Source organism: Folsomia candida, unplaced genomic scaffold (genome assembly GCF_002217175.1).
Source record: "Folsomia candida strain VU population unplaced genomic scaffold, ASM221717v1 Fcan01_Sc006, whole genome shotgun sequence".
Classification (NCBI taxonomy): Eukaryota; Metazoa; Arthropoda; class Collembola; order Entomobryomorpha; family Isotomidae; genus Folsomia; species Folsomia candida.
In genome coordinates, this window is record NW_019091198.1 from 3,376,035 (window position 1) to 3,431,012 (window position 54,978).

General features: G+C 39.0%; 2 protein-coding genes and 1 long non-coding RNA gene across 5 annotated transcripts; 1 reads left to right on the top strand and 2 right to left on the bottom strand.

The window, feature by feature from the left end:
- Positions 1-3,093: 3,093 nt before the first annotated feature.
- Positions 3,094-36,739, bottom strand: LOC118436088 (potassium channel subfamily K member 18-like). Its single transcript, XM_035853248.1, has 6 exons — positions 35,375-36,739; positions 22,345-22,524; positions 7,841-8,208; positions 7,158-7,740; positions 5,315-6,761; positions 3,094-3,626 (listed from the first exon to the last, which is right to left on the bottom strand). The coding sequence occupies exons 1-5, from the start codon at positions 35,706-35,708 to the stop codon at positions 6,562-6,564; spliced, it is 1,665 nt and encodes a 554-aa protein (XP_035709141.1). The 5' UTR covers positions 35,709-36,739; the 3' UTR covers positions 3,094-3,626; positions 5,315-6,561.
- A 716-nt stretch (positions 36,740-37,455) lies between these two features.
- LOC118436090 lies at positions 37,456-38,276 on the top strand. Its single transcript, XR_004835193.1, has 3 exons — positions 37,456-37,606; positions 37,689-37,781; positions 37,855-38,276. It is a non-coding gene; the product is annotated as an uncharacterized LOC118436090 (long non-coding RNA).
- A 2,951-nt stretch (positions 38,277-41,227) lies between these two features.
- On the bottom strand, positions 41,228-52,792 carry LOC110851400 (WD repeat and SOCS box-containing protein 1). Of its 3 annotated transcripts, none has more exons than XM_022099165.2 (11): positions 52,113-52,792; positions 43,778-43,876; positions 43,620-43,710; positions 43,128-43,389; positions 42,954-43,049; positions 42,721-42,843; positions 42,361-42,647; positions 42,177-42,290; positions 42,061-42,095; positions 41,949-41,972; positions 41,228-41,883 (listed from the first exon to the last, which is right to left on the bottom strand). In XM_022099165.2, the coding sequence occupies exons 1-11, from the start codon at positions 52,147-52,149 to the stop codon at positions 41,777-41,779; spliced, it is 1,275 nt and encodes a 424-aa protein (XP_021954857.1). In that variant the 5' UTR covers positions 52,150-52,792; the 3' UTR covers positions 41,228-41,776. The 3 variants fall into 3 exon arrangements, with proteins under 3 accessions (XP_021954857.1, XP_035708861.1, XP_021954856.1); XM_035852968.1 differs by lacking the exon at positions 52,113-52,792 and adding an exon at positions 46,400-46,493; XM_022099164.2 differs by lacking the exon at positions 52,113-52,792 and adding an exon at positions 47,260-47,876 and having other exon boundaries at positions 41,247-41,883.
- Between the last annotated feature and the right edge of the window lie 2,186 nt (positions 52,793-54,978).

Below are 54,978 nucleotides of genomic sequence, written 5' to 3' on the forward strand. Positions count from 1 at the left end.
AATAACGGGTAGTTCATTATTAAATTATTGCAATAATTACTCTCTGATTAATTAAGATAATTCTACCCTGTCTGAGTATAATTACAAGGTATCAAGCAAATTCAGAGTTGACACATGTACAAATTACAAATTACGAATGCATAACAAGATCTTAATTAAGTGAAAAATTATCAAAGCCTCCTCCTACACAAATGCTACTCTGATTCGAAACTTGGATTGACAATAATGAAAACACATTGAATGCAAATAATTTTTCTACGTGGTATCATTATGCCTATGTTCAGAATAATTCGCATAGTTTTAGATGTTAATACTGAACTTGATTTGCTGCTTCGGGATTTTTGATTTTTTGCAACTTTCATCCCACGCAATTGTTCAACCTCTTCTCAGTTGCACCTCAACCATCAACTGCATTAGTTCCAACCTACAATTAGCAAATAAGCTCAAGTTCAAAATAAAAATGGAAAATCTGCATGAATTAACACGTTTGAGAATTGGATATGTAAGTATCATTTGTGGTTGTGTGACCAACGTGGAATGTATTCTAGATTGAAATCTTGAATTATTAGGCATACACTGATCAATCAAGATTATTTTACTAAAAAAAACGGTAGGTGTTTGGTTTGCAAATTTTTCCCCTTTTTGATTTTACAATTGAGGTGTGTTTGGAAGAGTGCACGTTTCGGATTGTGGGATATGAGCCTACATACCTCCCCCAAAAGCACATAAATAACATCACCCTCCTCAGGTTCATTGCTTGCTAGCAGTGATAGTGCTTATCTATCTCAAAGGATCCATCCATCTTAAATCACTGCAGAAACCAGTGCTAATCCTACCCACATAGCCCACGCAGAGTCGAAAATAAAGGCTCTTCCGTGTTTCCTCTTCCCACTCCTGCTACGACATACACGAGAGAGAGCTTGTTTAAACACTCCTCCATCCAGCCAACACATAAATCGTTCCGGATAGTACCGTGGAACCACCCACAGCCCCAGATAAGGGATTCATCAAGGTCGTACAGCCTGAATACAACCCCATAAATACTACAGCGCTCAGTCAGAGAGAACTGTGCCAAAACTATTGCAAAATCATCCCACCAACCAGACAGACCCTGCAGCAACGCGGAGATTTATTTTTGCTCCACATTGTTTAGTCTGTCTGTAATAATACTCGTCGTCATAAATGTCAACCTTCGAATATGTATGTAAAAATCCGTGAGGATCTCGAGGAAAAGGAGGAAAAAGAGGAAAGAGTTGATTTTGACAAAGGATCCTAATTTCCATGTTGAATAGAATGAGTCAAGAGGCGAAAAAATCTTGATGACAGTCGTGTCGGAAAATGGCTGTTGTTGAGAATCATATCTGAGAGAGACGTGATATCTGGCTCACTCGTCGTATCGTTTCTCACTCCTTCCAATCACGGATCCAATTCCCAATAATAGAGTTGGTTAAAGTATAACAACCACCTTCCTGGAAAAATATGTATAGTCCCACCTGTTAAAATAAGGCCAGTATCGAATATGTAGATAATTGCTTATCCAGGGAAATGCATATCTAGTCTAATTATCTCTTTTCCACCTGGCCTGACTATTGCGATGTTGGATTTGAGACGGAATGAAATGGTTGAGCAATCTCTGTCAATTTTTGCACATCCGCCTGCCTTGCTTCTCATACATACATACAGTATATAAACTTCTATTTTACACCGTAGATAACCGGCAATAGAGCGCCTCTCGCGGGGTAAAAATTATCGACGTTTCGAATTTCGGCAACCTAATTTTGCAGCATCCTAAAAAAATTCGTTGACAAAAATTCGTTAAAAATAACAAAAGCAGGATAACATTATAAAATTCTTTTTCTACTTCGCAAAATACGATTCCGATATCTAGTACATCGGTATTATATTTCATATTTGTATATTTCGTACATATTGCTACTGCATATGTGCATACATTGGGTCCACCAGACAAACAAGCATCACCACAAGTAGCAGCATAAATTATTAACTTACTTGAAGAAGTAAGAGCTTGTCATGACAAAGCATGAGTAATACAAGACAAGGCTTATCTTTTGCAATTTTATTTCCATTCTGGAATTGCTTTCCCTGCAGGATGCATGCAGATGAAGGGTTGAGCATGTAGAGTGGAATTCATCTCCCGTCAGTCAACCAGCCTTCCTGCGCTCAGTTCATAAAACAAGTAAGGAAAATCAGAATAAATTTGGATGGAAAATTACCACCAGAACTAAAAGCATAATAAAAAGTGGTGAGAGATAGAGGAAGATTTTTTCTCTTCTTTTGACGGATTTGGTTGATTGCTCGGCTTGTTGGGCTTCTCCCTTTCTCTTTTTAAGTGGAGAAAGCGAGCAGTATGTGGAGGAAAGAATGTGCTCTTGACTTCCTTGCACTCTCCGCTACTTGAACTTATTTCGGTAATTACTCCCTCCTCCAATTGCACCGTCTTTCTCATTCCTCCCGGTTCACAGACTCCTCTCGTTTTCCTCCTCTAAAAACTGGCCAATATTTTGTGCAGGGTGTGGTTTGGGGTATGCATTTTACCTTCATCATGATTTAGACTGTGTAATAAGAAATGAAAAGAATGGGTTATGGGCCATGTACTGCCGGCCTGATGTTGGTCGAGAGGAGCAGAACGGCGTTATGTATATAGATCTACTTAAACATTAATCATGTTACCAGCAGGGTTAATCGAGTTGTGAGATTTGGCTGCATTTCCCCTCACTTTGCTGGAATGGATCCTGGACTGGATGCTACTTACTTTTACTTTCTCTCCAGTATTAATAATTCCTACGAGCCAAGTGAAGTGGTTGGTTTTCTTAATTGCGGTGCGTCCCGACGTCCCGGGTCTACAGATTTTTCTTGGCAAATGAAACATAGGGGGATGATTCTGCGGTGGTGACTCGGCTTAATTGCCAGGCATCTAATTGTGCCCACGTTAATTTTATGAGCTTGTAATGACAATTGTGAAAGTAGTGGATGGAGAGGAACTGAGTTGTTCCCGAATATCTAATGACGCAGGACGCGTCATGCGAACTTTTTGATTAGATGACAACGTGAAAGAAAGTGCAAACAGAGCTGTCGTCTCATTGTGCATATTTATTTTCTCATTTATTTATTACAAAATTATATTATTGTTTTATGATTTGAATATTTATGTATATTGTTATGTTGTAACTCATTTCATGTACTTGTCTAACCGCACAATGTATCGTACCGTAATTACTTATTGTTATATTTAGTTTGCAACGTTTTATAACATCAAAATATTTGCATAATTAAAGTTTATTAGTAATGTTATGCATTTAACTTATCAACTAATTTCTACCATCTCAAATCCAACCTTTATTTGCTTTTTTAATATCCAAAGCACCGTTACCAACTTCCAATAAAACTAATTCTTATTTTATTAGAGTTATTATGACGAATCAAAATTAGTACTTTGTCTAATTAACTTCATTGACGTATTGATAATGCGTAGAAAAGCAAATTTTTTGGAACATTTGTATTGCCTTTCTAATAAGTTACCCATATTCGAATAAAAGCAAATTAAGTCATGTACCTCTTATTAGCTAAGAAGTTTTATTTCTCTCGTCGTCACCACAAATGAAGCTCTGTAAATATCGTAAATTTATACAGTGTCGGACAGATGTCTACGTCCACATAGTCGCGTCAATTTCATTTTCAAATTGTCACTGAACTACTGAACCAATTTTCATCATTGATATATCAAATTCTCACAAATTTAACGTAATTTCATAGCACATTATTAGTTTTCCGCTAAAAAATTTATTTTAGGCCAGAGATGTATTTTAATTCAAAATGAAAACAATTGGATGGACAAAAATCAACGTCCAGTCAGAGAAAACATACAAAAAAAACTGTAATTTATAAGGAATGTTATAACAATTAATTTTTAATATTTGGTTGGGCCTCCGTTCGCTTTAAGGACGGCTTCAAGGCGTCGAGTCATAGAGTTTACCAAATTCTTGGTCACATCTTCAGAAATGGTTTCCCAAACTTCACGAATTCTGGATTTTAGGCCCGGAATTCCTGAAAAAGATTTTTTTCTTATTTCTCTTTCAATGTGGTCCCACAGATGCTCAATGGGATTCAAGTCTGGAGATTGGGGAGGCCATTCTAGCTTCGGAATTTTTTTTTCTTGAAGTATTCCATGGTGGACGTGGCAGAGTGTTTCGGATCGTTGTCTTGTTGGAAGGCAAATCGTCGTCCAAGTCCAAGTTTTCGAACAGATTCCTGGATATTACGGTCAAGTATTCCCTGGTACTTGTATTGGTCCATAATTCCGTCAACAAATTCCATTTTTCCTGCCCCACTTGAAGCCATGCATCCCCACACCATTACCGACCCGCCGCCGTGCTTAACTGTGGGGTTGAGATTTTTTGGATTCAAAGCTTCTTTTGGATATCTCCACACTCTACGACGCCCATCTGACCCAAAGACATTGAACTTTGACTCGTCAGTCCATAAAATATGTCCCAGAATGTTTGTGGCTTGGAAATGTGGTCTCTGGCAAACTTCACTCGTTTGGTTGCATTCCTCGGTACAATAAGAGGCTTCCGGACTGCTCTGTGGGATTTCAAATTTCCCTTATTCAGTGTTCTTTGGATGGTCATAGGACTAACCTGTTTGCCGAACATCTCCTTGATCTCGGTAGATAGCTTTGGAGCACTAAGTGAGGGTGTAACGTTGACTTTGTTGAGCACGTGGCGTACTTCTCGGTGAGCCAAAATCGGTTTTCGACCACTTCTGACCTTGTTTTGGACTGAACCATTAGCTCTAAAGTTCTTAATGATTGTCTGGATGGTTGTCCTTGCTAATTTATACTTGGTCCCTATTTGTCTCTGCGACAGCCCCCCTTTTTGTCCACCCTTCCAGTCCTGAATGACAAGATCTCGAATAGCGATAGGAATTTCCTTGCGTGTCGACGCCATCATATTTTTCTGGAAGAAAATTATTTAAAAATTAATGCGGCATATGTTATTGATAGATTTATTAAGTTACCTGATTTTATAAATTGGAGAGATTTTTGTTGTTGACAATTAAAGTGAAGTTGACGTAGACTTTTGTCCGCTCAAATTTCATCCTCTCTCGCTCTGCACTATGATTCTCAGTTTTCCCAGAATTTTCAGAAATAACTCATATGTTTTATGAAATTACGTTAAATTTGTGAGAATTTGATATATCAATGATGAAAATTGGTTCAGTAGTTCAGTGACAATTTGAAAATGAAATTGACGCGACTATGTGGACGTAGACATCTGTCCGACACTGTAAGTACTGTGTAAATAGAGGAGATTGCAGAATTATTATGCACCTACGAGTATCCTGAATACTTGGGTGTGTCGGTTGGAATGTTGCAAGAAATTCGATTCTGAATCAGTCGGAATAATACGGAATAATGATAACAGCGAGTTTTATTGTACATACACAGACTAGAACGGGTACCGAGTCAAGAATATGTATCCCACTTATTATCGAATTTTACACTTATGTATGCACACACGTGCATCCTGCTTCACCACACTTTTGCTGGGCAATGACAAACACTGAATGTTCGTAATACTGAAAATATTAAATGGGGAATAAATACTTTGTCAGAGATTAATATCAGTTTGGAAACAACTCACAATTTGTATAGATTTTATCTTACTCTTAGCGTCACCACCGTATTTGCGTGACCAGATCACGGCGTAATTGCGGCTTTTCCTCCAGCATGCACAATGAATACATTAAGATTATACAAAGTGACCGCAGAAGAATTATATATGAACGTGTATTTGCGATTTGCAAATTACTAAATGTAATTGCCCTCAATAAAATACGGAGTGTAGTTGCGTCTCGGAGAAGCAAAGTCAAAACAAACTTTTGGAGAAAGCAGAAAGTGCCACAAGACCAGGAAACGATCGGGATTGAAATGTTAAACAATAATATCGCAGTTGCACAGCAGTTCACTCCTTCTACACGACGTCAAGATCTAGACCCACCATCAAATCAGATCTCAGGAGACTTTAACACAAGAATGCTAATGACGAGGTTTGCTACTTACTTATGTCCACGGTTCACGAAATTGCTTTTCACGATGAACAGTATTAACCAGTAATTTACTTCAAAAATCTGATGCAACAATTATCTAGGCGAAATCTCTACTCCAAAAGCCGCCTATTTCATATTTATAATGAAAACATGTACTGCATGCGTATGTATTTCACTATAAATAGGTAGCTCTAATCCTATTATAGCACGGAGATGATGATTAAAGAGAGGAGTTTCGAGATGATTATAGTTTAAAAGTGCTTTTAAAATTGAATAAAGAAGGAGCATTTATTAATTGAGAGTATAACCGACAAGGGAAATTGCTTTGCTCTTTGGGCTCTTGAGCGAAATCATCGTCATGTTGGCATAATCGGATGGATTGACGATGGAGACGAGGGTTGGATGACCGGATCCCACCACAACAATTCCTTTGCCTTCTTCTTGTTCTTGGCGTATGGAAATGCCGACCTGACGTTGTGGTTCTTGGTAGCGTCAGTGTTCTGGATTGTCTTTAATTATCCCGATGTGCCTCGCGATGTCTTTCACCTTGGCTGCAACCTCCTCTTGGACCAGATTGAAGCTCATGGCGATGATGGCTAAACCAAGGACCAAGTACAAGCAGCAAACAATTAGCTGAGCCTGCCCTTCCTTGGTTCCCGCAGAGCCGAAAGAAACGCCCGGAACATAGTCACCTAAGAAAGACCACATTCAGCCAAATTATTTAATCAAATCAACACTGCCCCTTGTTCCAGCTTTCCCCACATTTCACCAGCCTATGCACCGATAATACTTTCCCAGTAAACTCCACCAATAAGTCTGCTCCTTAAAATGTCATTCTCAACTGCTTAAACTACACACTGGTCAAAGAGGAATGAGTTCCCCTTTTCGCAGCACTATCTCCTCGCAGCACATTGCCTACTCAAGCACTTTACGTTCAGGGATTATTACACCCTTGACAAAGAAATAGCTCAATTAAGAGATATGTACAGACTGCAAATAAGTATTGAGTGGAGAACACTTTAACGTGCATGTTTTAAAGCAACGTTAGGCTAATGTCTGCAATTAATAAGTTTGAACGACTTCCTTACCAAGTCCGATGGTTGAGAGCGTAATGAAACAAAAGTAAGCGCTGTCCAGGAACCCCCATTTCTCCCACACGCTGAAGACAGCCGCACCTCCCATTATGTAGAGAACGACGAAGGTGAGGACGAGGGAGACGGGGACCCTTTGCTCAGTCCGAGGTAGGTGGTACTTGTTCAGTGAGGGACTCGCTGACCCGTCACTCCCACTTCCACCACCACCGCAATGGTACTCGTCCACCTCCACGAGGTCCGGCCCGCTCTCGATGCCCCCAACCCCACCGCCTTTGTGATGGAGGAGCGGAATTCTTGACGGTGTCCCTTCCATCCCATTGGAGTTGACACTTATCTCCATCACGCTTCCCCCCCGTCCGCCATTCAGCCCCCTCAGGTCACTCTGGTCGCCTCCACGAGTCACACCTCGCATATCAATCACACTCTCAACTTCGTCACTTGACTCCTCATCCATCCCACTAATGTTCAGCATCTCGCCCCCATTGCCGCCGCTGTCGCTGTGAAGTTGGTGCAGGATCCTACGACTGCGCTCATCCTGGTCCATGTTCACGTTATATTCGGCACATTCCATCAAAACCTGTGCAATGATAACACGATACAAATACTGGGTAAGCAGACTTTGACGGGGTATTTATTTCCAAAAAAGAACAAGAAATTTTTGCACAAGTTGTAAATACCTGCTTTGCAGAAGGGTCTAGACTTCTAAGTTTAGCACGTTGCTCGCGCCTATTCAACGCTCTTTGGTGCATGTTCTGCTGGGCTTGAACAACCTGGGTTTCACAGGTCATGGCGGAAACTGAGTACTTGACTTGAATGGACGAGGGCTCTGTTTTGGACGAAGGCGTGCGTTTAGTCTGGACGGACCTGGAGCTGCTGGAGGGGTTTGAAGAGATACAACAAGCGTGAGAGTAAGCGAATTTAAACGTGTTTGCCATCAAGGTGCCAATATTTGAGAGCCAGAGAAGCATCAAGGGCACTCCAATCACGGCGTAAAACATGGTCAGAATTTTTCCCCATGCCGTTCGCGGAGCGGTGTTCCCGTACCCTAGAAACAAAAAGTAATCATCTGCGTTAACGTATGAAGTAGGATTTGTAAATTATTGAATTGATTAGAAAATGTATCCTGTATTGGGGAAGTTTTGTGCATTGCTAACTATGTAGCGACTTATATTAATTCTATATATTCTAGACTTATATTAATTATTATTTGTTGTGACTTGAACTTGCTAACATTTGATTCAGCAAAAAATTCAGATTTTTTTCCACACAGGATGTATATACATATTCCAGAATTTTATAAAGTTTACTAATTTTGTCCAGTAATCAGTTTCAAATTGATTTAATATAAATTGATCCTATTGCGCTGTTTAGGTTCGCCACCGCCCTGCATTTTATCTTTGGCTGTGTCCAAATCCAAATTGAAATCAATCTAGCGTCCAAAGATCATATTTAAAAATCGATTGATTTAATAATCAATTTCATAGCCAAACATAATAATTTAATCATAACCTACAGATCAGTTTTATAAATGACGACAGATTTATAACTATGCTCTTGAATTTCATCAAGTTGATTATATGGCAAGTTCTTCATACGCACATATGGACATACACACATGCATGTATATACTAATGAATTATGTCACTGATTTATTGAGGAGACAATAAAGATACCAGACAAAATTCGTAGCATTTGCGTATTTACGTCTCTAATCTGCTCTCATTGTTTCCCCATTCAGAACACTCCTCATTGTTCATTCACCTATTCCGCAGATATATATTGCCATTTCACGTTATTATTTTCAGCAGAGCGAAAATCCCGTAACGCCAACAAATGTTCCCATTGGGATAAAGCTTTCAGTCACACAACCAACCAAATGAACTCAAAAAGTGATAGAAACACTTCAAACTTGCTTTTAGCAGAGGGAACAAAGCACAAAATGTTGACATTTCCGGAGCGGTTAGATGAGGAGATTCACATTCGAATTATTATTAGCAAGAGCGCAATCACATTACGAAACAAAAGTTAGTGAACGCTATTATGACGAGTTGGTTGGTTGGAATGCAATCTGCGGAGTGAGGCTCATCTGATCCGGTGAGATTGTGAGATTAAGTCCAGCCTGGGAATACAATAGCACATTCATTGTGGAATAAACTGCATGGTGGAAGGAACAATCAAAACGCCATTCACTGCTCGTGCAAAATTTTACGTTTGTAATATCGCGACATGTTTCCACCAGACATAAACTGGTGCAACGCAACTTTACTGCCGCATTTTCATTGTCATGATCCACCACGAAATAAAGGAGGACATTTTAATAAAATATCAAAATACAGTATAAAAAATCTGACAAAATTATTTCAATCGGCAGATAAAATATATTACGAAATTTGATTCCTTTGCGAGTTTGTTATTCTTGCGAGCATCTCACAAAGTCGGAGCTACTCTGTTGGAAGCATAGGACTTTACGAGTTGACAATAAATCTGATCCATTGATATTTCTGGTGGATGTGATGATCCAGTGAATCTAAATTCGACGAAGGGTAAGGAGAATGGTTCGAGAGTCCGTGATGAGAACACGCGACACGGCACTCACTCCTCCATTATAATGTCTTCCTGATCTTGTTATCTAGCAATCTTCACTGGTCTGTTGGAGTGGAACAGGAGAGGAGAGAGAAAGCCATGAAAGAAGATGGGTTCTACCCACAAGAAGAAGACCAAGAAAACGAAAACACCACCAGCCAAGTCGTACTCAAGTTCCTTAATTCAGTTCCCTCCTGCTTCTTTCACCATTCAAAAACCGAGTGAAGGGAGACTTCTCTTTTGAGAAAGGAGAAACTATTTGCCACCGAGGATTCTTCTAGCAGCCAAAATGCGTGTGGTGGTATTGTAACTCACAATACTCGCTCTTGAAAACTTCCTTGATGAAGTGAAAATGATTTCATGTTAAAAAATTACAATTTTATAGGTGTAAGTAGTTTACATTATTTCTTGCTGATCAGTAGTGCATAATTTGGCAAAGATATGACCAGCTATTTGAACTGAAGGATTTATTGATTCCACATGCATGCCTCCCACTCACTCATCCTCAGTTCGACAGACGCCAGGAAGCTGCAAAGTGTCTGATCCTCTTTCCACTTTTTGTTAATCAACATCAATAACATGGAATAATGGCGATGAGGGAAATGAACGGCTAGAGAAAGGCATGACATTACTGAACCCTAATAAACCGTCGCAAACGAAATGTAGCGAAAGGGTGAAACCCATCCATCGTTCCCGACCATTTTCTATAAAAATCTCACTTTCCCTCTAGCGGGGCTGTGACCACACCCCCTGAAAACTTGCCTCTGTCCTCTTCTCTATCCATTCCTACCATTGTCTCAAATTTTCATAAAATCTCATATAATCCTATTGTGAGCGTGAGGAGTCATGGACCCACCCCTTGAGGTCGAAATTGTCCCATTGATTGTAGAGCACTCACAAATAGCATATTCGAAAAGTACAAATAATTTTCAAAATTCCATGACCCTATAGCAACGACTGGGTGTGCCCTAAAATGTCCAACTTGGAACCTAACTCCTCCCCAAAAATTAGAAACTCGTAGTGAAGACCGCATGTCGGAATTCGAATTTGTTTGAAAATGATCGTGGATACGGACAGACAAGACATTCCCATAAAAGGGTTAATAAATATATAAGAGTCCGTCCATTCTCCCTTCTTCATAAATACTTCGTCAATCCGCGGTATCACGTATATGGAGAGTGCACGTAGCATTTAACTCCTTGTAATAAAAATCTGGTGTATTATTAGATCACGATCATGAAGAGGCAGAGTAGATGGAAGCGACTATGTTCATGGATACCAGTACTTTCCCAACTTTCTCCAAACATGTAATTAGTGTAAGCTTTCTCGGAAAATAATTAACTTGTAAAGAACTATTTGTGCAGAATGGGATGAGATTAGAAATGCTGAGAAATTCTGATTAAGTTCAAGGCAAGGAAATTTGATGTAAGATTTTACAATATGTCCAAATTTCCTCATATTTCGATTGTGAAGATAAACTCAACTCTGTGTAATTTGTTGTGTCGAAAATACTTGTTCTTGAATTTATGCACTTATTAATAGTGCGCATCTTACATCGTGCGCATTTAGTTTGGTATTTGGAATTTAGTGTTGTTGGTAGTGGACGCCCCTCGCCTAATGTTATTACTGAAGATTGAAGATGTGCTTTCTTATGAAGGCCAAGTAATCAACTCGCTTTCACTCCCGTCTTCTCCTTAAGCAACCTTTTGTTTCATTTGTTGACATTGAGAGAGAACACAAACAAAAAGCGATGGGGCAGAAGACATAGACGCTGATGAAGGCTGACTCTCTGATAAATTTATCCATATGGGATGAGAAGGGGCGTATTTTAATAACCCAGAAGAAGAAGGAGAAGATGAAGGAAATCATGCCTAAATTATACCAATATAGCTCAAATGAACAACCGTAATAGTGCTTTCACTATGTTAAACACATCCTCGACAAGCATATAATGTGCACAAGTGAGACTATGATTTATCCATCGCTGATCCATCATATTTCATAAAGATGTGAATTCATTCACAGAATTGTTCCATCCATCCATCCCACTCGGCAATATTTCTTTAAGACTGCCAGTCAAAGGAAATCGGGTTTAAAAATTCACGACCTTAACCTAACAGAGAAAGCAAAAATACAGCAATTTAAGCACTACCACCAAGTACGTATTGACACGAGAAGAGAAGTTTCCTATGAACCCGTCAATCTTTATTTGTGGCAGAAGAAAAAATAAAGAACTGCCAGAAACGTCAAAATAGACCAATGAAATGGAAAGTCGGTTTGACAAAGACCCTCGCGAATAGCCAGACAGATAGACACACGTATTTGAAATTTCTTGCTTCCCAGAAGAAGAAGTCACTGGCGATGTTGTAAAATTGCTGGAGAGCAATAAACTTGAAGTTGATTGAAAGTGTTAATGTGAAGAAATCCAAAGTTTATACCATCAAAAGTTGTCAGGCTTACTGTTCCATTAGTTTTTAGTTTTAGCAAACTACTTAACACTTTAGATTGCCCGATTGATCCTTTTCTGCCAACTTATGAATTTATTTGTCGATGCGAAATGTGACTCTTTTACAGGAGTTTGTTTGTCACCTACCCGACTTATTTCTTATATCAAGATATATTTATGTATACTTTGCCCGAAGTTATTGATAAGGTTTATGAATAAGGAATCAATTGTGAAATAGCTCTCTCAGGTCACACATATCCGAGTATTATCAGTATCCGGGTGATTGTCTCACAGAAATACGAGATTAATAACATTTGAAATTTGCTGTATCCACCCAGTTTTATCTGCGTAAGAAACCGTCAACCGTCCTCGCAGTGCTTTGTGGGGGCAGAAAGTTCAAAAGAAGTTGTCTCAAAGGGGAAGTTATGGATTCATTTAGTGCAGATTGTTTACCTGTTTATAGTGGTTGCAGACGAGTAGTTGAAGGAGAAGGACAAGAAAAAGGATGAAATCCACTCTACTTTCCAACCACTGAGTTGAAACGAATCACTAAAACTACTCAAAGGGATCCATTTCACTGAATCCAATTTTGCTCTGCCCGTCCGCTCAAGGAAGAAGGAGGAATACGGTTGTTGAGATTACATTATGGTCGCATTGCTATGACTCAGCAGTTGAAATATTTTACTATCGTTCAAAAATCTGGTTATGAAAACTTGAGAATCTCGTTGTCTTATTTATAGATACGTAATGCGTGCGTATCACTCGCTCTATTGTGGAGAAGGATTTGAACCAAGGACTCGAAAAATCATCGAATAATAAATAACTCATTACTCGTACTGCATTCTCTTAAGAAGTCGACGTCAAATCAGGCATGTGATGCTTCAAAAGTCTCACAATAATCTGAAGGATATGTTCTTGAATAACGCTGTGCGTAGTCATCCAGGAAATTGAAACGAGTAGTCGTCTCTCTTCGAAGACGTTGGTTTGTCTTGTCGTGAGCATGGTTTTATGTAACATTAAATTGATACGTACTAAGGGCAACAAGGAGGATGGATGGCAACATTCGCAAACAGCAGCACTATTTGATGTCGTGTTTTCATATGAATACTGAGGAGACATTGCGTATTCCTGGTACAAAATCCACTTTGCATTCTAGAAAAGGTCTCGCTTTCTTTGGAGGAGTGCCTAATTTATCCATGTTGTGAGACACCTACTCGAAAGAAATTTGTTGAAATTTGTCGAAACTAACTCATAACATTATTAATATTGTGTACAGTTTTACATGTCAGAGTGTATTTTCCTATGGACAAAAACAAGGAGATACAAAATTTAACGAGATTTAGACCTTTAGTCCTTCGTATCAGTGTCCACTAGTCGATAATAAGCATTTTATTATTGACTAGTAGACAATGATACGAAGGAGTAAAGACCGATTTTTGAAGCACTTTTTACTTTATTTTATAAAGAAGCCCCTCGTTTTGAGAGGATGATATATGATTTTCGCTTATTGGTTGGTGACATGAAACGTGACACATTCTGGTAAAATGATACGGGTCAGTTTCCGGTCTGATTGGACCTAGCTCCAAAACGTATCAGTGGTCTCTCATGGTATACCCTCCTTGGTGACATTTTATGACATTTTCCGAATTTGAGCCATTTCTTCACAAGTCAATCCAAGTTGGAGTGAAACTTTGTGTGAAATGAATCATGTCATTAAGCAATTCTTTTTCTTCTCAGGTATTACCCATACGTCCACCAAACTCATCCCCGGAGTGCTATCGGACGACTTCCATCACTCCCACTTAACGACCAACTCACACCATTGTTCCAATATGACTGGAGTCATTACACGGCATCGTGGTCGGTTAGTTTGTCACGGGGAAAGTTGAAGGGTGCTTCAGTTATTATATGATCTTTGTCCATATACCCGAGCTAGTCATTCACACGTAAAAGTACGTTTACACACAAACAAATTACTGTTCAATAAGGTTTCAATGCCTGTTCCACCCTAATTGTTAAGTGTTGTTGAATGTCACCTGTGGTTAAGGTGACTGGGAGAAAGTTTATATTTAATTTATAAAGTGGACAAGCACAATTGTTCCTAATTTTCACAACCTTTTCCCCAAAAATCTCTGTGGAGCTCTCCCCTCCTCGCAATTACCATACCATCACATCGCATTAAATTTTAGCACGAGCATTATCTACCAACCAACTCTTCTACTCTTTTGACTACACTTTCTCCGCAGCAGCATCGGCAGTAGAGCTCTAGCGACCATACGAACCAGCCAACTTTCAATTGGGCTTGGACGGATGGTCCCAAAGGAGTAAAGAAATGCCACTTGGAAATCTACCAGCCTCTGCTCGCACCACTCGGATCACTTCACAATTTCACATTATATATCACATTACATTAAGTTAATGACATCACCTTTTTTCGTCTCATGTCCACAAACTCAATTTACACTCTCGGGTCTCAATTCATTCATTCATCCCTCCCTCCAACTCACTCACTCACTCACTCACTTTGTTTCCACTTTTTGATGCAGGTATAATAGCAGAGAAAGCGATGAAACCGCTCGTCCATGTACGAAGAAAGTGAGCATGGCGCTAGACGACGCGGTGTTGCGGTTGAGGTTGCAATGTGGTCCTGGTGGCAGGAAGACTAGGAAGATTTCCAACTCCACCGTTTCAAATCCAGTTTGAGGGGAGTGGAGACGATCTGCATTACATAACCTTTCTCTCCGTGGTGGATATTTCACCACATTATTCTAATCTCACTTCATGTGGTAGATAGCTCGCAGCAAAAATGAACGGCGCAAATAATTACAAATATGTATTATATACGTTCTTTTCTCTATTGTGTGATATATGGTGAACTTTCACTATTCTCTTCTTCTCTCTCTCGTTTTCATGTATATTTTCAGTTTTATAATTTTTCGATGTTAAATGGTCCATGAAATGGTACATAGTTCGTTAGTTAGTTAGTGAAAAAGGTCAACAAGTTCAAAGTGAACTGGAATGAAAACAGACGGACAATAGGTTGTGCGGGCCGGTGGGTTCCTATTTCTATACATTTCATGGTATTTTCACTCAAAATGCTAAATGGCAAGGACGACGAGTGGAGAGAATACTTCTGCAGAGAGAGAGAAAGAGAAAGCAGGAAAATTTAGCAAAGTGAAGCTCTCCTAGTGATTCCCTATATTAAAATTTTGATTAATGTACAAAATTTCAACGCAAGTTCCCATCGAATGAAAAATCAATCAGGAGAATCAAAGCAAATCCAATTTGTAGCAGCAAAACTCTTGTGTTGATCCAAGAGTATTTACATGTTCCATCCAACTTATTACGGGGAGCACATATTGCGCCAATAAATTGACCAGCAGCCAGTGTTCAGCAGATTACTAGTTTTGCAGATTTCCGAAACTTCCAGGCCTGGTTCTCCACCCACGATGATTTCCCTGCCTTTCCTCCCCCGGGCAGAGAGTCATGTATAATACGCAAGTTTATTTAGTTTCCTCCAGCAGTAACAATAACTTTTGCTTGATGTGGCCCATTGAATCTGCGACGACAACGATGAGACGACCTTGGTGACATACACAGCAGCAAACGCCAAAGGAGGAACAAACTGCCAAATAAAACTCAATAGGGTGAGCACAACAGCTTCCAACATTCATCTGGAAGCTGGAGAAAGTCAGTGCACACTGGCCGACGGACGAGCTGGGGTGGGTGGGTATGTAGATCATGTTTGCATGGTCAACAAAATGTACGTCTATCTCGGCTCAACATGTGAAAATTACTCCTTACAAGAGCAGCTTTTAAATACATAAATGTATGCGCAGCCATTACTTTCTTCCAGTTATTGAGCACAAGAATATGAATGTAAGAAAGTGGAATGGATTAAAAATAAAAGATTCAATTATCACGAAATGAATACAAGTTTCAGTTTCAGTGTGTGCAAATTGGTTTCAAAAACTTTCTCCTCCTGCGAAGATGGCCCAAGGCTGGATAAATTACTGAAAGAGAGGTTTTCAAACGAGCTGCTGAAGGATGGAAGAAACGAGATCTTAGCAAATATTTTGACGTGACGTAAATAAATTCATCCAAGGTTTTTGTTATTACGTAAGGAAATTGTTGTGTGGTGGTGGTGATTGGCTGGCTGAGTCCTCCCCCGTCATCAGCTATCACATCAAATCCAACCCATCGAAAGGAAGTTTGCTTGGTGAAACAAATGTGCAAAAAGTGGAGCAATTTGCGTCTGTTGGTTGTTGTTGATGTTGATGCGGATGGAAAATGTGATATGGCGCAGACCAAGCAAAGGAAGCAGGCAAGCAAACAAGCAGGTTATGGAGATATGTAGAGAGAAAGAAGCCCAAGATTTTTTTTATTTTCCATCCCCAATCCAACAACTCTCTCTCTCGATTTCCTCTTGTGCAGCTTTCACCACCACACACCACCACTATTTCACTAGTTAGGGAAAAGCATCATCCGTGACGATAAGCGTTGTTGTTGGTGGTGTATTGCTTTCCCTCCGTTTTAGCCATTAGCCTCCTCGCTTGCATCTTGTTGGTTGTGGAGTTGGTATTATGTTATAAAGTAATGCAATTCTTGAGGTTTGAGGAAATTTACAGTAGCTTATTTGTGGTATCCTGCGGTATTTGGGAGTATATCTCAAGTAGGAAAAAACAGCAGAGGGCTGTGAGCCTGCCACACTGATTCCCCGGTATCCCCATCATTATAAAGGGATTGGAGAAAACCCATAAGCAAAGTGAGGAGGATCAGGACAGCAGCAACGACCAGGGCGGCCGTGTAAGTGTAATGCGATGCGATGAGAGAAGCAGGAGGTGAAAGTTCGTGTCTGTTTTGCATCACTTCCAAAACATTTCTCACATGCACCACCACCACCAAATTCCGCTCTACCTGCCTCCTCAAAAGCAAGCACAAACACACACACTGTTTGTCCGATTCTGTTTCTTTCCCAAAAATGCATGTAACTCGACCACCCGACACAATTATTTATTTATATTTGCTAAATTCCCCTTATGCAAACAAAATTAAGAAAAAGTGATGAACGAGAAGAGTCGGTCCTACTAACCTAACCTCCATCCAGTTACACAACCAGAAGGCTCTGACCGTACGGAATGCAGAATAAATTAAGGTTTTATTACGTTCACTTTACCTTTGTCACTCATGCTTGGATAATCTTGGTCAAAGTGGGGGCTCGTAATTGGGCAGGTTTATAGAAGCTGGAGGTGTGCATTATGTAAGATTAAGTGATCTTGCATCAACATCAAACAATTATCCGCGTGAACACTTTCTTTCTACTAAATAAGCGGACAAAGGTGGTGCTAACAGCTGTTGACTCATTCCAAGGGCTTCATAACAATGAAGAAATTTTGAGATAGAATAATTTCCGCTTATGAATTTTCCCCTCGTAACATTGCGACCAACGACGCTGCGTCCACAGCCACAGAGTTATGGGTGTGTATGACGCTGAAGAGTGGAGAGCCTAAAGCTGACAATGTTGAAATTGTGTAGCGGTTTGGTGGGTGTAGTTGCGTTGGAACATAATGTAATGTGCTGCCATTGGCATGCCGGAAGACATCTTCATAAGTTCATCTCGCTGGCGAGAACAGCATGAGGCCCACGCCAGCCGCGTCGCTATGTACGTAACGTCATAATGCGAGGGAAGGAGGGCACTTATCTTGTAAAGTTTGCAGCCATGGAGGAAGTGGGTTGTAGGTTAACTTTGCTGGATGTGATATGAAGGTAATAAATTGGAAGTAATTCTTCAGTAGTCAGATAAATATGAATTTTACTCAGTTCCAAACTATGTATGCGATGGATGCAACTTTACTTTACAAATTCCTCTTCTTCGCCGCTTTCTCCGTGTCCAAGTGTGTCTAATAAGGACAAGGCTGACGTGGTCATAACAATGTCGCGCACGTCATGGGAAAACTAAGGCCATGTTTTTATTGTGGGTTTGGGTTTATAAACTCATTCTCAAGATAACTTATTATACTGCAATGTTTAAGTAAATCTACTCCTAATTTTTAAGTGTCGTAGTCTAAATCTTATGTATGTAATATCGCTCGACATAAAAATGTTCATTTTATTTCTCCTCCACCAACCTAGTACCGACTAATTTCTAATAGTCCTACCCTAATGATGCAGGAATGTATGTACATATATTTGCATCTTATTAGATGATACCATAACTTCTATTGAGGGTAACTAATTTTCTGATTATGTAATGCACCCTGTTCAGCTATTAGGCGTTGTTTAACTTTATTGCTAAAAACTATATATGTAAATATGCTGAAATTTGTGGAGCAATCTTAAAAGAAAACAGTAAGATAAGCCTGTCAGCATAATATTTGAGATTGTCTTGTCAGTATATTTTTTTCTGTGGAAAAAATGTGGTATGTTGAGATGTGGAGAATAACCAAGGCATAAATCTCAATCAGAAGGCAAGAATATGAATGTTAAAAATGCATGCATGACTATGAAATGAAATATCGCGATGCACATGGAAACTCAGAAACTGTTTCGTAGAAATCTCATCAGTTTTGAAATCTTGCATACGCATCAAAAAATATATTTGGTAAATGTGTATTGCTGTGTATTACGTGTTGCTCATGTCGAATCACGCTACAGAAACACTAATCATTTTTAACATTGTATAGGAATATGTAAATATGAATCGTCGTTGCCACTTTTAATGCACAACTCCTTTTGCTCGCTTTTTTCAAAGGATAAAAATAAATATCGTAATTTTCATTGGGCTGCTGATACGTATACAAAATTGAATATTTCCAAATAAATGAGCAGATACGAGTCATTGACTAACAAAAAAGGAGGAGAAAATAAAGAGGTCTTTTTAATATCAAATACTTAACGATTCATTTGAGCCACAAAGCCGCGTTGTCCATTTGATGATTTCCACAAGTTACTGGCTGACTACATCTCACCAATGTTTTTCCCACTCAATTCTGGCAGTAGTGGAAACTTTCTCCACATTTTGCCATGAGGAGAAAAGAGTGGGTGGTCATCTTTCTCCTTAATTGAGGTCACTCTACTCATTCATTCTGTCATTAGGAATAAGGGAATGCTGTTGGCGGCGGCGGGATGGATGTTCACTCGCTCCCTCGTCGCCATCCACGAAACGACTTAAAAGGAACTCAACTGTGAAAAAAGATGGTCATCTCATATTTTAAGGGTCGAAGCCCAAAGCCAGAGTCAATATTGTCCACTCCACTCAAGTCGGTAATCACGGTATCATTTTCAGCCCAATTTTTCACCAGACAAAAAAGACTCGAACGTTCAAAGGGGGTTCTTCCTTCCTCGACGAAATTTATTTGCGTCTGCATGTCTGAATCTGAATTGGATCTAAAATTGAATCGAGGCCGCCATTTTTTTTGCTGATTTAGCATTCAACTTGTTCTGTTTCTTGTATATTGTCAGCAAGTAAATAGGGCACGGAATGTATATTGCCCTCTCTGACCTTCAGTTAAAACTAATGATGCTATCTTTTTGTAAGTGTGGACAAAAAGCGAAAAAAAATAATCTATGACAAGGCGATTCACTCACTGCTAAATGGATGTAATTTTAAGGAATAGTTTTGGATCCACTCTGTTTCACAAAAGAGTGTAATAAACCAAATAATACAGAGAGCGAATGAATCCTTTTCAACGATGTTGTGCTCCTCGTCTGCTACATTGTGTCTAAGAAGATCAGAAAAAATCCAATGATACTAACTTCCAAATTAACTAGTTACCATTGTTATTTATGTATTTATTTGCTGTTCAGAGACCAACCCCAGTCCTATTCATTCAACTAACTAGATAGCTCTATGTAATTAGAGCAAATGCGAATTAATGGAGTATACAATGAAGATTAAACAGATAAAAATGTTCTCTGATTTGCACACACAATTTAACTCTATGTAGAGTCGAATTATACAAATTATTACATGGCCAAAAATTGATTTTGTTCACAAAATGTATGGGAACATGTTGTCCTCTTACTAAGAATTGAAAATAACACAAGTATAGAGGAAAACTTGTAACTAGTCGTGTACAAATCAACTGGGTACATTCGTACATCGAACAAAAAACATTGTCACGATGATCACACGATAAAAGTTGTCATGCGAAATTCCTGTTTGGTGAAAGGAGCGGACAACTCAATTCAGCAATGATATGCACACTACCCTCCTCCTCCTCCTCCCTCCCTCCGTTCCACATTTCCAGGGTTTGCGTCACATCTTTGGAATTGCAGAGTACTCGGAGTGCCTGGAAATCAAAAAATCGCCCAACGGACCATAACTTCCGTCCCCGTTTCAGCACACACAACAGCCAACCGCCAAACAAGGCGATGCATGGGGTGTAACTCACGACTAACTAGAACTACAAACCATTCCTTCCATGTGGTACACGAATTTGAAATTTGTTCCGAAAAAAAGGTTTGTAAAGGGTTTGGTCGTAGCTGCTGTGGAAATATTGCCCCGAGTGAGTGGGGTTGGATATGGAGGAGTTAGTTGTCATGATTTAAATGAATAAATCATTTCCTCATCCTGCATCCTATTGTCCGTTCCTCACTCACTCATTTTCCTTCTGGTGGACCCGCTTTCACCAAATATCCTTCCAGGAGGTGTTTTTTATTACATGAATTCACATAAAAATAATGCATTACGGATATCATTACAATTGCTAATGTCTTTCTCCACTTGTCCTCCTCCTCACATTTCATTCAACTCATTCGATGATGATTTTTTGCTAAATCTTTTCTGGCACATGAGCAGCCAAAAAAAAGACTTCGAAGAGTCCTCGTCTTCCGCTGAATAAGATCACCAACGATGTATTCGAATTGGACAAAAAGTCAGACGGCACGCACTGGTTGCGATTGGGAACAAATTTCGTCCTGGTGAAAGATTTTTTGCGAAATTACTATGAAATATGTGATTTCTCTAGTGCTGTTTCCGCTACTAGAACTGTGTATCATTAGTGCAAATATGTTGAGACATATTTCACTTCACAGTCCTTCTTAAGAGTGGAAAATGGACGCCATAAAAATGTCGAAGGTTGGCTAGAAACAATGTAACATTAATTGTAGGAAAAGGCGTCAACGATAACGACATCCACTCTGAGAGCATTATCTCGAGATGGTTTACAACTTTCGGATGTGCCCTTAATTATGTCAAGCCCCTTGACCCACTTTGTTGCATATACAGACAAAGCTTGCATGATATCATCTCTTATAATCAGTTCTGCAAGTTCTAAGTAGTTTTTCCCTTGCATATTTATAAACGTGCCATTATGCAAAGGGCCGACTTAAATTTGCCAATTTCCTGCTTTTAATCTCAACTGAAATCTAGAATTTTTCAGAGTTGAATGTTACTTACATAGTTTATTTTTTATGTTTGCAACCCTTCAAGCTTTATCATGGAAGACAGGAGCACATGTCGGGTGGGATGTAAATTGAGGATGCGTTCAATAATAAGACAGATCCAATCCAACTGAATGAGCAAGTGTAACGAAATAACATTACAGGAAATGAGCAGGGCAATAATAATACAAGCGTGTAATGGAGTTGATGGGGAAAGCAGCAGGAATTTCTCCCATCGTATCCAATTCAGTACCCAATCTCACACAATGCGTGGCCCATCCATAAAAGTGGAGTCTTCTCTTTTCACTACCAACCCCTTCCGAAAATGAGTTATAAACCTGAAATCTATAGATTTAGATGGCACTTATCTAAGAGAAGCTTGGAAATTGGAATGCTCTCCGGTCTGTGCTTCCTTTCTATCAAAATTTTAATTTAATCGTGTCATTTAATCGCTAAGTACACACATTAATATGTGAAAGCAAACACATTATGCTTTCAAGTCAGGCAACGTTTATGGGAAAAAGTGTATGCAAACATCTTCATCGTAGATTATTATTACATTGCGAATCAGGCGTATTTGCAATAAAACGACGCACTGATAATATCTGGCAATATAAAGAATATGCATCATTTAAGTATGAGTGTGAACGTGTAATATGTGTCGTTTTAGGCATAAATAACACCTTCCATGACCAATGTCTCAACGCAAAATTCGTAATTTTCTTCAATTTAAGTATTAAAAATTATAAGATAGTAAAAAAAACTCACCAATTGTCGTGATGATACTAACGGAATACAATAAGGCGCCACTGAAGGTCCAGTGTAGGTCATCTTTGACGTCGCTATATCCTGCCGTGTTCGCCGTGGCGACGACTCGCGACTCAAACTCTCGCAACTCCTTCTCCACCGCGGATGTCCAGTTCATTTCGTAAAGCACGTTGAACTGTTCTGTAATACAGACAAGTCAAAACGGCAATAATTATTTACACTTTCGCAAAGAAAATCAATTACAAGTTGTCTTATTTTCTTCGGAGAAAGTTGTTCAAATATGTAGTTCAGTTTGATGAATAGCTTTTACTGAAGCTTTTAAACACATCATTCAATAGATTATGATAATCTTCTGTCTGTATTTTCGTCGATTTCCAGGATAACTCCTGAAGCACGGTACAAATTTGAAGTTCAGATTGAAATATCAAGAACAGACTTGAAAGCCAACTTTCTCTAAAGGTCTGTGATCACTAAAAATTTATGATTCAGTCCTTTGGGCATAAAAGGCTCAGACATGCAAAAATATTCGGTAAGAAGACAGTAAAGAATTAGGATACATACATATATTTGATCGTCTCATAGTGATGTTATGTGTAAATGGGTCAAATATTTAATTGTAGCTCCAATGAAGCGTAGCAAGATATGTAGCTCTACCACTATTTTCTTGAGTTTATTTTGCTACATTATTCAATTAATCCATTCATCAAATGCTGGGAAAGTTAATCGAGAAAGTAGAGTGGATACGCTTCAGGCCAAGAGGGTGAATATGTCACTTGAGGAGTGTGTGTGAGTGGGTGTGCATAATTAATGCTGCGCTTTCACATAACCCTTGCAGTAATTTTACGGATGACGGGATGACTATGTAATGGTTTTGTGTGTGGGGTATTTATTTGCATAGTTTACCTAACCCGATTTCCTTCTCGAGCGGTACAAAGTCTTGCAAAGATATTCAAAAACTTGCAAAAATCTTGCAAACCTTACCTTTTCTTGGGGATATAAATCTCGCCACGTCATCGTGGACCCTCCAAACCACCAATAAAATCCAATTGCGAACCGTGAAAGTTTTTTTATATAAATGTTTGAAAAGGTCTGGACAATGATAAAAGTTATTTAGGACAACTTTATTTAGTGTGTGTGCAGTGTGGTATCGTGTCACTCTCTCCAATCCACTCCACTTTTTTCGGATTTAGATCTGGAGAGCCTGACTGGACCTATATTTTACACGGTGTACTTACACCCAACACTCGCTCCACTTCCTTCCTTTCACTGCATGCAACTTCTATTTCTGCTCGAAATAGCGAAAAGAATCAAATACGCAGAACTTTCAAGTGTTGCCAACTGCTCGGGATAAAGTAGTGGAAAAAACCTCTTAGCCTGGAAAAAATAAGGACGATATTACCCACCGCATGGACAGGATTTCAGAAAAGTGGACCTCCTGCTACATTGATTCATCAAGAGACAAGTCTATTGTATAGAGTTTGGTCACTACCACATTAGTTAACGGTTAGCTCAACAGCGCCTTCATTACAAATTAAAGACATCAGCATCACAAGAGCGATATCATCCCCACACTTCCTGCCTGCACACGCACTAACACACAAATCGGTATCTATCTATTGAGGAAATTCGAACCATTCACTACTTTATTCACCCAGTTCTTACGGCGAAGATCGTGTCGAAGATGGGAAACGAGGACGTTGGAGGAACCTTATCCCAGAAATCTGAAGCTCTCAATGTCGTGCATTGGATTGAGATGTGAGGATAAGGATGAAATATCGGTGTCAAATACGGAGAGGAGGAGAGAAGAATAGTGGGAAAATGGAGAGTGAATGGAACTTGAGGTGACAGGGACAAGTGTAAGATTACGGAGAATGGCTCCAAGAAAACGGGCACAATTGAAGGTTGACATCTATATCTTGGGATATGAGAACGAGGAAGAGGACGACGGAGGAGAGAAAATAATTCAATATGACAACACAGAGATAGTCATCGTGCCTATGCCACCACCACTACGACCGCCGCCACTACTACTGCTTTAGTTGGCACTTTCTTTGTCGAAACCTGATCTCACTCATGGCAGCAGTAGCAGGGAAAGAAGAGCAAGTTGACATAAATTGTCCCAATTCAAAAATATTTGTTCTTCACCCCACACTACTTGAGAAGAATGATGACGAGCGTGGTGTGGTTGCGCCCACACTGCTCTCTCCAATTCCAACAACTTTTCAACGGCACCACCAATTCAACCCCTCTTCAAGATCGGGCAGAATTCCATCTAAAATGTAATTCGAGAGAAATCGAGTTCCGTTTGAAAATAATTGCTTCACTACGATATTCAATTATTTCATAACTTTTATTCAACAGTTTTTCTATGACACCACATCATTAAATGGTTTTTAAGTCGTAATAAATGGTGGTACGTTATTCTCTCATGTTTATCTTCCCCCCGTAAAATTCATGTTAAATTCATCCTTGCATATATTCCAGCAAAGTTTTGTCGTCGTCAACCTTATCCTCATCAATGTCGAAACAAATTGGCTTCTCCATCGCTCGCCTCTCGTGCGACGCTACAGTTTTACATCGCTCTTTGCCTGGAGCGACTTAAAATTGGAAATTTATATTTGCATCGAGAAGGCGTTGACAGTTGACTGAAGTAGTGACGGGTGGGCGCACAAAGGAAACGAAGAAACAACAGGAAGCTGGTATGGAGAGAAGGACGAGGGCTCAAGTTAAATTAGGGCCAAGCAAACAAATGAGACACACAGACGAACATCTCGTCTTTTACTCCTTATTGTTTTTAAACTGAAGCTCCTCAGTCTCTGCTAAACTCATTTCGAAGCAAGTGAGATCAAAATGACAATGAAATGACAGGATTATACGCCTTAAAGTAAAGTATTGGACTGATGTTGTGAGCATGCATTTCCTTCATTTCAGTGTAACAAATCTGCATAAATTGTGAAATGGCTAATGCAGATATGTAGATATTTACACACTTTTCTCTCAATCTCTTGCCGAAGGTACTGCAAGAATAACAAGCAAGTCAAGAATTTGCACCTCGTCGATAAATTGGGAGGAAGAAGAAGGAGCTATTAGACGAAGGGACAAGAGAGGAGACATGGAACGTTTTGTGAAAATCTTTTAAAGAATGGATGGATGACATCCCTTAAACTCACCGACATGCGATCGACTTCAATTCAACATGAAGGAGGAGGAGGGATCGGATCATTTATGGAAATCGAGTCTGGATTATTTATTCCGCTTCACTCTCGTCCTTCCTTCTCCACCTCCTCGATCCTCGTTCGTTCATTAATTCAGTATAGGCTACTAGTTGAAGCAAATGTTGAACCAAAGTGACGTCTCTGCTCCTTTTGTTCCCAGCAGCCACTATTTGCTGATGTCCTCCCAATATGCATCACACTTTCATATCCGCACCACTTTTACTCTCCTCTAATGTCGTATCATCAGTCGTCGTTGGCCCTTTCTCGACAACCATGAAACGCCGCTCGGCGTACCATTTATCTGTGATTACATATATGAGTGGTGGAAGTGGAATAGGAGTCGGCGATGATGCAACTTCTTCTCCTCCTCCTCCCTCAACATGTAAGGATTCAATTTACCATTTTATTTCAATGGTGAAAGCCCTCGGCAAAAAAAGCGTCATAATGGAAGAATGAGACTTAAATTTCATTCATAATATTCAGTTCTGAAGAGTGGAAAGGGTGGATGGATGATAATAATAATAAGAAGAAGTCTGCAGTCGTTCCTTTATTTCCTTTAACTGCGTGTCCTCCATGGCTTGCAAGACCAGAGTGGAATAGTGATGAAGTCTTTCAAAGGCGTTTTGGATGGAGCAGGAAACTGGACAATTGTCCAAGTTTTTAATGTACTTAATTTTCTAAGAGTGATATGGTTGGTATTCCTCAAATTATTATCAACAGGATTTTCAGCCCATAGAATTAAGCCCTGATCCATGAAGTTACCAGTTTACATACTTAGAAATGTAGAATAAAGTCACATATCAGCTAAAAAGTTTTTACGTACTCTTTCCACTAGGAAAATCTACTTGTGTGTGCCATATTTAGTTTAATTATGAAGACAGTAACGATTATTATTCCAAAAACTCGGCAAACGTTAAATTTTATTTGTACCGTAAACTGATTAAGGCGTCAACTTATTCGATACGACGACTAATAAATTTACAACTCGATTCATTCTTAACTTCCCAGCTGAAGCCATAGGTAGAAGAAAAAGTGAATCGTCGACATATTTATACAATAAAAAAGTTTGCTTGCTTAGGAATTCAGAGTTTCTCCCTTGGCCCCACGGTAGGTATGCAATGTGAACGACATTGCATAAGCCCCTTGGGTTAGGAATGGCTGGCTGTACAACTAGTGTGTGCATGCTCTTTTCTGATCCTACACATTAAAATTAGTATAGTTTGGGCGAAAAAAAAATCAAGTTTGTACGAGAAGGAAAGTGTTTGAGAGAGAAAAATAAAGTAAAACAGCAACAACTGCGACTCCAACTGCCACGTAGTCACTCACTCTGCATTACAAAAAGAGCAAGACGACGTAGACGGGAGGAGAAGAAGAAGAAGGAGAAAGTCAGCAGAAGTTGCAAGTCACACACCGTTGACCACCCTTTCCCTCTCGACATAATGATGCAAACCAGAAGTTGGTTGGACTCACTTTATGTCTGTATGAGCAAAATGTTGACTTGAACCTTTCACATCTACTCCGTATGCAAGTAACGAGCAGCAAGTGAGGAGCCCTAAGACCGGAGTGACTTCTTTGATTCTGATTTGGCTATGAATAAACAATAGATCATAATGGGATCCTCTTCAACTGGGGTGACAGCAGTTGTTATTCACAAATGACACAACACTTAATTCTTCTCCTGGAACGTTTTGTTTGTCAGGGTAAATGACAACTGAAAATGTTTTAATAAATTACGTTCGCTTCCAGAAAGAGAGAGAGGACTTTTTATGTAAAATATCTTTCATGCGTTGCAGCAGCCCACTTACATATTTTTTGTTTTTTTTTTATCCATGAATACGGAATAAGTGCAAACTTTGAAAGTCGAGCTGGGAGGCTTGTTCTTCTGCTCGTGTTGTTACTCGTACAAGTCAAACACAATCTCGAGTAATCGCACGTGTGTGTGCATTTTCTGGTAATAAATAGATCGCAGTTCACCAAGTTCATGTTCAACAGCAAAGTTGGCAACACACTCCTGAGAGAGAGAGGAACCCATCGAGCCAACATCATGCTGCTGTTTATTTTCTCTTTTTCAGATATCTCCACCCAGAGACTCGTTGGTTGTGTCCTTCGATCTCGTGCTTTCTCCCACTCCAGATTTTTGGGCTGGTTCCATGGGGGTAGTGAACGTGGGAGAGATTCGGAACGGGTTCGAGGTGCGGAATGCCTTTAACTACCAGCCTGCCCATCATCTATTCTCGAAGGATTGCATTTCTGACTTTTTGTTCCCTGTGCAGACTTTAAGATTGTAAATACTTTCAATCGAACTACAATCCAACCAGCAACGGGCATATGGATGTATGTACTTATGTAGCAGGGTATTGTTTTCCTCGTCATATTAGTGGATAAAAAACAGTCGGTTCATGGCGTATTGGACCATGGCAAACAGTTTTTCCCTCTTTTTTAAGACATTCAAACTTTTGTACATACAAATAAAGTCCAACAACGGCTGAAGCTTTCATTCATGTAACGTTTTGGACGTCGTATCTCGTCGTTTGCTTGTATACAGACGTACGTAACTTTCTGCGTTGCCTACTTGCCGGTCTCCTTTTTTGTGGCGTATGTGGACAGGTTAAGAGAGAAATGAGTTGTGGAGGTCGTTGGTTGGTGGGCAGCAGGAATGGCACTCCTTCTAATGGCAATAGTTCACCAAGGTAAATACAAAATAACTACCTTTTAATCCCCAACTCAAACTCAAACAAACTAACTTGGATCCCTTAATTCTTCCAGTACTACTACTAGCATGAAATTTGGTCCAGCAATCTCCCCACCACCAAATGTGAAGAAAGTCCAAGACAAGCCAACAATACACACACACATCTCGAGCTAAATGAAGGAAAGCAAAATAACGGAGAACAATAAAACAGTACACACGGACGGACACACGTGTGTGTGTAACACCTTTTGTGGGACGTATTAAAGCAGAACATGAAATACGACGAGGCCAAATTAAAATCCATCAACGGACAAAGAAAGTTTCATCTAGACAAATTTCCAGTGGGCAAGCAAGGAACCGCACACTTTCTCTTTTCTTGGCGGTTCAGATACTTCATAATAATGCTGCTGTACTCTCGAGGATTTCAACCAATATAATAATAATGGAACTGTGCGGCGATGGTTGGTTGTAGAATTTCGTGTGTTTAGAAGAACGTCTTCAGCAGACAGATCTATAGTTTCTTGTCCAAAGTGCGCGGAGGTTGGTGGGTGGAATCTATACAAAGAATGGGGCTCCAGAAATATATGATTCCAAATAGAACTGAATACGTACGTATTCACGTACGTACACTACACACCAAAACCAACCATATGGGAGGAAAGGAGTCAGAAACAGAAATGCAATAGTGGTAAAATATGAGAGACCGGAGAGACAAGAGGCCTTTACAACAGGACATGACTGACTGTGAATGAATGAAAGTCCTAAATTCCAAATTTTCGGAATTCTATTCCTTTAAAAAAAATCCTACAAGACAATCTCGTCGTCTCTTTAAACGGCGGCTTTAGCCAGATCTGTTATGTTCACGACGAGTACTTCGTTGGTACGGCGGAGAGGTCTAGCGCTCCCTGTCTTCAACTTCAATTTCAATCGACTGAATAAATAGAGAAAGAACTGGGAACGAATTTATTACAAACCAAACCACAATTCAAAATCCACTTGTCTTTACTTCCACTTTCTCCGTTGTCTATCTATTTGCGATTTTTTTTTGTCTGGCTGCTGGGTGAAAACATATATTTTGTGAGAAAAGCGATACCCACCTATTTGCGCACATTTGCTTGTAAATTGCATGTTCTCAAGCATCAGCATAAAAGCTTTACTACTAACATTGACATAAAAACGAGTAGTGATGGTGGGCTTGAACAAGACTCGGGGTCCTTTTAAATCCACAATTTGGATGGTTTTGATTTCACATCTGCCAACCAAGTATAGAAGGAACAGCGTCCTTACAAAGTGGAGAAAGTTCACATCGCCACGTTTCCTATAGTTTTCTAAGCCCAAAAAGTCTACTTTTCACTTTCAATCACGGACGGATATGTGCAAAACTATAACATCTCATCCTTAGATTTCTCCCAAGACACTTCGATTCCCACATCTTATCGGTGTAGATCCTCTTGTTGCGAAATATTGTAAAATTATAACAGCTTTTTCGTCTTCTTCCTCCTCTTCCTCATTATCTCCGTTCGTTGTTAGTCACCTCGTCCCACACCCATTAGCGGAGAAAAATCGGTCTTCCTCACCAACATGAGATTTCTGTATGAAAAACTCTGTTCAGATTCGTGGGAAAATAACACGGACTTTTCTTCATTATGTGCTTCAATGCGTGCTTTCTCCACTAATGGTCCCAACTAGATTTTTGAAGGGTTTTCAATCGCTTTGCTCATGCAAAAATGGGAATCGGGATCATCTTGATTAAAGCGCATCGTTGGGTGGTTTTGAATGAATTAAAAAATACTACAAGTTTTAATCACTCGAACTTGTCTGGTTGGCTGGTGCCCTATGGAATTACTCTTCCCGTGTGCAATGACTTGTGTGACAAGATGTCTACTCTTCTGAAAGTCTAATATGCACGGCATCAAGAGAGGAGAAGGAGGATGAAGATGATGAGGAATACTGAGATTTGGGATCCAACTTTCTCTGAAAAAGAAAGGTCGTTGTTTCTTTTGACAAGAAACTTTTAATGCGGCCATTGTTTCCTCCTTTTATTTGCAACTTATTCAAGTTACTGAGACTATTTTGAATTGCAACAAGGCGACTATTCAATCCGAGTTTGCCTTTCTCTCTAGTATAATAAAGGTATGTAGTTAAAACTATCCAGTCGCAAATTCAGCTTAGCCTAAGGTTCTGATAATAGATCGTCTTGGGAAGACGCGAATATCAAAGAAACGCCAATATATAAAAAATATATCCGTGTACTCAAATGATTCCAACATAGGATAAAATTCTTACGTAAGTAAGTTGTGCAAGGACGGGGCGAATTACTACATCCACCAAAATGAGTACAAGAAGTTATGCCAAAAAATAATTCCATTGTGCATTTCATTTATTTATTTAAATACTGCATGAGCCACAAGCCCTCAAACCACAACTCATCCCACAAGCAAGCAAGGAACGCCAGCGAGGTAAAAGAAGACGAGTAGAAACTTATGGAGTTTCGTTTGTTCATTGTTAAATTTTGTGAGGAAAAGGGATTTCTTTTAGCTCTTTTAACAACCATTCTCTACTTTCTCCAGTCTTATCACTATTTATAATGCACAATTGCCTACATTGTGTTAACTACATTGTGCGGCAACAGCTAGGCGTCCTTTTAAGGACGGTGATGATGATAAATAAGTGGGAAAAAAGGACCGAGATCTGAAACTTGTTCAATTGCGTTCTAAATAAATATGTTGATACAGACGAAGAAGGAGGGCAAACCGGCCAGTCTGTTGCTGTCCGATCAATGTGGTTAGATTGGCAGTGAAAGCCAGCAGCAGTGGTGGTCGTACTTACGAGTAGTGTAAGTACGCATGAGGAACAATTTCCCTAAAGACGCGCTCTCCATTTAACCAACTTGTCCTTATTTTCAGCCTCACATGCTACATTATAATTTATCTATCTCGTTCAAACTATCCCGAATCGTGCTTGGATCATGGAATAAAATTTAGAAATTTTGGATCAGAGGGAGCAGATGTATCTCAAAAGCAACTCAATTTGGTGCAAGAAGAAGGTGCGGATTGGAATTTGGTGGGGAATTGAGAGAGTTCATTGTTTCCTTTGTAGTCTTCACCACCACTTTCTCCGTTTTTCTCCACTTTTTCTGGGGCAACTTTCCCTTCGATAACATCTTCTCATATTTTTTGTATTGCGGTTAATTAATTAGTGCAAACCTCTCCCTTCCTCTTTTCCCCTCTCTCTCTTTAGCTTCCACTTCTTTGAAAACAATACTTCACAAAATAAGGGTTCAGTTACACACCTACAAATGTCTCATAATTGACCAAAAGTTAGATACACACTTTTCTCTCCTGTTTCACTGGAAGTGGTGGTGGCTGCAGTTTCTACGACACGGATTAAGCCTGGTACATGTATTTAGGAGAAGAACAAAGACGTTTAAAACTGACTGACTTGCTACTTGTGTGCTAAGACATGTGGAGCGTGTTAAGAGTTTTAAGCCCCGACTTCTTGAGTGGAGGAGAAAGACAGATATCTGACAGGAAGAGAGAGCGAGGAGGGAACAACAATCGAAGTCTCGCTCGGCAGCAGCAGCCTAGCCTGACACACGGATTCCTTTCCTACAACGAGTCAATAACCCAGAGGCAGAAGAGTTAAAAATTCTAAATTCGAAAGTAGATAAGTCAAACTGAAACTTGAACAAGTAAGTGGTCGTCCAGAGTTGAGTTCTCCACCACTTTTATCTCATCCCCCTCAGTGTACAGGGAAGTTGCTTGGGTGAAAACGGCCTCGAGCAACCAGCACGTAACAGAACCTTTGCCCTCCTATCCGACTAACTGGGACAATCAGTACGGACTAAAAACAGTGGGGCACTACTGCCTCCGAAGAGTTTGCAGTTTGTTAGTGCTATTACACGAAAGGAAAGGAGGAAGGAGGGGATGTATGTAGGTAAAAGAGGAGACGGAAACTCGGCTCTGAAACCAACTTCACTTTCACTTGACTTGGGTACGATTAAATCCTCATCTATAATGAAAGTGCAATGAATCTCCTCGGCATTGATTTGTGCCTGAGATTGATGTGTGTTTATGCCTTTCTTTATGTATGAAAGTGGGAGTGCATGTACACACACTAGACAAAAAGACGGGATATACACGATATTAAAATATATGTACATTGCTCGCTGAAAGTTGGTTAATCCCAGAGCAAGCAGATGTCCAGAAAATTCGCTCCAAGTTTGACGAAAGTCAAAAAGTTGCCGGTGCATTAAGCTTGGCTAATTCAATCATGACGTACATAATGTGTTCCAGAAATAATTGCGGATCTAAAATGCAGACATAAATTAGGAGTCAAAACTAATTTGGATAAGGGCAAAATTGAAAACGCTTCTTGGCCTGATACTACTTTATCACTGGGAGCGGATGCTGCTGCAGATGGTTGACTCTCTTTGAATGGATTCCATGACTTGAACCAACAACATTCCCATCTTTCAATCTTTTGATCCTAAATTTTCTGCCAATATTGTGAAAACTTTTCTCGATTTCACACACACAAAACGAGAGAGTATTGTGTTCTTTTGTCAGAATGTAAGCACACTTTTATTATTGTTGTGTTGTTGGTTTAGGGGAAAGAAGGCAGGTAGCAGCGGAAGAGTGGGAGAAAGAAGATCACAAACAAGAGCCCTGGAGACCTCACACCTCAGAACATTTGTACTTATTATACAATAATATACGAGCTCATGCGAACATATATATTTTCCAGTGAATCCCACCCAACAACAAACTCCCGTCTGCTGCCCCGAGATCAGGATGTATGTGTGTGTACGGAATCCTCTTGACAAATGGGTGACACCAACTGCTGCTTTCGAACAGAGTAGTTTGGAAAAGGGGCAAATAAGACAGTGACTGCGAGAGAAAGAAGACGAATGTGTGCCTTGCTTCGATCCACCAGACTGGGTATAATTTCGGCTAATGCAAATCATTAAATGGCTCCTGGTTTCGTAAAATTGCACGCTTTAGCGTATTAAAATTCCGCTAATAACTAGATATTCAACTACCGTATCATACTCGTGGTGTCAACCTTCAGCCACACAACTATACGAAACCCTTAAGCCACAACTCTAAGTCTTGATCTAATCCTTCCAAGGAAGTTACAATTAGTTACAACTATAAAACTGTGCCCTGTTAACTGTCAGAATGTGCCATTTCACTAATCTGGACCCAGTCGACCTGGGAAAAAGGAAGTAAAAGTTTAGAAGGATGAGCTTGGTAATACAAATTGAAAACAACGAGGAGCAGCCATCCCACCCCTCACCAAAGCAAATAATTGTTTTCCTTTTCTGTTGTCGAACTCAACAACCTACAGAAGCAGCAGAGAGGCCAGAAAACAAGACAACAATGTTTACCTTTGGCCACAAACACCATTTCCACTCCTCCCTCCGACTCCCACCTCTGTGTACAATCCCTCCACGTCGCCCACTATTACGCTGAAACAACGGCAAGACAAACAATCCCATCACACAGAATTTGTTCCGCAGTCATTTCTAAATTGTGTAATGCAGCAAGAGAAATGTTTTTCTCTGACTGAACATGAAAGGCCCATGTTCAATTTGAAGAACACATGTACATAAGAAAGCGCATAAGTCGGGATAACAACAAGTGGCCGACTTTTGAAGAAAATCTCATAAATGTAAACCCCATAATTTGCATTTTGTGCCGTTTACACAACGCAAATACTTTCTGGGTCTGATCTTATGGTGAGATAAATGCTGGGATTGTGCATAACACGCCCAAACGACGTCCTGCAGTTGATGGACGAAAGTTTTGCATTACTTTCTCTCCAAGACCGGAGAATAGGAAATGGGCACATACAAACAAATCGGGCTAGACGGTGCATGATGTGGTGGTACTTACATAATGGAGCGAGAGGAGAAAATGCAAGTGCATAATAGCACTGAACTCGGTGCATGAGTTTGTGTGAAAGCTAAAAAAAACTTGGCCTGGTTGTTAGTTCGAGTTTGTGCTGCTAAATTGAACACCTTCATTCCGACTACATTCAGACTCAGGTTCCTCAAGCAAACGGACCATGGCCGTGGAAGAATAGAGTTTCAAACATGATCCACATTTGCCAATTACTAAATTGACTAGGTCACACAGATTTTTGGGAGAGGTTTATTTTTAAGCAATGGTTAAAAAAGGAGAATAATCTGTGTTATCTTACGAAATACTTGAAAAAGTTGCGAAATAGTTACGAAATAGTTGAATGTCGTAACAGAATTATCAGATTTTTTATAATGTGATGATGATCATACATCCGCCTCCACAACATAATTTCTAGGGGGAAAAAGTAGCAGGATCGCATCCTTCCTACTCGGCTTAGAGTGACAGTATTCGCACAATAAATATGTATGTTTTTGGTTCTGGAGGACAGATCGGATGTTGCACTTCCTTCTAAAAGCCTCGTTTTAGGTAGGAAATTGTGAATTTTTGATGAATGTGTGCGGTGTTGATATGCTAGGTACAACGTCGTGACAAGTTTTCTTTGACTCGTGCAACTTGTTTCTTTTGATCCAGTTTAACATTACACTTTGGAAATTACTTTTTTACCAGTTTCTGCAAACTTTCTTTTGGAAAAGCCCACCATCATTGGTAAAATGAATCCACGAAGATGTGGATGTGTATTTATGTACGAACGTATGTGTACATGTGTACTTATGTATATGCATATCGTGGTTCTTCTCAATTTCTCTTTCCACACTTCTAAAAAGTAAGAAGTAGTGATGCATTACGTACAAAGTGCAAAGTTTTAGTATTTTAGTATGAAGGGAAATAAACTGTTTCGGGTTTCATGAAAATTGAAAAACAGTGAACTCACTCTGACCACAGAACACTCTTGAAGAGAACGAGCTTTTTGGTGGATGGCGGTGTGCTCGTGGTTTTGTTAACGAATGAACCCCACTTCTGTGAATTTAGCCCACTACTTATCATCATACATATGTAGTTCTACAGATTCTTAAGAATTATGAAGAAATTTCTTTGACACGGTTTATTTATTAACTCAATACTTTGTCAACCTGTGATTGAACTACTGAAGTCATGTAACAAAACATTAATAGAAACATTAATATGCCACTGCTTACCAGTAATGTTCCACAGCTCGCTCACATAGTGAAGTCTCAGTTTTTTAAAGTTTGCAGTCCTATTCCCAATAAGTTTCATTTCATAGGTTTTTTCTAGTTTTTCAAACATGAGTGCACCAGCTATAGTGTAGCCCACGATGAGGATGCAAAGTCCGATGTGGGAGAACAAATGGGCGAAAAAGGTTCGTAGGCAACTCTTCACCTTGGCCGGGCTGCACTTGTTGGCATTTTCATGCTGCTGCTTTTTGGTGGCGAGGACGCTTCCGTTGTTTGGACCATGGCTGGAACTTGGCCCCTGTGGCCCCTGTTGGTTATGACTCTGACCTCCACCCATCCCTCCACCTCAACTTCTTTCCTTTATTATCTATTCAATTGATTCCTACTCACAAGTTTCCCTCCCAGAATAGAAGAAAAAGCAAGTCTGTAGGAAAACAAATGTAAAAAACGCAATAAAACTGCAGCCTCTTCGCACCCTTTCTATTTTTGGTGTTATTGTTCTGTTGAAACTTTGGGGCTGGACTTGCTCTCCCCAGAAGAAAGTGGTACTTGTGCCCTAGTACATAGATGATGGGGCACCAGTAGAATATGACACTGCGAGTGATTGATGTTGATGTTGTAATGGCCGTGCGAGAATGAAAAGTCCAATTGGTGTAGTCAACCACGAAATAATAGTGGAAACAGTTGTTGCCCTCCCTTTTAGCAGTGTAACGGAAATAATTGTTGGGCGTATAATTCCATGCTTCGAGTTGGCCGTATATTATGCAGGCCAAACTGTAAGAGAAATCTGCGGGCTGCTTGGGAATGTGAAAGCAAAGGGTGCAGATGAGAAAACCCCAGAGTACAAATTCCACACTAGTCGTCGTGCCATATAATGGCAAGGTTGTTGCTTTTCTTCGGCTGGTGTGTAAACTGGATGTGGTAATTACCACCAACTGAACAAATACCTCCGGACAAATTCTGAATATTGGGAGATTTAGGGTTATGTCTTGCCCCACCAAAAATGCAATTTGAGGACTCAAATCCTTCTATGGGACTGGAAACATTGTTTTTCTCGTTCTGTTTTTAAATCTTCTTTTTCTGAACTACTTTCACTTTCACTCCACTTCCGATATTCCGATTGTCTGTTTCGTCACCCTCCGATTCTATTATTGTTATTGACGAGACCAAGCTTTCCATGGTTTGCAGATGCAAAAAATAACGCTCAGAAATGAGTAAGGTTTTTGCAATTTCTAGGTGCGAATTGAGACTGGAGCAGAGCGTACTTTCTCCGCACGAAAGAGAGCGAGAGAAAGGAAGGGAAGAAATGAGCAGGCAACAAGAACAAGATTGGAACCGATTTGGTTGAAGTTTCGGTGGAAACTAGTGCTCCCGGAACGAGATCCGTTGCACTTATCTTTTCCACACATTCGGAGCAGCGTATGAAACGGCAAGCAACCAACAACCGGTTGTTGGAGTTTGGAGAAAGTGGAGTAAGAACATCTCATCGCGTCCCTTCCGTCTTTTCCATCCCGTTCCTATTGCAATAGGAACGGGAATTTTGCTGAATCCGGGAATGACGCTGGAAATGGAATTCCTGCAACATGTATTTAATTTTTCTAAAACATATGAATGCTTCAGAACCATTTATGAATCAAATGAATGTAGATACATATATGCAGATTGGAGACATGCATCGCCCATACATAGGTATTTAACTGCCTAATTATGGCTAGTATTTATCAATACTTCTTATCTTTAGAGATTAGCTTTTTCTCAACAAACGAAGGAACGCAGCGTGCCTATGAAAACGTCGTGATGTTCACCTGGACTGGACACACTTCTGCTTTGAAGTTTCAATCTCTCTCTCTCTGTCAACAATCAAATTGGAAGAATAATCGCTTGAATTTTAAAGTAAGAAATTCTCCAAAAGCTGACACCGTCAACCGTATAAAATATCTATCAATGCGTGTTGAATGAAAAATAAGCCATTGATAGAGCGAGCAAATACTTTATGTTAGTGATTGGTCACGTCACCCAGGGTATGGTGACGGCGGGCGGGCGAGCGCCAAGCGCCTCAACTCACTCACTCTCCATGTCTCATCCTACGAGAAAAAAACCGTGGACCGTAAATTTGTTGAGTTCTCTCTCCTACCTTAGGTGCTTATCGTGATATTTTGGCTTAGAATTTAATTTGAAAATTCTTCCAGGCGCGCCTCAGGAAAAACGTAAAACCCGTTTCTGCTTACTTTTTAGGTATGAACAACTTATAATTAGTCTAATCGAAATCGGAGAAAGCCACTTCATGCGTTGCAAGTAGTTTTCATTTATTTCACAGATCAGAATGGATCGTGTATGGGCCCTGAAGGCGCAGCATTTGAAGGAGTCAAAGTGGAAGAGGCCTAAAACATCAGACCAAATACAACCAAAGGTAACAATGTCTTCATTTCGCTCAATCATCCTAAGAATTGGGCAAATTTTTAATCGTTCTTATTTTTCACTAGTGTTGGGATGACATGCCCTGGGAAGAAATAAGGCGTTCAAATCGGAGAAAATATATCGAGAACCTCAACAAGAAGTTGCTTAAATTATGGCAAAGACGATCCTATAGCGAAGGCTTCACCTACCTGTGATTAGATTTTAAAATTGTATACTCTTTTAGAGTTGGTTTTATAGCCGAGTTTTAGATAACACTATTTGTCCCGTTTTAATTCCTGGTGGTTTTATATAATTTAAAATATGTGGTATGTCATTGTTATATTATCAACAAATTGAAAAGACAATTTGGCTCGATCACATGTTGAGTAAATGTTTTTATATTCGGACCGTAGATGTTCCCAACGTTATAGAATTTTCATTAAAGAACCTTTAATCACTTGGATGTATCAAATAGGTAAAAGTCTGCCTAAATTGGTATTATTATACTATCGAGAAATATAATACGCTTGGAATAATGCAATTGTGATCTTGAAAGTATCATTTATCATTCAGTAGTATTACTGGTCTTCGCATGTAGATTATGGGTAACATAATTAGGCAACTACCTGAAAAATGCATCAGCGCATCTTTCTCTCCATTGTTTGACAGTCAAAAATTACACCTAGGTGAAACTCGCGCACAATTCTCAGGAGATATAATACATTACATTCGATGGATATAGAGAGCAGAAATTTCTTTATGAAATATGATTTCTCTTCAGAAAGTGGAAGAGTCAGGCGAACCGATTTGTTTGTAACAGGTGACCATTTATATTTCCGGTGTGGCTAAAAAGCACCCAGCAAAACTTTTCAACTCAATTCTATCCGTTGATGGAAAATAAGCCTTCCCTTCCCCTTGGGATGCATACTATCCCGATTTTAATTTTTTTTCCGAACGGGCAGCGAAAAATGCAAAGATTTCATAAAAAATTTATTTTAATGCTAACTCTACGTACATATATGTTGGAAACTTCGGAAAAATAAATCTGAAAATATTGAGGTGAGCAATTTAAGTGTCCACCTCACCACCAGCTCACCTTATTTAGTGTGCTCAGAGACAAACCGGAAACGATTCTTCTGTAAAATGTCGTGACATGCCCAATATGACTTTTTCCAGACAAAGTTCGTTTAATAACCTCAAATGCATCCACATCCACCATGAAATCTTGAAGGAGAGAGTACATAAAATTTGAAGACGATCAGAATGTAAAGGGACAACGCTTGAGTTCTGATGGAAGGAAGCCCTCCAAGAAAAATTAGCTTTGGAGTCTGGGACATGTCCAATCAAAAGGAAACGTTCTCATGAACGTGCACAAGGATTTCTAAAGTAAAAGTCTAGAGAGATTTCCAAACCGACTTCTCCTCAGAATGGAATACTGCAAAGATTTTGTTGTGTACAAATAAAAATACGATTGCAATTGGCCGTACTAAAAACATGGTGGATTCGAGAGTTTCACATTTTGGTTCGTACATCCTAATACAGGTTTCACACCTTATTTACTCTGTGTCCATAAAAACATCTCCATGACCGGGAGAGTGGTTTAAAACGTTTCATGGAGAGAACAAATATGTAGCGGGGGCGGAAGACGACTTTTTCAAATAGTGGATTAAAGAGAAGAAAGGAAGAGAACACCATGATCCCATCATTTTCTGTTGGTTTCATATCTTGTCAACTACACAGGAACATTTTTGTACTGACCAAAAAACACAATTTGGATTTCCTCCAAATTACATATGTATTACTTGTATGAGGTATACACCTCTAAACTTTAGAAGTGTATACCTTTAGAGTCTAAAGGTAATCCATATTTTATTTTTCTGCGCGTAACTTCCTGATTGAAAATCACGATGATGATGTAAGTTATCATCAGTAGTTTTTGCGTAGTCAACATTATTCCACTAAATGCATCTGGAAGTATGAATATTTTATTCTTCTGTGATAGTTTATTATCTAGTGCAGTCATCCAAATTCTCTCGTAACAAGCCACCTCAACCCTACTGGGTAAGATAAGCTTATGCATTCCCAAAAATTACCTCCGACAAAGTCTGTGGTCATCCCATGGACACTGGCGCAGAGATAGCATTTGATGAAGCGACAAGGGATCTGGAATAAAATGAGTGAAATCTGAGTTTTATATGGTGGAAGTGAATAAAGAGTACTTTGTTTTATAGCTTTTACGTGCTTGGACGCCAAAGTCCTCAATTTTCGTAAACCCCAATCACTTTCGACTCACTCGTGAAGACTGAAGGGATTGCAGGTTGCAGGCCCACAATATAATAAACTTCAATGTTTAATACCTTTGTTTTCTCTGTACATACATTGACCGTTATTTTTAGAGATGCACATATCCACACAGTGCACACACGTTTATTGATCACTGAAAGTATTCCGAAAGGACATTTATAAATGTCTGCAGAAATGATATCATTCGAGTTGAAACTTAGGAGGAGAGTACGCCAACCTGATAATGACAGATCTTGATGTCCTTTGGATATATGGTAGTACCCCCTCTGAAAGTAAAAAGTGTGAAGCGGTTTGATGCCATGGCCAAATTTACGTCCGTCACACCCCTTTGAAGGCGCGCCCGATGCCAAACTAGCTGCACTAAAAAATTCGCCAAAAATCCAATTTTGTTCGGATTTTCATAATAATTATATATTTGTGATCCCAGATAGTCCCTTTATCATATTCAGTTGCAAAATTAACTTTTCAGAAATTTTCAATATTTTCGAATATATCCTGAAAAGGGCATGGCTTGAAAAAATTCAAAATTCCAAAATAGTTCAGATTGATATTTGATATGACAAAGCAACTATTTGGGATCATAAATATGTAACTATTATGAAAATCCGAAGAAAATTGGATTTTTGGCGAATTTTTTAGTGCAGCTAGTTTGGCATCGGGCGCGCCTTCAAAGGGGTGTGACGGGCGTAAATTGGGCCATGGCATCAAACCGCTTCACACTTTTTACTTTCAGAGGGGGTACTACCATATATCCAAAGGACATCAATATCTGTCATTATCAGGTTGGCGTACTCTCCTCCTTAGCCTGGCAGGGGATGATACGGTGTGGTGTGCGTAATGAGTCACCCGAGTGCTGCCTCACTTTTCACAGTCAACTTTCTCCTTGGGGCAAAACACTTGAAGATAAAAAAGATGTTGGTCTACATTCATGAGAGAAATGGCATTTACAATATGACGTACATTTGCGAAGATATAAAATAGCGTGCTACTTTTGTACTTATGTATGAGCATATTTGGTTATGGAACTATGTGCTACGATCAAATCGACAATTTTTCGATGTCAAATACTAACCTAGCCCAACATTTTGTTGTCATAAAGTAATTACTTTCACTGCATCCAGATTTACTCAAAAAATAAACAACGCATGAAATATCTTTTATAGATAACAACAAGTTCATTGTGACTCTTATTTCTTTATTTTATTATTATTTGCCTACATCATAAGTACATTACTTACTTAAAATATTATACAATCACCGTAATTAAAAAGTTGCCGATAGTTGATAAAATAGGGGCAGGTCTTGGTATGTATGCGTATTACAGGTCAAAAATTGCTAAGAGTTTTGACAAATTCGAGAAAAATACTAGAACAGTAATAAGTCGCATATTGTTGTAAGATTATTGTAAAAGCAGAAACATTAAACTGCATTTTATCCTATCGTATGTTATGTACAGCAGGTATAGTATTTACTTTTTGACACTTGTATTGCTGAGAATGATAGAAAAGCAGAGCATTGATTGAATTGTACAAGGGTAACGTATGTCTAAATCTGTAAAAATCAATCTTATTGCAGTGATTGATATTCACAAAGTCTGTAACGTGAATACAGATAAGTCTAGAAACTATGCGGAGGCTTGAAATGCGCTTATGACTCAGAAACTATTCTTATTATTATTAAGTTGGCTTCCTTGTCTTTTCGTTTTCAAACCCACACCTTGTACTTAAGATAGGACTTTAAGGAATTTGGAATCTCCAGTTCATCCACGTGCTGCGTCAAAACGACCTTCCTTACGGCCATTCGAGCTAAGTCTGGAATAAAATAAATTGTCAAATTGTTTTTTTAAATTGCAATAAATTAAATCTGTTGTACTCACGAGTTAGTCTTGGAATCTCTACAGCTGCAATTAAATAAGAAGTATGTATAACAATGAGATCATGAAAAAACTAGTCAGATGAATGAAGAAATAATTATTGTTTCAAACTTACGAGCTGAGTAGAATGTTACTTTGAATTTGTCCGTTCTAAATACAAGAGTGGGAAAGATTTTCAGTTGAGAAAATTCTGAATTTCTTAAATATGGAAATATTCCAAATTAATCTTACCCAACAGCCACACAACGGCCGGATGGTGAATAAATACATGACAGAGGATCCTCATCTTCTCCAGCGATTCCTTCAGGGTCCACATCCCCCATGAGGTTCCAAAATCGAATCAAGCTAAGTAAGAGGAATTCTAAATTAAGAAATATATTAAATATCATTAATACAAAAATGGTGCAAAACTTACTGATCATCTGACACTGTGACCACGTTCATTCCATTTTTCGAATACGACACTCCACGAACCCAAGCACTATTTGCTCCGGACGCATAAATAAGAGATGGTGGAGGGTGGACATGGTACAACGTGTACAAGATGACTCCCAAGTACGGATCCCACAGAATGACTTGAGTGTCCCATGACGCTGTCGCTAACACGGCCCCATCCGGACTGAAGGAGCAACTAACAACGTTGTGAGAATGTCCCTCCAGAGTCCGGATCAGCTTGTAGTTGTCCATTCCCCACACGAATACCTGATAAGAACACATTAAAATAAGACAAGGGCTTGGCTTGGTATATGTAGACTCAACTTGGAGATAAGCTTACAGTCTTTTCGTTTCCAGTCGATGCCAACAATTTTGAGTTTGGTGACCAAGTGCACCACAATGCTTCCTCCTTGTGAGCAATGAATGTTTTGAACATGTTTCCATCTTCATGAAGATCCCACCCCTGCACGCATAAACAACAATGGGTCATTAATAATAAGAATAAATAATAATAATCTGGTAATATTTGTATATTTCATTAAGAAATAAGAATATATAGGTAAGTTGAATCACCTTCAATGTTTTGTCCAAAGATGCCGAAATCAAGCGAAGGGATCCATCGGGAGCAAACGCCAAGTCTCGAATTGCAGCCCGATGGCTAATCAATTCCTGTTGCAGTTCAAAAAATGTAATTTATATTTTAAAAGACACGGATAATTGAAGACAAAATCCAAAATCTAGCCTAACCGTAAGAAAAGCTCCCGTCTCCAAGTTCCAAATACGGATTCGACCGTTGGTGTGCCCCGTGGCGACAACGTTGACGTTCGCAAAATCATATCTGGTCCAAGAGGTCCGGGTGGGTTGTTTTACAGTTTTGTTGGAAATTCCGAAATTCACGCAGAGAAAAGGGTATTGACACGTGAGAGTAATGGTTTCTCGGAGGCGTGGTCCTCCAACAATTCCTCCATCCACTCGACTCTCCTTTAAAGTTGATGGCAACTGAGAAGCACTGAAACAATTGATATACGACATTCAATAAAAATTCTTTTACAAGCCGTCGTTGTTCCACTTTCTGCATTCCAAAATGAGAAAGAAAAAATATAACGAACTAAAAATATTCTATAAAAAAATCCAAATATGAAACACAGCTGCAAAAGATGTAATAATACTTATTCACGACAGATTCGTTACTTTCGCCAAGAATCTAAAGATAGAACCTGAATGAAGACAATGACTTACATGCAATTACGTTCTCGGTCCCAGGGTACAAGTAGCAGCTTTCTTGGGGCAGAAATCCAGGCGAAATAAGATTCATCCGGGGCGAAAACCACTGCATGAAACAAAATGCAACTGTAATGTCAATAATTTTTACATATTCCTAAAAACGATGTACCTACCATGCCAACATTGACCTCGAGTCACTTTGAAGTCCACTTGCTCCTTCCAGACATCGTCCGCAGGATTCTGTCGAAGTTCCCCAATTTTTTGTGCTGCACCTGCATTGATAAAAAAGTGTTTCATTAAAGCAGTCATTAGTGTCATGGGTCATCATACTTTGATAAGACTACGATTACATATTCATGAATATATCACATTACATTGGTTTATCAGGGGGCAATAAGTTTGACCCCCATTTGATATCTTAATATTGTGTTTGTATTTATTTACTACAAACTCCAGATAATAAGTACTTAATTTTTAATCCTGGTCGTGCTACAAGACTTCGCGAGGCGCCAGTAGTTCATCCCCCTTACTCAATATCATGGTCACCGTGCAGAAATATAAAGTCATAAACTTTTGCATACCAAATTTACGACGCTCAAACAACACCTTTTATGACCATGACTTCCACCCAACCTTCGTGCTGATTTTGACTCGCCTTGACTTTGGCTTTGTATGTATTACAATAATACCAATTGCGTTCTTACGCAATGCGGCAGTTACATATATGCAGCCAGCCTTTTCTGCGACGTAGAAGGTTAAGTTTACCGAGTACGAGTTTTTGCTAAACTACATTATTTTTATTACCCCTGCCCCCACTTCCAGCCAATCATACAAAGTTTGCAATTTTATTACCCGGCTTTATTGTGAACATGTCAATCGTAACTTATCAGCCAGTTCATTAGAACCAGCGGGATGTGGAATTCTGGATTGAATTGAATTCTCTAAAGAGTTTACATATTTACATAATACGTGTTTAGCATCAACATGCATGAGTATCACTAACCATCCACATTGTAAAATTCCACTAGTGACATAAATACAATTTTCGAGTTGTTCGATGAAACATAGTTTTTACTTTGGATGAGAGAGAGAGAGAGATTATGATAATCTTGTCAGCACGATATGACGGCTGAGCCTCATAAACTGTATTATTTATCTATGGACGAAAAATAATTCCTGAGCTGAACATGACGAGTCGTCGCCGTCGTCGAATAGTCCAGCATTTAATCTGTTCATATGCCAGGATAAACCCAAACCTTGCACTTCGTATTTACTCGGTTTATCTATGTATCTCTACTCTAATGTTTATTTACATTTAATACTTTGTAACAAAAGTACTCGAATTAAACATGAAAATTGGCACACTCACAACTTAATTTGCAGCCAGGCACATTTTTGTCGGCCGGGTGTCAAACAAATTATTACTTTTGTGTGGGACTCGCATGCATCCATGTAAAATCTTGAACTAATGAAAGAAAAGAAACAATGAGATGGAACATTGGAGTTTTATCACACCACGCGAATGTATTTATGTACATACGACGAACGAGGAGACCAAATTCATGCCAAGGTGTTGGGACAAAGTCGATTTAATCATTTGCCAACAAAAATCGTGACTGGTTCAACAAACAAAATATTGAGACACGAAAATCTATTTAAATTAACAGCCAAAAATCCTATTCTGGAAACAAATGTATCCAATTATCAATTCATGATAATGCATATTATGCTACTGAACATCGTATATTATTTCTTTAATGATTTAAAATTTGCTAAAAAAAGTCATGTAAAACCACTCGAGTTGTTAATTAGTTGGGAAAACTTGAGTGCAAAAGTGCCTCACCACACAGGTCGTAAATCGAATCTTTCACTGTACGCTAAAAGAATCAACCTTGACTGGACAGGATAACAAAGGTGGCGTGTTTCTCCAGCAACATTATCAAATTAGAAATTTCAACCAGCAGTTGTGTGAAGTATTTTTATTGCAGAATACTATAAAATGTATGTGCCTATAAAATATCTACCAGGAACATCTAGCCTAGCGATTTTATGAGCACTTCAGTTATTTTGCAATATTTTGATTGTCCATTTATTTCCAGCACTTAACGGGGCGTAATAGTTTGCTCTGGCCGCTCTATCAGCCAATACAGTCTCTCGCTCAATATTTCTCCCGTATGTTACCCCATGCATTATTTTTTGCACAGGTTTTTGATCTTGTAATTCGAAAACCGAGATTAAATGTACACTCAAAAATGTGAAGTATGTTGGATTATAACTAGCAGTTGTTGCACAACAAGGGAGCATGCCCTTTAAGGAATTGATATGCTACTTGTATTTATATTAATCATCGAATCTCGAGGAAAGCAAAATTTAGACGAAACTTGACATTCGTCGATTAATATAAATACAAGTAGCATATCAATTCCTTAAAGGGCATGCTCCCTTGTTGTGCAACAACTGCTAGTTATAATCCAACATACTTCACATTTTTGAGTGTACATTTAATCTCGGTTTTCGAACTACAAGATAAACACTTTGCAATTTTTCCTGATTCGTCTCAACTCGTCATAGAGTATGTGTGGCGGGAAGCCACCACCACACATACTCTTCCCATTGGAACCCACTAAAAACATAAACAACTCAAGATGATATTTGCAGTTTTTTGCAAAAAATTCAAAATTCCCACCAAAACTCGTGAACTTTTTACCCCACCGAGTTCATCAGTTTCGCCACTATGTGATTTATGAGGATTAGAATAACATAAAATATTGTCAACTCTTAATATGGCGACTTACTTATTTTACTACAATGCGATGTTACATAAGTAAGTTGGATGGATGCGTATCTCAGAATAAAACAAAGTTGTTCACTCATAACTTTTTTGCAATTGTACCAATTTTATTACCCTTCCGTTTTTTCCAGAAACCAAAAACCGGTTCTCAAGTTCTAAACACACTAATTCAATGTACCATATGACCTACGCTAATATGCATGCTCAACATTATGCGTCCGACGGATATACATGATGCTTATCTCTCTCATTAGTGATGCCAAAGATTACAAATTATGCCCTAGACGAAAAAAGATTGTAAACATCGAGTGGGTTGCTGCTGGTTTCATAATCTGCTTTACATACTTCACAGATTCTACTCGGTTAGGCTGGAAATTTACATTTCGAGATCCTTCCTTTTACTTCATTAATACTTGGACTTATTTACTACCACCACCAGAGAGGAGCCAGACTCGGACAACATTTTTGCAACGACGGTAATGAATTAGTTGGGATAGGTTATAGTTGGTGAATGGATAATGAGCCATGTTTATATACGCAGCATACACGCCACGTACATATTATGCAAATGAACGAGTTAAATTATTTGAGATAAATACGAACACAGTCAAGTTTCACAAAAATGTTTTGACAAATTGTCAACATGAAAAGGGCTGAAAAATCCCATCCATCCATCAATGCAAAAAGTGAGTACAGATCCTCACAGTAATCCTTCTGATTATCGCCTCAAATACCTAAGTTCCAATTTATATCACTGTACTGATGATGATATCAAATATATTTAAATGCTTTTGACTGAAAAGAATAACACGTTTAACCTTCAACTATTTTGCAATGTTTTGGTTTAATAAGGCAAAAAAATACCGGAGAGGATGTCAAACTCTGATGGATTCCAGAGTCGGAATGTAGCTTCCTTTTCCTTTCCGTCCTCCGGAAGCATTGGATTATCCACAGATTTTCAGTGCAGGACGTTATAAAATAATAACTCTACTGTTCGACCCCCTTATTTTTATATTACTCGTCTTCTGTGCAGTAAATGCGTACAGTTTTACGTTAAACTTTAAAGAGAACAAAAGTAGATAATGAGCTAGCAGAGTTGACACTGTCCCAGAAAATTGGAAGATCGTGTTCTTATCCTCCTCAGTATGTAAATATTTAAGAGAGTGCACTGTATTATCACTTTTTACATTGTAGTCAGCAACCTTTTTGATCTGCCCAGAACTGGACCGTTAAGCAAACTGTTGAAAAAATCTTGCAACTCGAGTCAAAATATATAATTAGTTTTCGCTCTAATTTACGTAATGTAAGAATTGCATGATCACAAGCGTCCCGACAGAACAACCAACCGACCGACCGTGTCTGGCCCAATGGATGCACTATATGAAACTCATTATTATTATTATGCGGAGGAAGTTTTAATTACGATGCTGGTTTAGTGGTTTTGTATATTATTAGACACAAAAGGAGTTTAGTAGTCAAACTAAAGGTCGGCTGCTGATGAGTTCCCTGAGTCCGGAATTATGCACTAAAGTTGAATAAGGAACCAGAAAACCTGTTATGTCCCTCAGCCACGGTATGATTCGGTTTCGGTTAGCATGCAACTGACAACTTAGGCAAGTTCATGTTCAGGAAGGAGAAGAAGGTCTGTCTGTCTGGCTGGAGTTGCTTCCATCTCTTCTTCTTTGTCTCCTGTTAAAGCGGTCAAGGTTTCGTTTCATACGACTACTTTCATGCTACAAATCTACCCACCAACTAATTTGTCAAGCAGTATGGTCTTATTACAACAGGTACAAAGTCCAGGGAACCCTTACAAGAAAATATTTATATACCGGAACCACTCTGGGAAAAAATTCCTACATAAACCGGTATCCAATATTTGCATACATTATTTCCTCATGCACTTGTTTTCTAAATTCTTCTGGTGCGTGCGAAAAGACAGAGCACATTACGTAAGTAATTGGAGTCTGGCCAAAACTGGGTTTACTAAATGCACTTGGAATTCCGTAGTAAATGCCAAAATTAAACAGAACAAGTGTGAATTTGTGCAGTTGTGTGTGCCGGCGGATTGCACCGCATGCGCTATTGGATTTAATTGAATTGTCGACCTCGATCTCTGTCTCATTTAATTTCAAATCGGTGGTGGTCTGGTTACGAGTGAAATGGAGACAAAATACACACGAGCAAACAACTGCGGAAATATGTAAACCCAGAAAGAATCTCTATCCGCCTCCTTATCACTGAACGATAATGACATTGACCAGACAACATGAGAAAAATGTCAATGTTTATGTGGTTCTTTTCCCTGATAATTTTCTCTATTTTAGAATTTGCTAATTGTTACGGCCCAAAATTAAGGAAATGTACTTTTTGGAATAATTAAATAAATTTGAATAATTTTTTATCACAAGACATTCTGACGTTGAACCATTTGCCACTTTTTCATGTCTGCATTCATTTAAAGTAACGATAAACAACATGTGACAAGCCCACTTTATACGTACGTACTTCTTATTCGAGTTGAAATTTGAAACACGATTCAGTTCTAAATTCTAGCCATGAACTCGTATAATAACTGCAAAATTACATAATTTGTTGTGTAACTGACTCGCATAATTATCAGTAAGTACTGACCACATCCAGTATCCGATGACGCTACTTTTTCAACGTTCGGGTTTTCCATGAAATAAGTTTGCCAAGCATTAATAAGTTCAGTTTTTAAGAACGAATATAGATGGATGGACTCATAAAGTGGAACCAGAAAGTATAAAGCTGCAGGATGCTCCTCGTCGTCGACTGACCTTCAACCGGTAGTAAAATTTTTTACGTTGGAGAATATATAACAATACAAACAAAAGTAGAGTGAAATAGTTCCAAGGTCCTCAATATTCGTAACAAGGGTAAAAACTAAGGTTTTGAGTCGGGATTCGAACTTTAATTCATTAATTTATTCTTTAAAACTTGTAGATATATGTATGAAATACTTAATTCTCAAGAATTAAAAAAACCTTATATTTAAATAGTAGCAGGGCTTTCCGGCAGTTTAACTATTTATTTGTGAATAATTATTTCTTTATGTATCATAAACCGATTACATGCTTTCCGAGCCCTCATTCAAAACCAGTTTGGAAACATTTATGTATTTACGAGCATAAAATCTTATGTTCCATCACGGGGTTATATTTTTATGCGTATTGACAACAGCTATGCACATATATACATTTATACATATTTAAATAAGTATGCGAATCTATGATGATGGTTTGTTTTAGTGCACGAGGCAGAAATTCATAATCAACTCGTCCACTTAAACCTTATAACAACCATAAACATGATATTTTACGATAGTTTTTGTGGGTGTGCGAGAAGCCATTCATATTCATATGATTATTAAAAGTCTGGTACAAAAATCTGGCTAATGATCATCCTTGAACTCGCAGAAACACTGCCAAATTATTACTGTAAGTACTATACTATCGTTTTCCTTGTGTTTACCTACTATCATCAGTCCAAGACTGTACTGAAACAACTACATAAATATATACAATGTGCACTTGCAGAATTACGTCAATCCGGCAAACACCAGATCGAATCCGGAGCCGGGTGAAGTCATTCATTTCATATGCTTTGTAAAATAAACCGAACCAACCAGAGGCAAAGTATGCCCATGTAAATTGCAACTAACAAATCATGTCACAAGATTGCAGACGATGGGTTTGTTTCAATCCACGGTTTTTTAGTCTCACATTGCATCATTTTTAGCGTTAAATGTACCTGTGACGCAAAAAACTTTCGGTTCGCGTTATGTAATTCTTCTCGGCATGACACATACCCACATGGGTAAAAATGACGTTACAAACTATGTAATACACCTGTGTATGGCAAGTAATTAGCAAGAATTGAATAAATAGCACATGAACAAGTTAAACTACACGATGAACCCAACGAACTTTTATAGTTTGGCGGAAATTGTAATATTTTCCAGAATTATGTCAGCTACATGAGTACATATACTTGTGTAGTAGGAAGTACATGTACTCTTTACCCTATCCTTTAGAGTTTATAGACCGAGAAAGCACGTGCTCGTGGGAGTGAACTGACACAAGCTCGTGACGTCATTTACCCAAGAATTTCCAGAACCGAATTATGACTTCTGTGAAGACCTACATATATGCACTATAGACCTTTGTTTGTCCTATAAGTTGGGGAGACAAACACGAAATTTATGAAAGAAAAAGTTGCATCAGGACGAAACTTCATTCATGCACAAACTGACTGACTCACAAAAAAAACAATTGCATATCTTGTTGCAAACTTTTTTATACGTGCATCTCACCTTGAACGAAATTACATAATCAATGATTTGTTGTGTGAGGCCAAGAAGTTTATTTGAATGAAGAATAAAAGATGGGATAATTTTTCAAGTCGAAATTGAAAATATTTAAAAAAAGAAATTGAAGACCAGAATTGGAGTGACAGGGAGAGGCTCTACTACTGTAGATTTGGATGGACCCTGAAATTCAGGGCCTGAACTAAACCTCCTCCAACTTTTGCATAATTTTATTTAATTGTGATAAGTTTGAATTGAATTTCGACCGCTTTCTAACATAATTTTGGCTGCAGAAATTCCATCACCAAGAAATATAATGCTCACAATATGTGTAAAAGACCAACATGCTCGTCTGGTGTATAAATACGTACAACCTTTGAGCTTAGGGATCCACATATAAGTAGCAAAACTCCAAGAACGACTTTCTCCTCTCAGACCCCGAACTGTGCATCGATCCTTCCTGCTCCCACACCCGCAACGCTTCTCTCTACCGACCGACGTTAGACGGTGACGGCCCAAGATTGGAGAACGCTTATATTTAGGTACTCTCCCACCCGTCTATGCATGCATATAGTTGGGAACAATCATTGCTGATATGGAACAAGGTTGTGCATGGCTAAATTAACGGCATGAACTATATACTTATCCGTGATGACGTCGAAATTGCAGTTGTTGGCAAAGAGAAATCCCAGACAAGACTTTGAAACCGAAAATTATACAACAGTTTATGCAAAACCTCGCCATTCAAACGGAGATAGTTAGCGAACAACCGAGCCTATTGATGCCACGCTACTGATATAACGGATGGGTAGCTAAGTATGTATCTATTCATTATTACTCTCCCAAGTATTCACGACTTTCTCGGCCAGGATGAGAGAAAGAGTGAGTGAGTGAATGTCAATCTTATTAAATGCTAGTGGAAACTGTTAGCTTAGCGAAGCAATGCGACCTTCGTCCAAGCAGAATGAATGAATACCCGACTCGGTTTACTTTCAGGAATTGATTGAATGTCAAGTGTAATCAATTCGTTCTGGATGTTCGTTGGTAATTACAATATATGTGGCTTGCGTGAGACGTATGCATTAATAGGCATGCCAGACAATCGACATAATATACATCAACCTAACAGTAACTTGCTACTATGTGTTCGGGACAATTTAATAGCTTCTCCCAGAGTTCGGCCACGACTGACTTTCCCTAACAAGAGGGGTAATTTGTCAATAGTGACATTGCTATTTGTCGTGATGAAATTGGACGATAATTGGCTACATGATGACTTCTGAACCGACATTGACATTATTGACGAGTCATTTTTCAATTCCACGAAAGCTATACTTAAATCGTTATAAATATGCATGCAATACAAGTTTTAGAAAAGTCTCACACTTACCAATTTGCTCCTTAGATTTGTGCAGGAAGCTTGCCATTAACACGACTGAAGTTTATTAATTATTCTACGAAGACTTGAAAGGTTGATTGGTTGCTTTAGTTAATCACTGGGAAAATGAGACGATCCCGTTGAACTGATTGCGAGTGAGACACTTCCAATCCCAAAAATATCCAGTTGCAAAAAGTTGTCCAGCAAAGGCTTCGTTAAGTATTAGCCGGTAGTGCGTTGTTGAAGGTGTGTGACTGTTGTTGCAAATTATTCGCTATTTATACCATCACCACTTGTCAGCAGTGTTTCAGCAATATGCCACTCCAACGCGAGCGAGTGAATTTGACTATGTATGCAGCAATGGTCCAGTCTCTTCTCTGCTGGTTAGTTGTTTTAGCACGAGTGAGAAAAGAGCACCAAGAGATTCTAACACTTTGGACGCTGTTAGTAAACTGCCTGGCTCAAAAATGGTATCAAACTTCTGAACCTATGTATTTAGATAGTGAAAACGGAGGCGTGGGTTTGGCTTGGGTAAGCGACGAAATAATGCTGCACCGATATATTGTTGTATTGTTTTGATTGTGCTACTCAGGGAGGAAGATAAGAATTCAAATGTTGATATTTATACTGGCGTTGGCAGATAATGGAACCGAGGAGAGAAGAATCGCCGACCGCCTTCAACCCGACCTAGGAACCCACTGACTGACTGACTCGGGCATCTCCCGATTTCTCCCATATCTTGCAAAGTAGTGGATGATAAGTAAGTTGCTACTCTACTACTGCCGAAATACACGAATGTAGTACTACTCTACCCGGTTGAAGACATATGTTCCACTCCAATCCCGTGCTTGCGAAAGCAATAAAACCTAAAAGTAAACGGAAACCGAGAAAATGAGTTCAGTACGTTGTAGCTCTCATCGGACGAAACAGCTTGGCTTGGCATCGCTGTCATTATTATTATTCTTCTGCAAAAACTGTTACGTTTAAGAAGCAAGACGACTGTAGCGAAAAGAAATGTGCAGTTGGTTGGGTGAGATATTTAGTTACTCGCGATTAGTTATCCTCTTGCACATCTGCTGCCAGTATTTTATTTTTGCTCGAACCTCTTGTGGGTGGCGCATGAGACCTGAATAACTGAAAGTTGTGAGTATCTTACAACTTTTTGATACATTCATCAAAAAGGGAAATGCACTGCTAGCTTTGTCTCAAACAATGTTCCGCCCCCGCTGATACTGCTGGTTATATATTTCAGCTAATCCAATATGCAAAGGTGTAAAACTACATGTATGACATGAACCAGTGACAGACCGTCAGTTACCCTACCCGACATATGCAAACCTCTAATTTGATGATAAAAATCGGTGACAACAGTTGTGCGGTCAAATGCCGAATTTTCTATGTTGACTCCTATGTGTGATTGATATTGAAGGGCAATTCAACGAATAATTGAAATGTATTTATATAGGTTTCGAGTTCCTTTCAGTTAGCATTTTCACAAAGGTTGATTGTGTTTTGTCCCATTGTTAAAACACAATTTTATGTCCATGTTATTATGATATCGAACACAATATGCGCCTACTTAGTAAATAATAAGTAATATTCTCAATGGATTGATTATCCTGTGCATACCTCACTTTATCTTTATGGAAACTCCTAACTTGTATGCATATTTTTATAAGGAATTAATGCTTCAAATACTTAAAAGTCTCTTTTATTAATATTTGTTTATATTGATTTACATGAAAGAAAATTATTACAGCTTAAACTGACTTGATGAAGTTAAGCAATTGACCAAAACGTCTTCTACAGTAACCGGCCCGTCTGCAGATTTACAATTTTGACATTTATTTAAAATTTATCAGAATTTTAAGTAATTTACTTGGCACACTACTTACCCAGTTCAAACCACTCATCGTGACCTGCATCTTGTCGAGCAGCATAGATAGCATTTTTTAGCTGGAAATAATAATATATTTAATAATTATCTAAATAATAATAATACTGGTAATAATAAAATAATTACTGCGAATAATACTGCAACCGCAGAACATTGAGGTGGTTCCCCGGTAGCTAAATGGCAAACATTTTAAAATTAATACTATTAAATTAATTTTTTATTCATTACTTTTAAATTAATTAAATTAATCAAAAATCTGCTTCATCTTCAGGGTTGTCGACGTGTTTTTCATGCATCCGAATTTTCGTTCTAAGAGATGCATTCTCAAGGGTCAATTGTCCCACTTGTTTCTTCAATTCGTTCATGTACTCGAGTCCCATTTAAGTGTGGAATTTGCTTACAACATCCCGAATGAATGGTAAATAGGAACGAAGCACATCTCTGGCGACGTGAGTAGAGAGGGTGTGTTCTGATGAGGGAGTTTCGAGGCGCACATTCCATTTTAGCTGATCTGCCATCCACAAATCTCCAAAGAAGCCAAGTCCGAAAGCTCTATCAGGATGGAGCTTCTTATGTTCTGGTCGAAGTAGATAAGAATACGAACAAGCTCTTGGAATTGTTCTGGGATCTTGTGCACTGGAAACTTGTAGACTGGATTCTGCCTGGTAGTGCGAATTATTCAAAGCGATAACATTTTTAAAGTATCTGCTGCAGTGGGAACATCGAAATTTGCTGTCATCGGTCGGAGTAGTGTCACCAAACAGAATTCTGCGGTCGTTTCATGACGAATTCGATGGCGGACCCAGCTGCTCATTTGCAAATTCTTCCGTTCTCACTACAGTATCCGGATTAAACGTCTTGCCCGGGTGCGATTGGCGGAGACATCGGAGAATTGCATCCCTAACTACGACAAGTGCTCCATAGGGTCTTTTGCGGGATGACATCGTGGTAGCTTTCGAGTTGAGAAAGTACAACTTCCTG

Coding starts and splice junctions, on each gene's coding strand:
- LOC118436088 (XM_035853248.1), bottom strand. CDS start 35,708: ATGGGTGGAGGTCAGAGTCATAACCAACAGGGGCCACAGGGGCCAAGT. Junction 8,209..22,344: donor TAGTATCATCACGACAATTG/GTGAGTTTTTTT, acceptor TTTTGTTTCTAG/GGTACGGGAACACCGCTCCG. Junction 7,741..7,840: donor TAGACCCTTCTGCAAAGCAG/GTATTTACAACT, acceptor ATCATTGCACAG/GTTTTGATGGAATGTGCCGA.
- LOC110851400 (XM_035852968.1), bottom strand. CDS start 46,478: ATGAGTGAACAACTTTGTTTTATTCTGAGATACGCATCCATCCAACTT. Junction 43,390..43,619: donor GACCGAGAACGTAATTGCAT/GTAAGTCATTGT, acceptor CAATTGTTTCAG/TGCTTCTCAGTTGCCATCAA. Junction 41,884..41,948: donor AGAGATTCCAAGACTAACTC/GTGAGTACAACA, acceptor ATTTTATTCCAG/ACTTAGCTCGAATGGCCGTA.